Raw genomic sequence first — 72,089 nt, 5'->3', positions numbered from 1 at the left:
TCACTGTCTGGGTCCTCAACGAAATATCTCATACCATTAGCTGCTTGCTCTTCACAAAGATTGTCGTTTCATTTGTGCCTCATGCCAAAGTGTTGATGGCCAGTTGCCTGTCTCCAGAACGCTGAGATCATGAAGCATTTCATCTTCAAATGAAAGGTGCTTCTCCATGTTGTTGATCAGACTTTGTAGGAACTGCTTTGCATTGATTGGTGTGAGCTTTGCATTTGACTCCAGGGGAACCGATCCAAAATGTCCCAAAGCTTGTGCTGTCAGTGCCTCCTCTGATTTCTCTCCTGGGGTGTCTTTGAATGATGCTAGCACTCTGACGGTGCGCTTCAGAAGCTGGTCTGCTCTCGAAAGTGTGATTGAATGGGCCTGGAGTTGCTGAGACAGGTTTGCAAGTCAGACAGACAGTGCATCGTACATGATTCCAAGGTCACACAGGAATTCCTTGCTTTGCATATGACGTGCCAGGCCTTTGTAAGTTTGTTCTGTTTGCCGTTTCTTGTTGGTCGCAGCATTTTCAAAGTGTCTGTTGAGTAGAAGCTTCTGGCCACCCATTATGTATTTAAAACTCTGCCAATTTTCAGGACTTGTGAACCCACTTCTTGTGCTGCTTCCAGAAGCTCCTGTGAATTTTTATTGGACTGACTGTAGAGATTATGGATCTTCTCCATGAACGCTTTGAAGTGGTTGACTGCCTGAACCTCATCCACAGCGTCAGATATAGCCAGTTCCAAACAGTGGTTCATGCAGTGCCATGTGAAGAGGTTAGGGTACCTTGCAGTCTGCCTGGTTGCCACACCAGAGTTCTTGTCTAACATGACACTGGCTCCATCTGAAACAAATGAGACCTGTGGGTTATTTTGAAGCAACTCTTCACTAAAGCCTGCAGTGTCCAAACAGTTAAGTAGAGTTGCTTCTATATCCTCTGCCCTTTGGCTCTCCAGCTCAACCAGCTGCAGAAACATTCAGGAGTAGCTCCATTTACTGAGGCTTTCAAGTTGACAATCATGGCAGATTTGTGGTTGAGAGACGTAGCCTCGTCAATGAGAACAGACAATTTGCTTGAAGATGACACAATACTGTGAACAATTGTTTTTCTGCATCTCTTTTGCTATGTGTTCCACATTTTTTGTAGAACTGTACCTTGAGTGCAGACTAGTGCCCATGTTGACATCATTTTTTTCCTTAAGCTCAATGAGATTGTCGTGGTCAGTGAAAGGTCGGCTTATCTGTCTCAGCCAACATAGTCTCTGACACAGATCTCACAAAATTTCCAAGTAAATCCTGTCCACCCTTTTCAGTGAGCTCCTGGGCTATTTCGAGTGCCCTGGATGTCTCATGTCGTCGTATCTTGTTCCTCAAAGAGGCCAGAGATGTGGATCTGTTTGTGTTTGGTACTGGATCTTAAAGTACCCACTCCTCAGATATGGACACTCTTTTTTTCTGTGAGGATGCCAGTTGATTTTGTTGCGCTGCAAACAGCACAACCTGGAAGCAAACAAAACCATGACTAATTAGCATCATCATACAAGTTTTGTATCCTTGGCCATGGACAGATTAAGCCACAAGTGGAGAAGCTCAAGGCCATTCAATACATTCCAAGACCACAAACAAAGAAGCAAGTAAGATCTTTTTTTGGTTTAATTGGATGGTATCGCCGCTTTATTCCGCATCTCTTGCCACACCATTTCTCCCTTTCAGCCCCTCTGGATAGTCTTAGTGAGGTAAACGGGATACGTAATCAGCAATAATATTCTTCTTACCTGGACAATGCTCAATTGTAAACTTATATGGTTGCAGAGCCAGACACCAGTGCATTATCCTGGAGTTACTATTTTGCATTGATTGCATCCACTTCATTGCCCTTTGGTCAGTTTGCAATGTGAATTCCTGTCCAAGTAAGTAATATCTGATAGAGTCCACAGCCCACTTAATAGCGAGGCCTTCCTTCTCTATGGTAGAGTATCTTCTCTCTCTATCAAACTTGAGTTTTCTACTCAAAAACAGCACCGTTTTTTCGGTCCCAGATTTTGCTTGGGCCAGAACTGCTCATAGTTCGACGTCAGAGGCATCCACCTATACAAGAAACCTCTTAGAAAAGTTAGGACTCTGCAAAACTGGCTCTTGGCATAACAGCTCTTTAAGGGATTTGAAAGCTTCTTCACATGCCCTCGTCCAGTGGAACTTAGTGGGGCTCTTTTAAGTTAAATTTGTTAATGGTGTGGCAAGAGTTTCCTCAAGTGTTGGCGATATGTCTCCTCCTTTACGTTGGTTGTACTTAGCTAGTACTGCAGCCTTGATGTCCTTGTAGAAACCAGATTGTTGTTCATCCACCCCAGCAAATGCTTCCAAGGCCTTGTCTGTCAACAAAGTGACCACTCGAGCCGCCCATTCATCCATTAGCCATCCCGAAGTTCTTGCAATGTGTTCAAAATGAATGAAGAAACTCTCCACACCTTCCTCCTCCTTGGTGTAGGTAAGGGGTGGTGAGTATGCTGGCTGACTTCAAATCCCCATTAATTTCTAGGTTTTTGACAAATGCTGCCCTTTAAGTCATGTAGTTCACTGTATCCTCTTCTCCCTCTGAGACACAAAACAGGATGTGCTCTGGTAATTCGTTGAGGACCAGCATGCCCATTAGCAGTCATCTTGATATTTCAAAGAATATCAAAAGTTGGATACAGGCCCAAAAAACACCCTCTTTGTCTCCATCATCAAACATTTGGACTCTTTTTATATATCTTTTTATAGATTTTATAGATCTCCTTCCCCTAAATTCAAAGAATCCAATGATAACCCCTTAGTCAATCACAAACGGGATATTATAAATTAATATTAGGAACATTTCCACTTTATTCTACAAACATCAATACAAGGATCTTCTTACAGTTTTTCTCGATTGCTTAAACACTATAACCAGGCTTTTGAACTAAAATTTCAAAACCATAATGCCATTTATCAAAAAGCACACCCATTTCACTGAACTATGAACACTATTCCCCTGTTTTGACACATTAGTCAGATTTGTTGAACTGTCACAGCAAAACTCTACACACAAATCCCTTCATTTCTCATTGCCTACACCACGTGGTCATTTAGAAAGCACTAGCATTCAAAATTGTTCACTCAAGTCAGCACAGCTTCAGCTCAGTTAGCACACAATTACCCAGGTGAAAACAGTAAGAGTCAAAATTGAACACACATCAGTCAGATCCTTCAATAGATAGATAAAAGCTTATACAATCTTTTATAAAAGATAAAAATTAGTTTACTGAGTTTTGGAACAATGGATCCACAGAGAAATTAAGCAATAGCTCGAGGAGGAGGATGAGGAGGAGGAAGAGGAGGAGGAGGAGGGAGAGGAAGAGGAGGAGGAAGAGGAACAGGATGAGTTAGAGGAAGAGGAGGAGGAAGAGGAAGAGGAGGAGGAAGAGGAGGAGGAGGAGAAGAAGAAGGAGGAGGAAGGGCAAGGGCAAGAAGACAAGCAGTCTCGGATGAAATTCAAGCCACTTTAGTTGGCCATGTCCTTGTCCATGGTATGACTATGAGGGAGGCTGGGCAACGAGTACAGCCAAATTTGAGTCGCTTCACCGTCGCCTCCATCATCAGAACCTTCAGGAAGGTGTGGTGGCAAACACATTTCTATCACTGAATAAGAGACAAACATTTCCAATTGTCTTTGATGAGGTTTATGTTCTTGCAAGAAAAGGCCAGCAGTCGTACAGTCACACAGAGTGGCTGTAGAGTGTGACAGTGAAGGGAGGGCATCCTTTCTCCTTTATAGTCTTGACTCCCAGAATGTTATCTTTCTAGGCCAATGATGGTATTTCAACCATACGTGGAACATTCTTAGACTTGTTCATCATATTGTATTCTTGAGTGGAGGCATGTGCCAACACTCTTTACCATTCCAATACAATTCCAGATTTGAATAAGGTTTGTGTGTGCTCTTTTACTGTCATATGATGCTCACACACATCTTACGTAAGAGTAGGAGAGAGTAAAAAAGCAAGCAACATGACTTACCAGTTTTGGAAATGTTGTTTTGAATTTATAGCACCAGTGTGTAAGACTATGTTGTAGTGTGTGTATTTTTGAGGGCTTGTGTGTCCTGTCTGAGGGCAACGTTTGGTTTTTCAGCAAGAGTGAATGGTTTTGAGTGTAGAGCTTCATTTTGACCTGAAAATAGGATGTTTGGGGAATTGGGTGAGACGTTATGGTTTTGTGTTTACTGTTTTGAGAATACGAGGCATAGTTTCAAGAAATGTGTTTAAGCAATCGAGAAAAACTGTAATCATGCTCTATTTCAACTACAAAAAAACCTATAAGCATTCAGAAACACATGCATTTAATACAGAAACATTCTCAGTTGAACTCCTCCCCCTCAGGACGGTATATATGTGGCTTCCTGTTTGCGGACCTCTCCTATTAGAAAGGCTCAAAGGAGAAGGTAAGACAAAAGAAAACCATAATTATTAAACCAAGTATAGTTTGTCTACTTGCAATTGATGATTTCTTGTTTACAGAACCATAGATACAGAGAATAACATTAGTCACATTGGAATGAGCATCTTCCACGTAACTATGATCTGTGGAAAAACAACAATGAATAAACTTATCTTGAACAAAAAAGTGTTGTTCTTCAAAATGAATGATTGATATCCCAAACACTATTTTATCACAATCAATATTAGTAATAAAATGTGTTGAACAGGGCCAAAGTATTTAATAAACTGTTTACAATCTCCACACTATGGCTAACAAATGCATGAAAACCAGGCGAAAGTAGAAAAATGTTCCATTCTTTCAATAGCTAATTATCTGACAACTATTAATAACTAACATTATATAGTAATTAAATGGTGGAAATGTTTTAAATTAATGCACATTTAAAGGATTACTTCAATTCAGAATAAAAATGTCCTGATTATTTACTCAACTTCATCCAAAATGTTCATGTCTTTCTTTCTTCAGTCGAAAAGAAAATAAGTTACATTCCAGGATTGTTTCTTCATATAGTGGGGTACATTCCAAGATTGTTCTCCATATAGTGGGGTACAACGGTTTGAAGGTCCAAATTGCAGTTTCAATACAGCTTCAAAGGGCTCTACACGATCCCAGCCGAGGAATAAGGGTATTATCTAGCCAAATGATCTGTCATTTTCTAAAAAAAGAAAAATGTGTATACTTTTTAACCACAAATGCTCATGTTGCACTAGCTCTGCCACGCATCACATTGAAAGGTCACCTAGTGTTTACAAATCGAACATGCAAAGACTAAGTCAAACGCCATTTTCAATAAAAAAATAAAAAATAAATAAAAGGTAAAACAATGATGTCGGACGATTTTGAAGTTGGAGCAGAAAATTAGATGTTTTTCGCCCTACCCTACATTTTTTAACCCGGAACACGTCTGACCTTTCCAACGTAATGCGTGGAGTATCGCAGAGCTAGTGCAAGACGAGCATTTGTGGTTAAAAAGTATATACACTTTTATTTTAATGTTGTTTTGGTTAAATGGATGAAGGTCTGTGGTGCACACAAGCTCGAGACCCTGTCATGTTTTATTCTACGACATAAAATACATCAGTATTACCCCACTACTGATTTTTTTAAGCTGTTATGTGTCTTGAAAAAGGTGGTTGCTAACAAGTGGCTAAATGCGACTACAGAGGCTGTCGGGGAGATTAAACATCATCAAGCCAAAAAGGTAAAATCAATCTGCTTTTACAGCCTCATTATGATTATAATTTTGCTCTTAACTAGAGCTCAAATGTTCTGGTAAAATGTTTTAAGATAAAAACTGAAAGAGTTGTCGGAAGCTTAGTGATGGTGACGTTGAAGTTAAACGACCTGGTGTAGTTCGTTTATAGCCTCCTTTAGCTTTTAACTTCTGGCGACTGCATTTAGGCTTCAAAATTCATGATAGTTGTGTTCATCCGTGTAAGTATCATAAACATTTGTTGATCATAGAGCTTGTTTTTTGCGATAATCCAAAAGCCTATAGAAAAATCCTATTGGGTTTTTGTTGAGGGAACCAGTGTGATGCTAACTACTGGTTGGCCTACAAAGTAACGTCATACCTGCACCACTCTTTATGTTATCAGTGGCGTAGCGGACGGGCACACAGGGAGAAAAAAATTACGCAAATAAATAACTAAAGCTTTTTTATGACGTGACTAAATAGGACTTTTATTTTGGTACTAATTGCCGCCTACCCGTGTTTGCTGATCACAATTTCCTTTAGTTGTTGTTGTTTTTATCCAATTAAAATTGGGTCTTTCCTAAATTACTTTGAGAGGGAAGCTTATGAATGAAGCGTATGAGTGCAAAAATGAGTTGAAGAAAATATTTCAATGGAGCCCAAAAATGAATTAACCAACAACGAAAAGAGCATTTCAATGCAAAACAATTGAAGATTTCATCTATATTTCTTCCAAATCAGTGGGAGCCAGCTGCAAACACAAGTACTGGGGAGCTTGATGTTAACGGTGTCAGCACGGATGCTACTACCTCTAACATGGGTGAGGCTTTGCTAACTGACCCACGAGATATCGACTTGGGTACCAAAAGCAGATCCCACCGTCCACCCGATGACTGTCACAGCAGCGCAAATATTACAGCGGAGTTAACAGCAACATGTACCAATTATCAAACAGACAGAGCGAATTTTCCCGTTGATTTAACCGATGCAAGTGTGAAGAGGGCAATACTTAACCTTGGACCATGTAAACCAGAGAGAACCTATACCTGAGACAAAAATGGTAGATGTTTTTCGAAAGATTATTATTCGAAACGTTCTAAAATGTGTACGGTTCCTCGAAAATGGTTGTGTTACTCACCAAATATGGACCGCGCCTATTGTGAGCCATGCTGGCTTTTTGCAGACAGGAGATGTCCGTCCCATCCGTCATGGACTATGGGAATTAATGACTGGCAGGGCCTTTCATGCAAAATAAAGAAACACAAATCTTCACATTCTCATATAGCAGCTTGCATATGATACTGTGTGTGGAAAAACGACCTGTACAACTGTACAATGTACAACTTGACAGCGAATACAGGAGTCAAGTTAATTTTTGGACTTACAAGAATCACTGACATACTTTACCATTAGCCTCATGTAATCTGGCATTCACAGGGCATATTGAAAATTTGAATGACCCAAACAATGGGAACCTTTTGTCAGTGATTGAGTTGTTAGCCCGATATGACCCAGTGTAGCGAGAGTTGCTGCATAAAAAAAGCCACATCAATTATTTAATCCCAGCAATTCAGAATGAATTGATTGCGTTGTTATCTCAGAAGGTGCATGACCAAATTGTGTCTGAGATAAAGGAGGCAGAATTCTATTAAATCATAATGGAAACTACTCCAGATATCAGCAAAGTTGATCAACTCAGTCAGGTTTTCAGATACGTTACTGTTCGAAAAGATGAAAATAAAAAATCCACTCGGCATGGATGTCACTGAGAGTTTTCTCGGATTCCAGAATATCACTGATCAAACTGCAGGGTCTCCAACAAAAAATCGTTGATCTCATCCAAAGTAAGGGTCTGTCGCTTAAAAAATGCAGAGGCCAAGTATATGACGGGGCGAGTATCATGAGTGGAATTTATTCTGGGGTGCAGAGACGGATCCTAGACATGGAGCCCAATGCTGTATACATATATTGCGCAGCGTATAATTTGAATGTGGTGTTAAATTATGCTTGTCAGCATTATCACAGCGATCAAGGAGTTCTATGATGTGGTCCTGTTTTCTTCAGCCAAAGCATCAAAAGTTAGGAAATCAGCCAATACTGAAAAGACTTTGTCCCACGCGATGGGCATCGAGGCGCAATGCTCTCCGCGCACTGCGTTTTCGTTGACATCCTAAAGGCACTGACCAAAATCGCCCTACAGTCAAAAAAATCAGATGAACGTACAGAGGCGACTGGACTTATCAAATCAATGGAAATATTTGAATTCACTACTAATGCTTGTGATTCACGAAAAAGTTTTGGAGAGGGTCAATGTAGTTTCACATACTGCAGAAGAAAGATGTGGATCTTATTCAAGCAGCTACCTTACTGGAAAATACCCGCAACACCTTATCACTGCTAAGAGATCAGTTCGAGGACATCAAAACAACAGCACAAGGCCTTGCTGCATCCTGGGGCATCAGCTGTCATTTCACTCAAAAACGTGCATGGCTTGTGAAGCGCCACTTCGAGGAAATCAGTGAGGATCAGGGTCTCACAGATCCCGAGAAAATGTTCAATGTAGGGTTTTTTCAAGCTTGCATCGATACAGCTCTTTCTCAGCTCAAACAACATTTCAAAGGTTTGTATACAATAGTGAGACGATTACGCTTTTTACGTCCAAGTGAACTCATACATTCATGCAAAATTCCTCGCATTTGGAAAGACTCTATTATTGTTCCGGTGCCTAAAAATAAAGCTCCAGTGTCCTTCAACGACTTCAGGCCTGTGGCGTTAACGTCACTCCCTATGAAAATGTTAGAGAAGATCGTGAAGGACGAACTTTTAAACTCTGCCCAAGATCTACTGGATCCGTTTCAATTTGCCTATAGGTCGAACCGGGGTGTGGAAGATGCAGCCTGTACTCTTTTGAACTTAATTCATACCCATCTAGAGAATGCAAAGAGCTTTGTTCGGCTGCTTTTTATTGACTTTTCTTCAGCTTTTAATTGTATCCAACCACATATTTTAGCAGGGATTTTGAAAAGTACATTTAATATAGATCCTTGTCTTATCTGTTGGTTGATGAATTTTTTTACTAACAGGTCTCAACGCGTGAGAGTAAATAGTATGTTATCTGATGTTCTTCTTTCTTCCACCGGCTCCCCCCAGGGCTGCGTCCTCTCCGCGATCTTATTTATTCTATATACAAACGCATGCCAAAGCCAGCATACCGGGCGTCATATCATTAAATTTGCCGATGACTCGGTAATAGTGTCATTGTTGACGCATAATGACCATAATGACCTTGAGCATGGCGCTATTTTAAATGATTTTACAGAATGGTGTAATTCGTCTATTATTAAGATTAATGAGACAAAAACTAAAGAAATGCTGATCGATTTTAGTACGAACCCCCACGCCCTCTCTTCTACTCTAATTAATGACCAAGCTATAGAAGTGGTGAAGCAATACAAATACCTTGGCATTATTATTGATGACAAACTCACTTTTGAGCCACAAGTTGACGCTGTCTGTAAGAAATCCCATCAACGCATGTTTTTTTATCGTAAACTTCGCAATTTTAATGTCGATAAGACTTTTATGAGGATGTTTTATTGTTGCTTTATTGAATCTATTCTTTCCTTTGCCCTTGTGAGTTGGTTTGGGTCCCTAACGCTTAAAAACAGAAATAGGCTGCAATATTTAGTTAAAGTGTGTGGCAAAATTTCCAACAACCATTTGACCGATCTAAACTCGATATATGAGACAAGGACCCTTAAGAAGGCACAATTAGTACTGGCCGACCCTAGTCACCCCTTGAACAGTAGTTTCATTTTATTGCCGTCGGGCCGCAGATTCAGTTTACCTAAATGCAAGACAAATAGACATAAAAATTATTTTGTCCCTTCTGCTATAGGTTTTTGTAATAAGTCAATGTGAGTTGTGGATTCCTGTGTAGTATGTATTTATCTAGGTGTTTTTTTTTTTTTTTTTTTTTACTGTTTGTATGGCCGTTGTTTTGTATAACCTGTGTGTTATTTATGTCACATGCTGCTGCACAACAAATTACCCCTCGGGGTTAATAAAGACTTCTTGAACTTGAACTTGAACTTGAATACATGCAACTGATGATGAGCTGCCTGCTTTTGCAGAAACTTTTGCAGTGACCTACAGTGATGACATTTCACCCAAATTTCCATCACAGTTCCTTTTATTTCAAACGCCCTGTGGTCCAAAATTAAAAAAATATTAAACGGGCGCAATTAAAGGTCTGGTAGAGCTGCTGATTCTGAAGCATATGCTATATAGCATCTATTCTACCAAGTTTCACAGACATGGCTACTACTTTGAAGCTTTTTTTAACCATCCCTTTCATAGTGGCAAGTGGCGATTGGTCTTTTTCTAAACTGAAACTAATAAAAATCTACCTGAGAAGCACAATGAGCCAGGACAGACTTTCCGAACTTGTGATTCTCAGTATTGAGAGCCAGCTTGTACGTCAGATGGACATTTCAGACATTGTGAGGGACTTTGTGCACAAAAATGCTAGGAGAAAGGGGCATTTTGGGTATTTTTAAAGGTGAGATGCTTTATTGCATTACTTCTCCAGATTAAATTAATCAATTAAAGGTTTTGTAGGTAGGAATTTTATAAAAAAAACTTTTTTCCAAATTTGTTTAAACTTTCTGTATATATCAATGCATAATTAAAATGTAAGTACTCTGAAAAAGAAAGTATAAAAATCGAGTCTCTGTAGACCTCTCACGACTGTTTTAAAGACAGCTCATTATTTCCATTCACTCCACCCCCTCCCTTCTGGGCTCCTTCCAAAGCCACGCCCCAAAAACACATGAACGCGCGACTCCGACTGCTGAAGCCTAGTTCACACTACATGATTTTAAAACGTCGGGCTGAACTGTGCGGTTCACACTACATGACTTGCTCTCTGTGAAATCAGGAGTGTTCAAGTTGTTGAGCTGTTCACACCACACGACACAACGTGATTGATCCGCAACAGGAGGTAACGCACTACGCGAGTTGACAACAACTCTGTCACCCAACGTTTCTATCTTGTCTACAAACCACGATTTGTCACGAAAAATCACGCGATAAAACAAACCGGAAATGACGCGAAACAGCACGCGCGCCAATACCCAGCGAAGAAGTAGAAGAAGAACACAACACGCGAACATGCCTTGCTCTGATTGGCTGTAGCTCATGACATCACGTGAACTTGAGTCGTGCGACAGCTCTGGATATCTAGCATGCTAGATATTTTTCTGGGCTCGGCGACGCGTCTGCGAGCGTCTTTGCTGCGTTGTTGGCTCTTTCATACTAACAGATTGGCGAGCGATTATCGCCCGCTAATCTCCCGCGATTTGCACGCGATAACACCCTGACCTGTCGGCGAGCTCAACGATTTGTAAATCGGCTTAAAATCATGTAGTGTGAACTAGGCTTGAGCTGAAGACGCATTATTTACCTGAGACGAGCGGAGAGGAAGGAGCGCAGTGCATGTAGTGACATCATGTCAGAATCACATGTAATAAAAAAATCTAACTTTATCATTATGAAGATAAACAAATAAGATGTATTTTAGTACTCACTATCAAGCTAGCATATTGATATTGGTAAAGTTTAAAATATATATTTATTGATTCGCTACTAGTTATCTATAAGGCAAAGCTAAAAACAGGTTGCATGATTCACGTGTTTCCATTGCCATCATTTACACTGTGATGAAGATGAATTTCGTGTAACATTCATAACATATATGGTGTTCTGCATGTAAGAGTTTCCATGATGAAAGCATTGTTGACTCTGATGAGGACTACACTCCAGAGACAAGTACCGCATCGTCAGCTCGAGGAGAGATCCGGGGTCGAGGGCGAAGCAGAGGAGGTCGTCACACGGCGTCACTTTTCAGCCCCTTGAGGTCTCTCAGTTCTGGCCATCGCTGGAAAGCCACGCCGATATTGACACGCGTTTTATTTCGTTGTTTATCCAAAGACTTTTTGTTCATTACCTTTTCTAGTAACGTGTCTTCCTTTTTTTGCCTGGTTTGCCTTCGCGAACTGCATAATGTGAATTTTGATTGGTCTTTCTCTGCCATTGTTTTGCTATTCCTAGGTTCCGTGCCTCTTGAATTCCTCAAATCAAACGGGTACGCGCAAGTGGGCAGGTCCTGTGTGGCAAAAGGGTGGTTGCCATGGTTGCGAGAGAGTGACAGTCGCCTAAGCCAATCCTTTGTTTCGTCCCGGATGGAAATAATTAGCTGTGTTTAGTGCAGATTAAACGGTCTAGTCACTCGATTTTTATACTCTTTTTATCAGAGTACTTACATTTTAATTATGCATTGATATATACAGAAAGTTTAAACAAATTTGGAAAAAAGTTTTTTATAAAATTCCTACCTACAAAACCTTTAACTTTTCATAGGTAACTTGAATGTAAAAGATTGTCATGAACATGTTCGATCCCTGTTTGTAATAAACAAAATAGTTTTGAATAGTTAAACACTTTATTACATGTCACATTAATGAGTCATAAACCACACCTTGAATAGCAAATATGCCAGTGCCACATGATACGAATAACTCCAATTATTGTATTGTGGAAAAATGCCTTCCCATGTTCATTATACACATTAAAGGGTATGGCTTCAAATCCTACACTACCCATCACACATTTTCTTAGAACTGGGCCTACTATTGGAAACACAGCTGGTCTGAAGAGAGACCAGAGTATATTAACACCAGGAGTCATGAATCCCGCCCTACGGATGAGACGTGAAACCGAGGTCCTGACTCTCTGTGGTCATAAAAAAATACGTAACTCCGGTGTCCTGGCCAAATTCCAACCATTGGCCTGGATCAATCAGGACCTCCTAATAATTCCCATCCATTGAATTGGCTCTATCATTTCCTCTCCTCTCCACCTATAGCTGGTGTGTGGTGAGCGTACTGGCGCCGTTGTACTGTGGCTGCCGTCACATCATCCAAGTGGATGCTGCACACTGGTGGTGGTTGAGGAGAGATCCCCTGAAATGATTGTAAAGTGCTTTGTGTGTACAGAAGTACATATGAAAGTGCTATATAAATGCCTCCTTCATGCATTCATGAATTGAGAAATTGTATTGAAGATAAAGTGTCCTCCACACATCCAAATGACAGATACTAAGTTCAAGGACCCAACTCTGAGAATAATTTGCGATATGGAAACATTACTTTATTAGCAAATGTAAAATCAGTCAATGTAATTTCTAATATTCGAATAGGCTACAGTACCAGATAATTCCAGAATTATTGCAAACATAGTTCTTTTCTGCCATGTGAATGATGTGGAGAACTAAAACTGATTTTTTTAAAACCCTCTGTTACTAAGAAAGTGTAAAATTTTGATTTCAAGTCAGTCATCAATCCAGGATGCATCATCTCGTCTGAACATTCCTGAAATCTTCAAGCATAGGCACACACCTTTCATAAGTCCAAACATGCCCTGCAATTGCAAAATTACAAAGAACAAAAAACCTTACCCCAAGGTAAAATTTTATCAGGACCCACCTAAAACACTAGCTTCATTCAGGTGGAACAATAACATGAGGATATAATAATCTTTTTATACAGTCATTCAGAGCAGATCAAACTTATATAAACTTCAAACAGTTGAAAATTCTAACAATTCATTTATTAGTGAGTACATGACTTACCTTCATGAAACTATATACGGATTACTTTACCTCCAGGGCAGAGAGAGGACAAGAGAACTTTAAAGGGGTAAACTTTCTTTAAAGGGAACCTATAATGTAAAATTCACAGATGTGTGTCCACAGTGTGTGTGTAAACAACCAGCCTATAAAGGTAAAAATCCACCCAATACTTTAATTATAATCCCCATATATCATTATCAATCTCTCAGAACAAGCTGTTTAAAATGTCCCCCTACTCCTAAGTAAGAGTAGGGAAACCCCGCCCACGACTGGTGATGACGATCTGCACTAGATCCCGCCCTGAGTGAGAAGCAGTCCGACATTATAACAATAAACAAAACGATACCTGCTCTATCTCCATGCAGCATATATTTTCTGTCTTTGTGGGCATCCTAATACAGTTCCCACACAAGCACCTATACAACAGTTTATAGATTAACATGACGGTACAGGCTAGTCGATGAGATGAATCAACGTAACTCCACAACAACTACATAAATGTATCCACTAACCATTCAGAAACGTCCATGTACAGCAGGGGTCGGCAACAGGCCAAGCAGAGAGAGCGCAGAGGAAAGTAATCACACAGACATGTTTGCAGTTAAAAAAACCCAACCATGTTTCACACAGTAATACACAATAATAATACACTTTCTTTTAATCTATATGAGCAGTCATCTATAAATACCTTTTTTTATCAAGTAAAGCAAAGCAAAACGTTTTTAAAAACCTATTCATAAATCTCACTGTATTATGTTTGTTAGGAGTGAGTGATAGACAGCCTATTGATAGCCTGGTTAAAACCAGACCATTCTCAGTTGTAACTGAGTTATGGTCTGGCAAAGCGTCATAGACAAATCATTTCCAGAGGGGCGTCACCAACGGACGTCGCGGATAGACCTAAAACCAATCAGAGCGATGAAGGAGATGACGTATGCAGAGCGGCGGAGAATCTCCGAGTGTTGTTCTTTGCTCGGTTTTTAACAAAAAGGAAACGTTCAAAACGCTTAAAACAGACGCGATAGCTGATTCGAACGAGTGATGTTCGACGGCGGCATCCATCTTTGTAATGTAGGCTACAAAATCTGCTTTAAAATCCCAGCGCTGTTGTCATCGTGTAAAGCCCGCCCCAACGTTTCTGGTTGGTGCCTCGATTTCGACGGATTGGAAATGGGCTTGAATGAGCTCTTTGCCAGACTAACTTTCAGAGCAAATCTAAATTTGCCGGAAGTTGTCTGGGTTTTCCCAGGCTAGCCTATTGATGCCTTGTTGTCAAAATTTTTTTTGGCTGTCAACAGTGTTCACATAGTGATTCGAGAAGGTTTGAAAATTCTGGTTTGAAATTCTAATAGAACCTGTGATGTCTATAGCTGGCTTATGTAAATGCCATCAAGGCATTAGAAGAGTAGTACAGCTCTTGGGGCGGCAGTGGCTCAGTGGTTCATGTAGGTTGTCTACAAACTGGAAGGTTGGTGGTTCAATCACCGGTTCCACCTGACCAAGTATCGAGGTGTCCATGAGCAAGACACCTAACCCGAGCTGGATGGCGCCTTGCATGGCTGACACCGCCGTCGGTGAGTGAATGGGTGAATGTGAGGCAAAATGTAAAGCGCTTTGGTGGCCATTGGGTCTGTGAAAGTGCTATATAAATGCAGTCCATTTTACCATTTAGCTCTGAATAAGGCCAGTCATCATCATCGGCGGTCACTCAAAGTGAGTATGACTGTCCTTTCCGTTGGGTCGTCTACTTTGTAGGTCTTCAGATGGCTGTAGAGGCCAATCCGTGATCCACATACTTTGGTGCAGTGTGGGCAGGAGAAAGTGGTGATTGTTGTTGGTGGTTGAGCCTTTTTGACTTTCTCCTTGCGAAGCTGTCGCTTTGTCTCTGCGGCACGGCAGAGTTCTGCTTCATGGCGTGCTGCACCTTCCTGTACGGATTTCTTCCAGGAGCTCCTGTCCAGTGCAATGTGTTCCCAGTTGCTTGATGTGATATGGAATCTCTTCAGAATGGCCTTGATATTGTCCTTGTAACGTTTCTTTTCTGGCATTGAAGTCTCCTAGGAGAATAATCTTATCTTCCCTGGGAATTCTCGACAAAATCTTATCTAAGCAGGCATAGAAGGTCTCTTTTACTTCCTCTTCAGAATCTAAAGAAAGGGCATAGGCGCTCACAACTGTTGCTATCTGGTTGTTGGCAAGCACCAGATGGATGGCCATGATACACTCACTAATCCCCACAGGAAGTTCATAGATGTGGCTGATAAGCTGGTTTCTAATGGCAATTCCAACACCATGTATCCTGGGCTCATCAACAACTTTTCCTTTCCAGAAGAAAGTGTAGCCACCCTTCTCCTCTTTCAGTTGTCCTTCGTCTGCTAGTCGGATTTCAGAGAGGGTGGCGAGGTCAATCTGGTATCTGCTCAGTTCTCTAGCGATGATTGCAGTTCTCCTCTCCGGTCTATCACTGGTTGCACTATCCATCAGTGTGCGCACATTCCAGGCTCCAAAGTTCATAGTTTTGTGTTTCTGACCACGAATGGTGATCCCTCTGGATGAGGTAATCCAGTCGGGAGGTTTGAGGCAGGCTAGTTTGAGGCAGGCTGGTTTAACAAATTGCTTTAAAAAAACATCAAATTGATGTATTTTTTTTTTGCAAGTAAAAACTATTAATTACCGTAAACTTTACAGCGAAAAATAGTTTTAAAAAAAACATTTCCAGAAGTCCCTATGACAAATCACATATATTTTATTTAAAGGGGTCATATAATGGTACATGCACTTTTACAAGTTGATTGTACTGAAATGTGTGTTGGCAGTGCCTGTACACAACCATCATATAATGATAAAAATCCATCCAGTGTTTTTGTTTTAATCTCCTTATATGTTTTCCCCTGCCTCAAATTGAGCCGTTCGTTTTTGTGACGTCAATAAAACGGACGCCCCTGCCGCGATTGTTGATTGACAGCAGTGATTCAACACAGACCCGCCCTCGCTCGTCCTGTCAATCATAGTCCACGCGGATCGGCGCGGCCATTGTTGATATGCTGGAGCACTGTCTATGAGCAGAATGGCGTCTAAGCGATTGTGGTGTTCTGTTCTTGGGTGTAATAACGAACACAGCAGTCATTTTAATGTTCCTAAATCCGAACCGCTGAAGACGCAGTGGCTGAGTTTGTTTTCGAAGAGAATATTCCCCACGAGCAACGTCAATGCTCTCATGTTTGCCGAATCATTTCTCAGTGGACTGCTTTATAAACGAGGATCAGTGTAAAGCTGGTTTTGCTGAGAAGCTGCACCTGAATAAAGGATCGGAACCTATTCGTGTTCCTGCTCTGAACCTTCAGAAGAACTAAAGTGAGTGTAACGTTTTATTAATCTTTATATTAATATTTATATTAATCTTTGCAAATCGCCAGCTGCACGCTTCACGATGAATGTGTCGGTTTACACTCAGGGTACATTACAGCATGTTTTCTATGTACAACGTTCTCAATATAATTCATAATCCCACGTTTATAATGAACAACGCGTTATGGTTATTGTGTTATTGTGTTACAAACGGTGTATGCTTAGAACAGAGAGGCGGGGTGAGCAAAGCTCATTATCATTTAAAGTCATATGCAATGAAACGGCGTGCTGAAAACAGAGCTGTTTTTGACCAGGTAAAATAAGTGTTTTCTTACAATACTAATGAGAATTTTTAATTAAAGTATATTACAAACTTTTAATTTAGACCCTAAAGAATCATATTAGCTTGTACAAAAAATGGCATTATATGACCCCTTTAAATAGTTTAGCTTATTTTTATTGCTAATTTTGCTTAAGCTTATAGCATAATGTTTGTGTCATATGTGAGTTATGCTGATTGTGTTTAGCTCAAACAGTAGAGCGTTGGCGCTTGCAATGCCAAGGTCATGGGTTCGATTCTTAGGGAAAGCAAGAATTGATAAGAATGTAAATGTGTACCTTGAAATGCAATGCAAGTCACTTTGGATAAAAGTGTTTGCCAAATGCATAAAATGCAAATGTAAGATTCCTCATGTGGCTTTCTGTTAGGTCAAGCGGTTATATGTACATTTTAAGGTAAAAAAAAAATTAATTACAAGTTTTACAAGTTTTTTGTTGTAAAACAGTTGTAAAATATAGTCGCCAATATGCTGTATTGTAATACCGTAATATTTTTACTGTACATTTAACTAGCTACAACAATTGTTCCAGAATGTTAAGAGCACATTCAAAAGTACTGTTTGTGTTTGCAAAATTATGTTTGCAAAAGGATGAAATTAAATGTTTCCTTAACGTTCGCATTTAAGACAAAACCCCATTTTTTTCTTTATAAAAAAAAAAAACTGGACGTTTTGAACGTTCAGACAAAATTCAGAAATAACAATTTTATAACTTAAAGGGAACGTTAGCGAAACGTTCTTGGAAAATATTTTTGTTAGCTGTGGAGAAAATTAATGTATCTCCCCTCTGTCATTCTTAATCGGTGTGTGTGACAGACCTCTGACAGGAGAGGGCGAGATTTCATCAAAAACAGTCAACAGGTGAGACACCCCTACCAAAATCGAAGCCTACTAGTGGGACGCCGCCTTAATGCAGTGCTCGTCGATCTCGCCCTCTAGTGCGACTAATGGACCGCCTTTACATGCATTCAGCAATCAGGGAGAGATAGCTTCACACACGCGCGGCACACACACCCATTCAGACCTTCGCTCTCCGCGTTCGTGTGCGCGCTCCTTGTAAATCTCCAACCTTGTGAAATCGAATAGGAAGACACTTGTGGCACAAGAGCGATGAAGATCAGTGCGCATAGGATGCTGTTTGTGTTCATCAGACCGTAAAAATATTTAAATATATTATTATTTACTAAAAGGATCTCCAAACTTTCAAAAAGCCGACTGATGTGGACAGATGTGCTGATCCAGTTCTGAATCAGCCGATCATCAAGGTGAGTGGGCACTGTTAGTTTGATTGGATGTCGGTGCGCGCGCGCAGCGCACTGCGTTGTTTGGGGGGTTTGAACTCATTTCTGTTATTACGCATTATGCAAAACAAGGCATATAAGCACAGAGTCTAACGGAGGCGCGTTTACATCAGAGAGAGAGAGAGAAGCTTATTTCACACCTTGCGGTTATTTTTTATACTGACAGTTCTGTTTGTCTATTTTGCATTTTCTGTAAGCTCTTCTTGATACACGTGTGGTGCAATGCTGATAAATTGTTTAAGAAAGCTTCTCCAAGCTGTTTTGATCTTAAAGGAATGTTTTACCCTCACATTTACTCACCCTGATGTTGTTTCAAACCTCTCTGCATTTCTTTCTAATGGAACATCTTCTTTCATGCAATGAAAGTCAGTGGGGTCCAAACATCTTTTTCTTTCTGTGGAAGAAACAAATGCATACAGGTTTGGAATGATATGAGGGTGAGTAAAAGATTTTTTTTTTTTTGGGGGGGGGGGGGGGGGGGGGGGAACTACTTTAAGCATTACTATACAATGTGTTCTCTGACAGTGATGATGAAGACTGAGACAATAAACATTTCCAAAAAAGCTTATATATTTAAAAATGTATATGTTCATTACCATCAAATGAGGCATCGCTGACCTTTTCCACGAGTACTGAGACTACAGGCAAACTGGTCAGATGGTTTCCCTGCCCTTTTGCACTGTAATGGATGTTTTTGGGGTAGAGTTAGAAAGGCCAAGGTAGGACATTGGTCACTCACTGTTATAATGGCATGATCAACTACTGCCGGATCACTGGGGAAGACATTATTTAGACCTGTCTAGTACGGAATAATCTAACATAGGCTCATTGGAAAAATGCACGTCTACCTACATTTATACAAAAAGGTGCATACAATTCACTGCAGTTTCTACCTAAAAAATCAAAAACAGAAACACTAGTGGCAGTAAACAACAACAACAACTTTTATTCTTTTTCATACAATGTATGATTACTGGGGCAGATTATTAACTTATTTTCATGCTGTTTCTTGCACAATACTATGTCATTATGATCTCAGAATGCTTTTAACACGGTGCATGATTTGTAAACTAAAGGCCCCGATATACTTGTAGTAAAGTTCTTTTTCGTTCTTTGCTCAGGGGTAAAAAAATTTTTTTTAAATACATGACCAGCAGTATGCTGTTTTCCCCAATTGACGGCCATAGTATGGAAGAAAAAAAATACAATGTAAGTAAATGAGGCCCATCAACAGTTTGGTTGCCCATATTCTTCAAAATGTCTTCCTTTGTATTTAGCAGAAGAAAGAAATTCATACAGGTTTGGACCAACTTGAGGGTAAATGATGACAGAATTAAACATTTTGGGTGAACTACATTTTTACAAATTTAATTGCGAAATGTGCAAGAAGCAACATCATTTTGCGGAAATTTAGCCAAAGGCACGTTTTTCCAATGAGCGTGGGTTGAAATAATCATGGGTAACAAACTAAATCAGTCTCACTGGCAGTTTGAAGAGTTATTACCTCTAAATAGAGCAGAGAAATAACTTACTGACCTGGGGAAAATCAATCCCACAGCCCAGAGAGCGAGAAGCAAAGAAAAAGAGATAGTTGAAAAGGATAATGTTCACTAATAAAGACTTAAAAGGAATGGTTGTGGAATTTATTCAGACCTATTAGTGGAAAAAGAAGGGCCTGAATTAAGAAAGAAAGCTGAAATATATAATATAAATGGACAGCTATATGCACACATTTGTCTCTGTCAGACTACAGTAAGAGACAGACAGAAAATAACAGCATATTGGAGATGAAAGCTGGATTAAGCTCAAGATTTTAAAAAAAGAATGCTGCAGAGCTTTTTTTAGACAAAAGATATGCAGAGAGGAGGTTTGCAAGAAATGACTCACCGAGAAGAATGATGAAAATTGGTGATAGGTTTTACAGAAGAAAGTTGTCTGAATTTTCAGTCTATCAGTGTCACTTTATTGGTTCAAAGCAGTGCGGGTCAATTGCTATACTAGTTCAATTAAGGCATGATTGTAGTGTGTGTGTATGTGTGTGTGTGTGTGTGTGTGTGTGTGTGTGTGTGTGTGTGTGTGTGTGTGTGTGTGTGTGTGTGTGTGTGTGTGTGTGTGTGTGAAGGGGGTTCATTCACAAACGTTTTTTTGATGAAACCTCATCCTCTTCTGTCAGGGGTCTTTCACATTCACTGGTTAAGAATGGCAGATTTTCACAAACACACACACACTGCACTTTGTTATTCTTTATATATTTGAATTAATGTATTTTAAAAGAATATACTTAATTGAAAATTGAATGTAATGTTTTCTGACACATAATTGTGAGTTATTTGCATTTAAATGAAAATGTAATATATTACTGTAAATGCAATGAGCTAAACTTAAGTGTTTTTAAGCTTTAGTACATCTTTATAAGTAGTTTCATAATTCTATTTTCTTTGAAATTTAGGTAAAGTGTACCGTTGAATGTACATAATATTCTAAATTAATTTATGTTTAACTAAAATGTACTTTAATGTCATTTCTATTGAAACTTGAACCTCACCAATAGCCAATTGCTATTTGCAAATGAAAAGTAGTACTAGTTGGATTTCTAGTTTTTAAACTATGTTAACCTCATTAGTAAAACATGACTGCTTTGAGTTGTTCATAAACGTTTGTGTTCTGTTCTTGAGAGTTTATGGGGATCACCTTTTGCCAAACTACTCAGGAAGTGTTGAGGTCTACATGAAGATGCAGTATGCAAACTCTCACACACGTTTGCATCCATGCAACATGCACACACAGACATACCGCAGTATTAGCAAATAACTGATGCAATACCAGTCTGCATGTTTCTACAGAAAGTTTACAACAATCTTAACAGTGTGTGCTATTCATGAAATACTCACAGACACACTGACATGCAAATATTTCTCTCTGCATGTCTAATCTTGACCATTTAGGGCTGTATACAGCCTGGCTCTGGTAGTGAGCCTGGGCCTATGACATGACTTATTAAAAACACAGGAAACACACCATGACCCATTCTACTGTGAAGTCGGATAAACAGGAAGTCCATGTGTTTAAGAGAGTGTACTGCGTGAATGTTTTAGGGTTGTCTGTACCTAATTTCTACTGGGACAAGAATGAGAGAGAGAGATGTGCGTGAGCAGTTATTTACTGACATCTGATGTTGGGTTTCCATGTTGTATTGGGGACTTTCAATAGACATAATGATTATTATACTGTACAAACTGTATATTCTTTCCCCTAACCCTAAACACAAGGCTTACAGAAAACGTTCTGCATTTTTACATAAAAAAACAACAACAACAACATAATGTAGTATGATTTATAAGCGGTTTTCCTCATGGGGACCAAAAAAAAAAAAAAAAAGATCAAGGTAAACATTTCTGGTATTACTATTGGCGGGGACATTTGGTACCCATAACGTAAGGTTTACCAGGACCCCACACACACACATACAGAGAGGTTTCTCATTGTGGGTTTTGTGAAAGAGAGAGAGAGAGAGAGAGAGAGAGAGTTCTGTTATTTTGCATAACTGATTTGATAGTGCTGCATTGTGTTGCTGCTGAAAGATGGATAGAAAATAGGAGAGAGAAAAACAAGTCTTCCTGTCAGCTTATTCAGTTCACCAAAATTTTACAGTAACCACAGTGCAGAGGCAAGCACGTTTCACTCTCTCTCTCTCTCTCTCTCTCTCTCTCTCTCTCTCTCTCTCTCTCTCTCTCTCTCTCTCTCTCTCTCTCTCTCGTCTCTCTCTCTCTCTCTCTCTCTCTCTCTCTCTCTCTCTTTTAGTTTCAGGTTTAGTGTGGTTTATTGGCATGACTTCACTAAAAACTGCACTTTTGTTCTGTCTTGACTTTTGTATCATAGCTGTGTGCAATGAGAAACATGTAAATAAAGTTAAAAAAAAACCCAAAAAGAACCTTTTAGGGTTTCCCATCATGTGACCATTTTATGGATTTAGTCAATAATTTTGTTTAATTCATTTTTAATTGTAATAATATGTTATGAATTTATCAGCCCGTAAACATATGCCGAAATAAACACAAAAGTTGTATGCCATCATTTAAGAGATTTCTCCTTATGAGCCAGAGATACTAGCCCGTTCTCATCCTTTGGCGTCATACATGTGACGCTTTGTACATTTCGTTGAAATCTTACGCACATGGCATCCTTTAGCATCAATATGAGACGCAGAACCCAAGGCGTCATACAGGTGACGCGCGTCTAAATCCAACGCACATGGCATCGTTTAGCGTGAATATGAGACGCAGATCCCAAGGCGTCATAACCGTACCCTACCCCAGACCTAAACCTACCCATAACAGTGCGTGTTATATTGACGCTAAAGGATGCCATGTGCGTAAGATTTCGACAAAATGTCATATGGCGTCACCTATATGATGCCAAAGGATGAGAATGCGTTGGCACGCAGCCATCTTTACATTTTTTTCTATGAACTTCCTTTGTATATTTCTCTGGCATCACTGTCGAAGAGGATTTACCTATTGTAGAGTTAAGGAAAGTTATCATGAATATTGTAATATTTTAAGCACAACATGTCAGACCGGGAAGATTTTAAACGAGTGGTTCATTCATAAATCCGTAAGATCTTACCTTCATGCTGTGGAAATACAAACTGGAAGACAGAATACGACGAGCGCAGATAAGGTTTTGGCATAGTTGGTTCTTTAAAATTTTACTAAAAATTTTTACTAAAATTGAACTGCCAAAGCATTTGCAGCATAACTGTGTGCAATAAAAAAAAAATCTGCAGTGTAAAATTAAGTAAAATAGCAATACTGTGAAAAAACAAGTAATGTTAACACATGAAATGCATATCGTTATGTCATTTATTCTCTGTGAAATACATACATAAACAGTAACTTCCGCCTTTTGTTAAGCTGTCAAACTGTTCCATTTTCAGGGCAACAGGAAGCATCTGCACTGAGATAGAACGACCAACAGAGAACATTCCCTCTATCTTTCCTACACACACAGACAAAGCAGCCTGGTCTTATTGTTAATGCGTAGGTATGTGTTGCTGCAAAACATACATTCTTGTTTGAATAGATGCTGAAATGGACAATATGGACATACTGACAACATTTAAACGTAAACATTATTTTACGTATTTACAGCTAAAGAAATACAAAATCTTTATGAATCTTTTATTTCATTAAGATATTTGTATAATTGCCCTTTTACCACTTTAGGTAAATTGTAGCCTACCCCCAAACCCTTTTGTACGTCTACAAGTTGTTAAAAGTTTTAGTGCTGTCAATATTGTACATTTCATTGTGTATGAAAACATAATTAAATGTATGTGTGGTAGAATCACACTTTACTCCAAAAGAGTCGATTCCTCAACACTTAACGGCCTTATAGTGTCGGAGTCTCCGAATCGCAGCACAGGAATCGATTCTCGTTGTCGACTATTGTGCTGTGTTTGAAATCACTCACTCATTTATAATAATATACAGGTCCTTCTCAAAAAATTAGCATATTGTGATAAAGTTCATTATTTTCCATAATGTAATGATAAAAATTAAACTTTCATATATTTTAGATTCATTGCACACCAACTGAAATATTTCAGGTCTTTTATTGTTTTAATACTGATGATTTTGGCATACAGCTCATGAAAACCCAAAATTCCTATCTCAAAAAATTAGCATATTTCATCCGACCAATAAAAGAAGTGTTTTTAATTTTTTTAAAAAAGTCAACCTTCAAATTATTATGTTCAGTTATGCACTCAATACTTGGTCGGGAATCCTTTTGCAGAAATGACTGCTTCAATGTGGCGTGGCATGGAGGCAATCAGCCTGTGGCACTGCTGAGGTATTATGGAGGCCCAGGATGCTTCGATAGCGGCCTTAAGCTCATCCAGAGTGTTGGGTCTTGCGTCTCTCAACTTTCTCTTCACAATATCCCACAGATTCTCTATGGGGTTCAGGTCAGGAGAGTTGGCAGGCCAATTGAGCACAGTAATACCATGGTCAGTAAACCATTTACCAGTAGTTTTGGCACTGTGAGCAGGTGCCAGGTCGTGCTCAAAAATGAAATCTTCATCTCCATAAAGCTTTTCAGCAGATGGAAGCATGAAGTGCTCCAAAATCTCCTGATAGCTAGCTGCATTGACCCTGCCCTTGATAAAACACAGTGCACCAACACCAGCAGCTGACATGGCACCCCAGACCATCACTGACTGTGGGTACTTGACACTGGACTTCAGGCATTTTGGCATTTCCTTCTCCCTAGTCTTCCTCCAGACTCTGGCACCTTGATTTCCGAATGACATGCAAAACTGAGCAACAGTCCAGTGCTGCTTCTCTGTAGCCCAGGTCAGGCGCTTCTGCCACTGTTTCTGGTTCAAAAGTGGCTTGACCTGGGGAATGCGGCACCTGTAGCCCATTTCCTGCACACGCCTGTGCACGGTGGCTCTGGATGTTTCTACTCCAGACTCAGTCAACTGCTTCCGCAGGTCCCCCAAGGTCTGGAATCGGTCCTTCTCCACAATCTTCCTCAGGGTCCGGTCACCTCTTCTCGTTGTGCAGCGTTTTTTGCCACACTTTTTCCTTCCCACAGACTTCCCACTGAGGTGCCTTGATACAGCACTCTGGGAACAGCCTATTTGTTCAGAAATGTATTTCTGTGTCTTACCCTCTTGCTTGAGGGTGTCAATGATGGCCTTCTGGACAGCAGTCAGGTCGGCAGTCTTACCCATGATTGCGGTTTTGAGTAATGAAACAGGCTGAGCGTTTTTAAAAGCCTCAGGAATCTTTTGCAGGTGTTTAGAGTTAATTAGTTGATTCAGATGATTAGGTTAATAGCTCGTTTAGAGACCCTTTTCATGATATGCTAATTTTTTGAGACAGGAATTTGGGGTTTTCATGAGCTGTATGCCAAAATCATCAGTATTAAAACAATAAAAGACCTGAAATATTTCAGTTGGTGTGCAATGAATCTAAAATATATGAAAGTTTAATTTTTATCATTACATTATGGAAAATAATGAACTTTATCACAAAATGCTAATTTTTTTAGAAGGACCTGTATATTCGACCAAGGCTTTTTCTCGTGCCTTTTCCCTCTATAAAATGAAGTATTGGGAACAACTAGGAAACAATGGTTATACTCATCATTTCAAAGTTATGTCATCTCTAAACTGGACTAATTTGGCCAGTCAATATTATACACTTAAAATAGTGTCGAAGATAGCCTACATTAAGTGTGTAATAATGATGGCAATCTTGTATTCTTATTGCTAACCCTGATTTGAAATGAAGTGGAGCAATTGGAGCCAATTCTATTGAATCATGATGTGGGAGTTGAAAAATCGAACACCCCTGGTAAAAATACACATGAATACTCATGAGATCACGTTGAGCCACAAGATTCACAGAAGGCCTTAAACAGTTTACATACATGTTAACATACACCCTTCATAATGCGATTATAACGATATTTAGACAACTTTATATTTTTGTATTTGACTTTTGTATTTTTGAACAGTTTGTTATGATCAAATTGATGCGATTAAGCTCATAATCGTAGCAACCATGATCTTAGTGTATGCTGATTTTAATGCAATAAACAGACATGTGAAGTGTGCATGTGCTTGTGACTTACATGGATGACATTGCATTTGAAGTAAGCAGACTAAAACAGTGACCAGTAACACCTACTTCATCATTTGTGCTGTGCATTGGGATTTGTGAATTATGGTGGTAAAAATAACAGCAATTCTTGGTGAATAATCAGAATAATGAAAATTGCATGTACTCTGATTATTGGAAATAATAATTACATTCGGTAGTTTCTAGCATTTTTTTTGACTTCAGAAGGAAACAGCAAAGTGACCAAAAGGACAATCATAACAGATCTTCCCACATAAAGCCCATGTTCGTACATGGCTTGAAAACCGCAAAAATCACGATCATTTTTGTAAGGGTCAAGAACACTTTTTAATGGCAGAACAGACACAAGTTCTCTACATCTCCTGCTCTGTAACAACACCGGCATAACAACCGTCTCTATTCAAATTAATGCATGGCTTGGATTAACTGTACAGCTATTGTAAGGCTCCAATAAAATTATTAATAATATGTTCTCAATGAGTATAATCAGATGTGCCCATTATAGGCTACACTTATTATTATTAAATTCAGATTAATATTAAATAATTATAAATTGTATTTAATTATTATTGCTCCAAAACACATACACACACTACCCACACTAAATGCAATAAAAAGGCTAGAGAGTGAGAGAAAACACCTGTATCCATATGAATATGTCTGCCACATTACAAAAATAGCTGTTTCCTGCAACACAATGGTCTCTACTGTGGTCCAAACAGCCACAGACAAAAAGTAAGCTCATTTTCACACACTGTTTAGAGATGCTGCTTCTTTTGTTCATGTTTCTTATGCATATGCATAAGAAACATGCATCTTTCTTGCATGTTTCTTATGCATTCTTGCATGTTTCTTTCTTCCATGCCCCCACCACACACACACACACTGTTTTTCCCAAAATAACCCACTAGATAAATTCAAGATACTTGTTGCTATGGACTACGTTGGCGAGAGTATAATAGGTGTATAAGTATTCACTGTGAAGCTTACACTGGCGATGTACCTAAGGGAAAACAGATTTCACGTTAAGTGATATAATTTTTTACAGTGAAAAAAAAAAGGTGTTTAAAGCTTGTTGTTTTTCAGAACATCACATTTATATAAAAATAGTAATATTTTTTAATTATATTTTTTCAGAATGTCTTTTTTTTTTCCACTTGGGGTAGAATGCCCCATCATAATTACTGTAGTTACCATGTTCTGAACATCACATCCTTTGTTTTTCCATCAAATGTAATTTGACTAGGTGGTTGAATAAAAATATTTGGACTTTATATTAAATAATTAATTAGGCTAATGAACAACAGTACTTGTTTCTTGTGATGTTATTATTATTATGTAATGCAGATTGATCTATTTTTACTGGCGTTCATCATAGTAACCAGTGCAACACAGCTAACCTGCTGGTTTTGTTGTGGGTGAGAGATGGCAAACAGAAACTTGACCAATCAGCTGTGAGAGCAAAGTGTGACATCTCTGATGCTCCAAATAAAAGCTTGTTTCTCAGTTAAAGAATTATAGAGATTGACAAAATATCCCTATAATTATATAGGGATATTAAAATAATATCGATAAAATATCGGATAATTCTTTTAAAGTCCCCCTGTGGTGAAAATCAAGGTTTTAATATTGTTTATATGTCTATGTGGTGTTTTTAATATGCTTTAAGACAAACCATGTGTAAATTCATAAGTCAACACCATTGCTGATTATTTTCTCTTTTAAAACTGCAGTGAACCAAATACAGTCTCAAAAACACAGTTTGAAATCGGTGGTGTTTCTGACATCACAAACTACCTTGTAACCAATCACGTCAGTGTGTTATCATCAACGAGTGGATCTCTGAGCTGGTGCAAGTGAGTAGAGGCGGGACTAATTTGCATCTTCATAGAACCGCGTATACTAAATGAGGCAAGGGTGTAGAGTTACATTCAAGCTATTTTAAGGCATGGAAAAATGCTTAAATATGTCAATTTGGTGATCAAAGATGAGTTTTATGCGATAAAATGTTTGACTACAGGGGGACTTTTAAGATGTATATTAAAACCCTATTATTGCTTTACCGTTCTTTGCAGTGGGTGATGCTTTGAACATCAGCAAAAATACTGTTTGCAGAGTTGTGTACCATTATAATTCTAGTTTAAATATATAGTTTATATAATTCAGTCATCATTTTAGTTTAAAGGTGCATTGCGCTAGTCTCTGAGTTTTTGCAGAACTATGCCTCCTCTGGCGACAAGCGAAACTGAAACCAGAGGTGTGCACGCTCATGGACCACACGCACACACACACGCACGCATGCACGAGCTGTTCATAACCAAAGGAGCATCAGCCGCACAAATCTTTTGTTTAATAGATAAAGTTATAAATCTGCAAGTCATTTTAAATATATGAAAGGAAAGGCATTTGAGTAAATTACACACTTATATGTGAGGGGAAAACGGGGGTAGTAGAAAACTTCGGTTTTTGTTTCCATCTATCTCCATGTTGAACTGTTTTATGTGTTTACTGTATCCACTTATGATTGTATTATTATGGAAACACGTTCATGAACCGTTTTATCAAGAAAAAAGCCAACTGAGGATCCCGTTTGAGCCCTAGAGCAGACCGGAGATCTCTCCATTTGTTGAAAGCCTTCCCGATGTTGACTCTCGTCTTATTCCAACCCCTGTCTGACTCCAATTTGGCCCTTTTGGTGGCACTAGACAAAAGTTTTCTTTCCTTTGTCTTACGTGGAGTTTGCGTTGGGGTTCAGAATGAACTACAAGCCGGTCTCTTTGAATCCATCTTCTACTTTTGTCGAAAGTAGGGGTGGGCGCTATACCGGTATGAACGTGAATACCGGTATTATGTTGTGCCATGATATGGATTTTGCGATACCGAGGATACCGTATTCATAAATTCAAATTTTGCAGTTATATTGTTTTGTTCAATTTGGTAACTTACTCTTTACAACTGTTAACACTAATGACGATACAGAATCGAATACGCTGTTTAAGGAAATGGCTGATTTGGCGCTTCATACCCGTGAAGTTGCTGAGGCGATTAACCGCTGTCCTGTGACGCGTTCAATGAAGGACCGTAACGTAGAACACATCGCTAGTGCTAAGCGGCTGTTCATAAAGGATGCATCTTTTGCGGTGGAATGGGAAATTACAAGGTAATGAGACGCAAGTTTGACTTTTAACTTGATCGCAGCATTTTTAGAATGCCGTTTCATTTGCGAGACGCGGGTGCAACACCAAAACAAGTTCGTCAAGCACAAAAAACGTTAAAGTTCCAGGCTACTGTATGTTTGAGATGTCATGTTTTCATGAAGGTTGAAAGGCTGAAAGCTGCTATTATTATCTTTGTTTTTACAAAACATTTACTGCTAATAATAGTATCCACGTGGAGACATTTCCCCGCAATGTAACGTTAGGCTATGAATAACAGGACACGACACACACATAAGCGCGCGCATACACACGACACACACATAAGCGCGCATACACACACACTGGTCCACTATCTTTGGGGACTCTCCATAGATGTAATGGGTTTTATACTATGGTTTTATACTGTACAAACTGTAGGCCTTTATTCTGTCTCCTTACACTAATGAATTAGTTTGTATGAAAATTTTCATTGTTTTTTCTTGTATAATTTTAAGTTCTATTTATTTGGTGCTTTGTTCAATCTCAAACCATTATTTTATTTTTATTATTAAGATGTCTGCACAAGAGTTAACTGTAATCAGTGCAAACATTAAACTTAAATTAAACGTCTCGCTTTGGTCTACACTGGAAGTGTTCTGCTCGCTCTGCTAAAGCTAAACTATAATTACTAAAACTGAAACTAAATAAAATAAAAACTATATAGAAATGTGTTTGCAAAATAAAAACTTAATAAAAAAAAACTAACAAAACCATTAATGAAACTAGCTAAAACTAAACTGAAATTTAAAACAAAATTGAAAACGATATTAAAATAAAAACTAATTTAAAAAAGCAAAACTATAACAACAGATATTCCCGGAGACAGAGCACACCCGAAGACGGCTCTCACTCAGAAATCAATAAAGTCTTCATTCGCTGCCGGTTCTCATTATGACAAGACGAGCAAAAAGTGGAAAGACATAACAAGTGCATTCAGGCCTACCTCATGTTGCACGTTTGCACTTTTTGAGAAAAAAAATGTCCAATGAAATGCCTCACCTTTTTCAAGTTATCTAGTGTTAAAATACATATTTTGCCTGTAATTTAACTAAGGTGTACTAAAATGTGATTCCAATTTTTTTTCCCTCATATCGCGATATAATATCGATATCGTCCGGACAGTGAAAAATATCGTGATATGAATTTTTGCTCATATCGCCCACCCCTAGTCGAAAGTTGACTAAAGTTTTGTCGCTCGAGTTGTCTTCGCTGATACGGAGAATGGCGGCGCCGGCGAATACATAAACCTGCCAGACATAGCCAGTTGAGCGTGAACACGCGTGACGTCACGCCCAGTCTCAAATTCCGTCCCGAATCCCTCTTATTTATTTTACTGTACAGGATTATAGAGGCAATCGCAGTGATCAGAGAAGGGCTCATTCAGCCCATCAGGCAATTGCTTAAGCATGTATGGGTTAGAAAAACAGGTATTTTTAACATGAAATGTTGTGCAATGCACCTTTAATGATCAAGGACTTTTTGCTTGCTTCTCTTTGTTTTCCTGTTTTATTTTTCTATGTTCTCGTTTGTCATTAGTTACCATGGTTATTAATTTTAGGATTAATTAAATCACACCTGTTTGCATTTGAGTTTTTTATCTTGTGTTTATAACCCCTTCAGTTCATTTTAGGTAATGTTTACACGACACCATTTTTAACTAATAACGGAAAACTTTTGTATGTGTTTTGGCCATTCATTTACACGACAAAGGAATGGGGGTCTGGAAATGCAAGCTTTTGAAAACGGGTTTCAAGTGCAAGGTCGGGATTTTTTAAATACAGCTCACCCCCCTTTTGAGCATAGATCTAAGCTTAAATGGTTGCAATTCTTTGAAATACAGAACTAAGGTTGGTCTTTTTTTTAAGACGATAATCAACAGATTATTGCAGAAGTGAAAGCATAACAAGTTTTAGAAGTTTACGTTTACTGTAATGCAGATGTACTGATTTTTTTTATATATATAAAAAATATATATTTTACAAAATAATTTGGACTATCTAATTTATGGATTATATCTAATTTATGATAATGACTAAAATATGTGATACGGAATATGAAGAGCTAGTGATCTCTATAAACATAGGGATCTAGGTCAGTCACAAAAATAAAATAAATGTAATATAATACAAAAATAAAATATATCATATATCTTTTTTTTTTTTTTACTATCTGTGCACTGTTGTTGTCTCTGTGCACTGGAAAGATTCTTCTGTCACCAAAACAAATCCCTTGGGTGTGCAGACATACTTGGCAATAAATCTCTTTCTAATTCTGACTCTGAAATACGGATAATCTCTTCATTTTCTGCAGAGAAATGAATCATGTTTCACATGATTGGCTGCTCACACATTTATATCTACAAGCACTGCAGTGTTAATCATAAACCCAGAGTTGAAAGAGACAGTTACAGTACTATATTATATAAAGTAGCAAGCCCTGTGAAACCACTGAATCCGATCTAACTTAAGTTAGATTAGTTTCATTTTGTCAACTTGAAACCCTGAGTTTGGAGTCATGAATTTGTTGTACAACACAGATACCATTCCTCTAAATAGCATATGGAGTCTCTCACTTCTCTTTCTCCCTGTTTCTTTCTCCACTGAGGTTTCTTTAGGTGAGACCATGATCTAACTTTGACAACAAAGATAAAACATCCAATAATGAAAATGAGATTAATAGTTGCATCATCAGTGAGTGAGTGTTGAGCTGTCATTGCTTTACCGCTTCAGTGACCGATAATATCACACTCGTATGTGCATCTGAAAGACAGCTTCTGTGTGACTGATGTTATTTCCTCCTCTAATGAGTGCTGTGTGTCTGATTAGATCAGCATTTCTATTGTACAGAGTCACGAGAGAGAGAGAGAGAGAGAGAGAGAGAGAGAGAGAGAGAGAGAGAGAGAGAGAGAGAGAGAGAGAGAGAGAGAGAGAGAGAGAGAGAGAGAGAGAGAGAATGAAATAAAGACAGACAGATGATGTTGTATTCATATTTGAAGGTACTCTCTCTCTCTCTCTCTCAAAATGCAGTCAGACTTCATTCTGTTAGGTTAGATACATCTTTCAACCCCTGCGCCGTCAGGACACACACTCTGCAGGAGGGACTGAAATATTCAAAACACCTCTGCCATAAAACATCGGACAAACACACACACACTCACTCATAACCTTCGATTAAATCCCTGTGAGGATCAATAGTTCTGGGGTTCTGTCACCAAGCAACAGAAGCTTCAGAAAACAGCTGCTTACAGACGATCTCACACACACACACACAAACACACACAAACACACACACACACACACACACACACACACACACACACACACACACACACGCACACACACATCCACATGCATGAGTGTTTAAATCCACATGAGCATCAGAGACAGAGGACAAACAAGAAAGCTGTTTGATTCAGAAATGCATCAAATGTTACATTTCTATAGCCTGCTAACTGTCAGAATCCCGGTAGCGGGACATTTGATGTTTTTTTTTTTTTTTTTGGTTGTTAAATGCACTGAACTAAAATGTTTTATACAAAATACGTATTTTAAAAAAAAAAAAAAAAAAAAAAAAAACGATCTATATTGACCTTTGACATTTATCTCAATAATGCTAAAAAGTGTATAGTTATCAAATCAAAAAATAAACTTACATAGCTATATGAAACTGGCATTATGTTTATAATTGTACTATGAGTTTGATGCCAATACATGTTCTCAGTAAACTATACTAGTTGACTTTTTCAGATGAAAGGTGAGTGTGACATTTACATATGGCATGTAACATATTGATTGTTTGTCCTTAAAAAAAAATTGTCTTATATTTTAGGCCATATGTTTGATTTAAGGCCTATCCACCTTTTAACCTTCACCCCATGACGCTTTGCACGAATAATGGGAGTACCTTCCGTTAAACTGTAAACAATCAACGAAAGGTTTGCTCTATGAACGCAATAATAAGTATTTTTAAAAACTGGTATAATGAGATGACATTATACTAATCACCCTTTTTCAGCCATCGAACATTAAAATTCTAAGCATTAACAAATTACTGCAACAAAGCACAAATAACCCCGAAAGCTTGATTATTTTCACAGCAGTATTACGGATGTAATGTATAAATATCACTGTAATGTATGATGTCTGTATGTAATATGTTTCCTTATTACACAGCTCTGAGGAATACTTGTTTCTGATTGGGCAATCGCGCAATCCAGTGGCATGTTATTCCCAGATTACAACCGCTGAAAACAGATAACACCGGCTCATCCGGGTCACTGAAGTCAGCAGCGCTATACGCTTGCTAGGAAAGGTTTTATTTCGTGCAAGTTTTGCATTTGGTGAGCAAATAAAATATTAATATTTTGATTGATTCGTTCGCGCTCGACTCGCTCTCTCTTGTTTCAAGGGCAGCTGCTGCCATCATTAGCTGCTGCCACTATCGTTTTGTAGGCCTACACTGTTGGATTCTAAAATACAGGTACGATTTTAAAACTATCTGAAATCAATATATCTTATCTCCATAATTATTTATGTGGCGAAATGCTGTGTAATAAGTGGTATGACTGTATGCCATATCTCTTAAATGTCCATCCAGCTTGAACTTGCCGCGCTAGCAACTTCTCTCTCCGCGGAAGCTTTGCGTTTAAAGACCTAATTAAATATTTCAACTCAGATCAATATTTCGTGTCTAATTATTTACTTATGTGGCAAGTAGCCGTGGAATAAGGTGGTCGGGGTTTGCATCAGCCTGAAGGGGTTTACTTACTTAATCAAAAATGTTCATTAACTGGCGCATTGAGTGATAATATTTCAAAGTGATTCTGTCATTTTAACCTACAATAAATGGTTTACCTGCTTTAGTAAACACTGCTAATTGGGATTAGATGTGAAAAGAGCAGACAAACACATTTTAAAGCATCCGTGTGAAAACAAACCTGGAAAGAGACGTGAGCATTTGGGGAGAAAAACAAGAGATTCTTAGTGCATTCCAGTGAATTATTCATGGGATAGGCCTATATAATAGTTTTAATCAGGAGAGCAGACCACAAATGCCCTGCTTGTTATAATGTTACAGCGGAATACAAAGGGAAAAAAGAAAATAATCAGGAGGAAAAGAATGCAGCGACTGAAAATAGATCGATATATTCTTGTTACACTGAAATACCAAGCGTTACGTTATTCTCCTGACGTCTGAACATAAAACATGAATAAAATTTTACAGCTCATTCAATCAAACTGACGGATAAGGATTATTAGTAGCACAACCGAATGATTTGAAATGATTTGTTTCAGTCTTTTTGAGTGGTCCCATGATCAAAAACACTCAGGAAAAACGTGGATTGGTTTACGGTTAGAAAGTTAATTGCGGTCTGTGAACGGTTATAGAAATTTGCAACACAACAGAAGTCAAATGGACATTTTTTGGGGGGAGTTCAGTAGGCAGACTTTAGCAGTTTAGTTAGCGATCCAACTCACACACGTCCTAAACACACATCTACTGTGAGTCACTTTTGTATGGAGACTATTTCTCTTTTCTTCTGTTTGCATATCCTTCTTTTCCTCACCTTGTCACTCCATCTGTTCCTTGCCCTGCACTCGTTTTCTCAGCACTGCGGCTCTTCTGCTACTATTATTCTCTTGTCTCTCTATGAGGGCTGTAATTGTAAGTGTCCACCCACATATCTGCAGTCTACACACGCACAAATTCACCATACAATGAGATCCTATATAAAACACGCTTCATGTAGCTTAATGGAGGCTTTTGTGTGCGTGTGTGTGTGTGTGTGACCGTGTATCATTATCCAAGATTGGTTGCACTACTGTCAACAAGAAAGCAGATTTTCCATGTATTTTCTGGGGTTTCTGTCAAACAGAGTACTGAGGCTAAATTAGCCAGTCAGAGCTCAAATACATTTGGTTTGCTTGGAAAGTGAAATGGCTTGTTGTTTGAAATATTTTAGATGTTCCTCTTATTGTGATGAAATTCATCATGTGTCTTTCTCTTTATTCTTTATAATGGTGGATGTAAAAAGTACAAAACAGATTTTACTAGCAGTGTGGCCTTGCAAATGCAGCATAAAAGCGTAGTTCGATTTATTGGTTTAAAATGTCATTAGTTTTTATTTACATTTTTTGTAAATTACAGTTTTAAATTGTAGAATTTACAGTTTTTTACAGAAATATTCTGGCAATACTTCTGTGGCCTGTTCTATAAAAAATAACAGGATGTTTTATAGTGTACAGAGAATTCCACAAAAAAACAAAATGCACAAGCTGTAAAAAGTTGTAACCTGCAATTGCAACCATAAAGAGCTATTTCTTTCTTGATAAAACCCATACAAATATATTTTGTTTGTATAAATAAATGTATTCAGGTTGCTTAAATATTTAGGATATATTAAATACAGTGTAAAAAAATGATGGTGATTTTAACGGTAAAAGACTGTAAAAATGCAACGGTAAAAATACTGTTAATTGGTTAACAGAAAGTTTCCTTACAGTGAATAACTGTAATGGAACTAACCGTAAATTTAGTGTAATTTTACAGTTTCATTTTTGGAAGTGAAAAATAACAAGTCATTGTATAATTTAGTCAAAAACTGTAAATTGACATTCCCAGAATTCCCTGCATGACACTTCACATTTGATGTATTTCCATTTAAATAACTGTTTCTTAGTTTTTGTTCTAATTAAATATGTACATACGGGTTTTATGTTACATCTAATGTTGTTAAATCAATCTTTATTGCACTTTTTTAATGTCGCGTGTGTTACCAAGATGGTGATTTGTGTTTGTGTGAATGACACTGTGCACCTAATATATTAATATTTACCCTCTCAGCTTCTTTGATTCATCATGTGACTTTCTTATCACCACTTGTTTATGGTGGTTGTCAGTCTATTACAAAACGAAAAACAACAGATTATAGTACTTCAATAGGTTGGTAAATTAACATATGGGTTAATGATATACCATTTTTTACTGTAAATGTAAAAACGAATTTTTTACAGTGCTTTTTACAAGCTGAGGTAAATGTAACATAGAATGTGCGCATAGTGTTACGAACACAAATACAAAACACTTTCATGTTAACACACATGACATTAAAATGATACAAAAAGCATTAATTTAACAACAAAATAAACCATAATGGACATAACTGATTAAAAACAACTAAAAAGAAACAATTATTAAAATTAAAAACCACCAAGTATGAAGTGTCGCACTGGAAATGTCAGTTTATTGCCTTTCACTGTCAATTTTAAGATGATTTGATCATTTTTACTCCCAAAATTTTTATATTCAACAGCATTTTACTGTAATTACATGAAATGGGTTAGATCTATTACAGTCAGTAAGGGAACTTAATGTTAACCAATTAACCATTTCTTACTGTAGCATTTTTACAGTTAAAATTACAATAACTTTTTACAGTGTAATGGAATATAATTTGTGTTTTAACGTGGAGAGGTTGATCACAATAGAATTAGAGTGTGTTGCCATGGTTTCCAGTTGGCCACCTTGCTAAGTCTGCAAGACTGCATGAGCAGAATGTGTGTGTGTGTGTGTGTGTGTTCTGTCAATACAGGAAAGGACAATGAGTGATAAATGTGTGTGTTGTATAATGGATAGACTGTGGTTTGGAGCTTGTGTAACTGTTTCTTTTTTAGGATGTGATAACTTGAGGTTTTCTGTTTTGGAAGAGGTCGATTGCTTGACAGTCTGAAGCTCATTATAATGGGTTTTGTGTGTGTGTGTTTATTACGTTAAATTAGTTTATCAGCTGGAACATTTGGTATGTCTGTCATTCTGTCACTAATATGCCAGAATGCAGTGTCATGATGTCATCTTCAGTGTTTGTTTTGGTCAAAGTTATTCACGTATACAGCAGAGCTTTTTAGGCACACACACACACACAAACACACGCAGGCAAACAAACAACACATTGTTCTGCTGTATCGGCAGCTCTTTTTTATTTAATATGAATGGAAACATGTATTTTATACTAGTTTGTACCAGATATTCTATGCAAGCTGCTGTTAGACGTGTAAGACCAGAAATAGCTTTGTACTGTCAAGCGTGAAGCAGAAAACATTGCAATGTGAAACATGCTCTAGTGATTTAGGACTTAATAGACTTTTAAAATATATAGTTAAGTGCAAACTGAATTCAGTGTGTTCAGACACTTAATTGCATGCAAACTGCAATTAAATGAGTGCAAATAACTGCGTTTTTCCCCCTTAAATAAGTAGGACTTAAGTACAAAATGAAATGTAATTTTGTCTTTGAAATATAAAGTGTACTTCCGAATGTGCTGACAAGCATTTATGGTAAATTAAAATATACTTTAATGTCATTTCTATTGAAACTTGTAAGTCATGTATTTAAATATATTTGTAATTGCACATTTGTAATGATGAATATAGTACATTTAAAATAGATTAATTGAATAACACACTAAAGTTAAAATTACAATCAAGTACTTTGCATGTGCTAGTCAACACATGACAAAATATTATTAAAACTGTAATGACTTAAAAAGCAAAACTTTAAATGTGACATTATTACGAAGTGCACTTTTTAAAAAGTGTACTTAAGTGTATTAAGACAAATAGTCATAAAAGTGTACTTCCATACACTTAAGTGGCCTTTTATTTTATTAATATTATATTATCTACAAATACAGTTTTAAAAAATATATACTTTTAACATTTGAAATACACTACAATTGCACATTCAATGCAATTATTTTCTACAAGGGTGTTTAATGTGTTCCTCTCCATATAACAATTTCTATTCACAGACAAAAGAGAAGAGGAAGACCACTGGAGGAGAAGAGAAAGACAGAAGGGCATTAGAAAGTGAAGGTAGAGGAAGAAAGAGAGAGAAATGATGGATCCGTTACCTGTGGATACAGGAACAGTGGATGAGTTGGTGGACATCTGCATACAGTCCTTTGGTGAGTCTATAAAGAAAGTTTTATACATAAATGAGTTTCAACCAAAAGTTTGGGTGGAACATTTAGTCTGATGTTTTAGAGCAACTGCGAAGCGAAAGTTTCTGCTGTGAATCTAGAAGATGAACCAGCAAACAGTAATCATGCTGTTCATTAGCCAAGCTTAGCTGGTAAGCTGGTCAACAGCGACCAGGGAAGTCACCATAAAAAATGTGTATGGTTTATTTTGTCATTAATGTTCTGTGATGTTTGTGCTTTCAGACAATGCAGGCACAATAAAAAATCCCTCCTTTTTGAAAATGTTTTTGATGATGCATCCTTGGTACATTTCTTCTACCGATCTGTCCAAGAAACTGCTGCTAAAGTATCCTTTATCTAAAACCCTCACGTTGTATGTTATTTTGCATTGTTCTAGGGCTGCAACTAATTAAAAATTAATTAATTTCAATCCATTATATTTTTTAATGTTATTACATATTATATATAAATATATGTACATATATATATATATATACACACACACACACACACACACACACACACATAGTGAACATATCAAACACACACACACACACACACACACATTGTATATATACAAATATAGTGAATATATCTATGTAGCCTATATGACGTTATGTGCAAAAAAAGGGTTAAAATATAAAATTACATTCTAAACTGATTTCTTCACATTTTATGGCACAAATTAAAACGACTAAAAATTATAATGAACAAAAACAAAACCACAAAATGTCAACTTTTACAAGGTATGGGAAACTGTAAAATGTACTGAGGAAAACACGTCTCAAAAACATTAGAAACATAGAAATGTGTTATTCCAAAATCCTAAAAGTCTTTGGTTATTCTATACTGTAATGTGACATGACTGGCGGATGGTTTCTGCTCACATCTGACTGATTGATAACAAAATTAGTGGTCTATTATTTTAATAAACAACTACAACCGATTTGATCTATTAGTTGTTGCAGCCCTACATTGTTCATTGTGTTAATATTGGAAGCAGTTCACCAAAACAAATTAAGTACTATCTTACTTGACCAATATATTTCAACTTCATTTGATGGTAACTAACAACCCATGCTATATGTAATGGAACTAACGTCTCAGTTACGTATGTAACCATTGTTCCCTGAAGGGGATCGCAGTTACGTCAGCACATCGACGTAACGTCGAACGTGACGCTCCTCGACCGACTGAAAGGGAACTCTTAAATCTTGCCATAAGGTGCTGTAAAACCTGAACCAAAGTACTTAACTTTTAATTCCTGTTGTAAAGTTAATTATGTAGAGCTAAATTAAAGAATGTTTGATGCAAATCTTTAAAATCAGGACAATGATGTTAACAACTTTCCATAAAATTCCAATATTGTATTTAGATATGTTCTCTTGTAAGAAATGAAAATGTCATGGTGTAGAGTTGGATAGAAAACCCTTAACAAATGTGCAGGTCACAGGAGGGCAGCACTGATGAGATCAGAGCCCAAATATGCCACCTTGTAAAGTAAGACTAATCCTGTGTCTCATTCAAATTCTCCATGGTATGTCTTAACTTCTTTTTTTCATTGCATTTGCTCTTTGGTCTTTTTCTATGTAGGTACTGGATTTCCGAATTTCCAGTAGAGTTTGATCTGAATCCTGCTTTGGCTGACCAGATTAAAGACCTGAGAGAGAACCTGAACACTGGCGGCAATGAAACACAGAGTCAACTTATTGATGTAGAGAGTGTGTAAGTATACAGACTCACAGCCAAACTTAATTTTATGTTCTCACTCTGAAAAGGTTAAAGACGGTATGAAACAGAAGTTGTGATAGTGTTTTCTTCTCTATTGTGATGTACTGTATATCTGAGTGAAACGGCTTCTAAAACAAAAAAAACTAAAAGTAAGGTACGCGTAGTAAACACGTCATCGAAGAAGAGAATGTCGCTGCAAAAGGGAGGGGAAGTTAATATGATTAAATATCACAAGGGCACGAATAACAAAAATAATATTGTGCGTGGATAAAAGTTCAGCAAAAAATGACACTACTCACTCCTGTTCAAAACATGCATGTTTTTAACAGTTTGGATTGAAATGAGGATGAGTAGTTGATTTTGTTTTATTTTTATGTTACACAGCACAGTCATATTTCAGCATGTTGGTCAACTGCCATGAATAACAACCTTAGTCCTGTCTGAAATAAAAACATTTCCCTGCTGCAGGCCCTCGTACCAATGGAAACGACAAGTTACCCAGAGAGTTCCCTCTATGTCAAAAAAGAGAAAAATGTCTCTTTTGTTTGATCACCTGGACCCTTGTGAGCTTGCTGAACATCTGACCTATCTGGAGTACAAATCCTTCTGCAAGATAATGGTATGTTTGTGAGTACAGGTTTTGATGTGCTTGTTGGTGTGAACGTGCTCTAATTGTCCTTAGAATATCACACAAGTTACGCAAAAATATATCAAATAATTAAACATGCTGAAAGGTGTCTTTCAGGGCTTGGTGGAGTGGTAAGCTGATAGATTTATTTTGATCTTATATTAAAACTATGGATGAGAAAGAGCCACCAAAAAGTTATGCTTTTTACAGACTTTTTACATTCATAAACAGCTACACACTACATGGAACGTAATATCGGCAAAAGCATAATACGGGCACTCACTCTGTCACATAACAGATGTTTGTATATATTCCACACGCCATTATAATAACTGAAATGAGCCTGTTTAAAACAGTTTATGTTCTTATTATGGAATTACACTGTGTACACAGTTAGGTTATTAAGGTTATTAACACCTCCGAAGGTTATTATTAAATCATTATGGAGTTTGTCGTAAAGTCCTCACATGTGGTCTGACTGTGACCATTTGTTTTATGTGTGTTTCAGTTTCAGGATTACCACAGCTTTGTGATGCACGGCTGTACAGTAGATAACCCAATTCTGGAGAGGTTTATTACACTCTTTAACAGCGTCTCACAGTGGATTCAGCTGATGGTTCTCAGCAAGCCCACTGGACCGCAGAGAGCTGCCGTGATTGCACACTTCATACAGGTCGCGCAGGTCAGGAGAACTAACTTTGGTCCCACTTTATAAAAGGTGTCTTTAACTACTGTGCATTGATTTTTCGAAGTTGTAAATAAAACAAAGATTATTGGATTATTATTTTGTTTTACAAAAAAAAATGCTATTTCAGTTTTTCTATTTCAAAATTTCATGTTTAATTCAATGTGTTACATGCTGTTTCTTTGTGATTATTTATGAGATTTATTTCAAAGTAAAACGTTTTTTTCAGTAATTGTTATTGTATTGTAAAGACAGTGATTTTTGGAGCTGATTTCCAGAATACAGTTGCCCATTTGGTTTTGTTAGTGCTTGGCACTATAAATTCTTTGTTTGGTTGAAATTATAATTTACAGGGCTGGGAACTGACAGCTCTAGTACAGAACAACAACAAGTTATTGTAGTTATAAGAACAACAGCTGCAGTTCTGGTGTAGACCTTTAGTATGATGACAGCTAGTCCCATGTGACTTTTCTTCTCTTTTAATTTTTCAGAAGCGCAGAGGGGCTCCATCACCCCCTGCTCTTGTTCTTCCTGATGATCCCTTGTTCTCTTCCTTCTTATGGGCCCTGAGCTCTTCCTCTTCCAAAATATCACTTCGACTACCGCTTTTTATCTTTAATCTTTGGGTTTTCTGCCCAGTATCTTTTCATATCAAGTAGTCGTTCTCTTCGAAATCCTTTCTTCTCTCAATCTATCTCTTAAAAGCATAGTAGGAACATATTTAAGGGACAAGCAAGCACCAAAAGTTTGTATCTGTTGTGTTGTTAGTAAGTGGAAAGATTTTGAAAAAGTTAAAAACAAATTGTGTGAACTATTTTTTCAAAAAATTGTAAGATTCTACACTATTTCTATGTTACTAATCAATAAATTTGCCTATACAGTGAATGACGTGCAGTTCATTTTATGGGGAGAAAACGTTAGTTTTTATGTAGTCTACCTTACAGTGGAAAGCGATGATAGTTGCATTAATAATTATACTAAAATTAACTTAACATACATACTTAATCAGCTTTGTGATTTATTTTATGGATGGTATGGTGTTACAATAAATCTGTTTACTGTTTGCAAACGGTTTATGGTTTATTTGTTCATGATGAAAATAAGATAAAAATCAAATGGATCAATACAAATATTTTAGTAATCTTCCCTGAGTTTGCTAATATACGCACACCTGGAAGCTTTCAGAGCCTCAAAACAGCATAGTTTTTTTTTTATTAATAATATAACAAAATATTTTGTTAACTTCATCCTCTCTTTCTTTTTCACTACTTCACACCCTGTAGAAACTACTACAGTTGCAGAATTTCAACACGTTGATGGCAGTGGTCGGGGGTCTCAATAATAGCTCCATCTCTAGGCTGAAGGAGACACAGGCACACATCAACAATGAAACCAATAAGGTACATACAACACCTGTGCACCAGACACAAAACCTTTACATCAGACCCAACACTTGTGTTTCAGACAGTATCAATTTCAGAATGTCTCTCTCAGATCTTTAACAGTTTGTTGGACCTGGTGACATCTTGTGGCAACTACAGTCAATACCGGCGCCGATTCGCTGAATGCACAGGGTTTCGTTTCCCAATCCTGGCCGTTAACCTCAAGGACTTGATAGCCGTTCATGTTGCTCTGTCCGACTGGACAGACCCACAGAAGACTCGTGTCAACTTGGCCAAATTTCAGCAACTCTATGCGATCCTGCAGGAATTAGCCCTCGTGCAGAACACTCCCCCGAACATTGAGGCCAACACAGACTTGCTCAATCTACTTACAGTGAGTGTGTGTTTTATGATGTGTATATGATTTCAAGAGGAATAGAGTGATTAGGATAAAACTAACCAATTGACTGTTTATTTGTAAAAACTCGTATTATTGCCAAGTTTGAGAAAATAGGATTTCCACTATAGAGTGTTGAAGTGGTGACGTATTTTGTAGCCCAACCCGTAAGTTCGCATCACTCAGGTTCACTCAAGTTTATTATACGTACACATCTTGTTCATCATGACAATCTTCACAAATGATCACAACCTAAATACAATCGCCTGCTAAAGGAAAAAGCTAAACGTAAGCTATACAACACCACCATTAAGCTTCCGATAACTCTTTCAGACTTAATTTAAAACACATTTTCCCTGAAAGTTCGAGTTATAATCGTTTGCAAGAGCGTGACTATAAACACAACGTAACAGTGGACTAGAGAATAGACGAGTTTACCTGTTCGGTGTGATGACGTTTAATGTCAGCGACAACCACTGTAGTCCCATTTAGACACTTGTTAGAAACCGCCTTTTTCAAGACAAGTAAAAGTTTCTAAAAATCACAAGCGGCTATTACTGGTGTATGTTATGTCGTAGAATAAAACATGAAAATATCTTGAGCTTGTGTTAAGCACAGACCTTGTTTCAGGTATACAGTAGTCGATTGTCGAGTTCGCGCGCGCGATCATTGGTAACTAATATAACTAATGATCGCGCGCGCGAACTCGACAACTGACTACTGTGGACTTCGAACGAAAACAGGAAGTAAATACAGGTATGTGAGCTGGCTGAATTAACATCATTTTTATTAATATCTTTCACATCTAACGTTACTGCAGTCAGATTGACCGTGGTCACTCTTAATAACACCACTCACATGGCTGTGCCCTTGTAATGACACATTAAGGTTGTTAAGAGGCTAAAAGCAGGTTTAGAACTTGCCCCATTGAAGTCAACAGGGTGCGAATTTTAAAAAGAGGATAACACGGTGTAGGCAACACCGATTTTTGTCGTTTTTGTCTGTACTGACAGCACTCCAAATGTACAAAAAAAAAAAAATGAGCTCAATGTTAAAATTGACCGGAGTTCTCCTTTAACCAAAAATCCATACAAAAAACCCCTTGACTTCAGGACCGAAGTTCTAAAATTCCAAAAGCGTAAACGAGTTACCGGAGTAAAGATAGTTTGCGGTTTGATTTTCAGTTTTCGTTTCGCTGTGGTCCCGCAGTGCGGTGTCGTGGACATGCAAATAATATCTCATGTCGTTATTCATGATTTGTGAATTTGTGTAACGGTGTTTCTCCGGGTCAAAAAACTTTTTTTTTTTTTTTTTTTTTTTTTTTTTTATTGGGTATAGCTCCAAAAGTCGGTCACTTAGGAGTCTGAACCCAGTGTCACCTTGACATGCTCGATTTGTGAATTTTTTCACAGCAAAGCTCTTATCTGTAAAACGTTTGCTTAGTCCGGTAGACAGGAATGTTAAAAATAGCCGTTGTTCATGTTTAAACAATGGATATTAACAATTTATAATAAACACACACACTGCTGGATTACAAAAACACTTGTTTTAGATTGAACCTGATTTGTGAAAACTTTCACAGATCAGTTTGGGTCAGTTAACCCTTCCCTGAGTGGTTAACTTGGTCATTCTGATTTGTGAAACCTTTCAGAGGTCAGTTTGGGTCAGTTAACCCCTCCCTGAGTGGTTAACTAGGTCATTCTGATTTGTGAAAACTTTCACAGATCAGTTTGGGTCAGTTAACCCTTCCCTGAGTGGTTAACTAGGTCATTCTGATTTGTGAAAACTTTCACAGATCAGTCTGGGTCAGTTAACCCCTCCCTGAGTGGTTAACTAGGTCATTCTGATTTGTGAAAACTTTCACAGATCAGTTTGGGTCAGTTAACCCTTCCCTGAGTGGTTAACTAGGTCATTCTGATTTGTGAAACCTTTCAGAGGTCAGTTTGGGTCAGTTAACCCCTCCCTGAGTGGTTAACTAGGTCATTCTGATTTGTGAAAACTTTCACAGATCAGTTTGGGTCAGTTAACCCTTCCCTGAGTGGTTAACTAGGTCATTCTGATTTGTGAAAACTTTCACAGATCAGTCTGGGTCAGTTAACCCCTCCCTGAGTGGTTAACTAGGTCATTCTGATTTGTGAAACCTTTCACAGATCAGTTTGGGTCAGTCAACCCTTCCCTGAGTGGTTAACTAGGTCATTCCGATTTGTGAAACCCTTCACAGATCAGTTTGGGTCAGTCAACCCTTCCATGAGTGGTTAACTAGGTCATTCTGATTTGTGAAAACTTTCACAGATCAGTCTGGGTCAGTTAACCCCTCCCTGAGTGGTTAACTAGGTCATTCTGATTTGTGAAAACTTTCACAGTTCAGTTTGGGTCAGTTAACCCTTCCCTGAGTGGTTAACTAGGTCATTCTGATTTGTGAAACCTTTCAGAGGTCAGTTTGGGTCAGATAACCTTTCCCTGGTTGGTTAACTAGGTCATTCTGATTTGTTGAAACTTTCACAGATCAGTGTGGGTCAGTTAACCCTTCCCTGAGTGGTTAACTAGGTCATTCTGATTTGTGAAACCTTTCAGAGGTCAGTTTGGGTCAGTTAACCCCTCCCTGAGTGGTTAACTAGTTCATTCTGATTTGTGAAAACTTTCACAGATCAGTTTGGGTCAGTTAACCCTTCCCTGAGTGGTTAACTAGGTCATTCTGATTTGTGAAAACTTTCACAGATCAGTCTGTGTCAGTTAACCCTTCCCTGAGTGGTCATTCTGATTTGTGAAAACTTTCACAGATCAGTTTGGGTCAGTTAACCCTTCCTGAGTGGTTAACTAGGTCATTTTCATTTGTGAAACCTTTCAGAGGTCAGTTTGGGTCAGTTAACCCCTCCCTGAGTGGTTAACTAGGTCATTCTGATTTGTGAAAACTTTCACAGATCAGTCTGGGTCAGTTAACCCCTCCCTGAGTGGTTAACTAGGTCACCTAATTAACCACTCAGGGAAGGGTTAACTGACCCAAACTGATCTGTGAAAGTTTTCACAAACCAGAATGAACTAGTTAACCACTCAGGGAGGGGTTAACTGACCCAAACTGATCTGTGAAAGTTTTCACAAATCAGAATGAACTAGTTAACCACTCAGGGAGGGGTTAACTGACCCAGACTGATCTGTGAAAGTTTTCACAAATCAGAATGACCTAGTTAACCACTCAGGGAAGGGTTAACTGACCCAGACTGATCTGTGAAAGTTTTCACAAAATCAGAATGACCTAGTTAACCACTCAGGGAAGGGTTAACTGACCCAAACTGACCTCTGAAAGGTTTCACAAATCAGAATGACCTAGTTAACCACTCAGGGAAGGGTTAACTGACCCAAACTGACCTCTGAAAGGTTTCACAAATCAGAATGACCTAGTTAACCATTCAGGGAAGGGTTAACTGACCCAAACTGATCGGTGAAAGTTTTCAGAAATCAGAATGACCTACTTAACCACTCAGGGAGGGGTTAACTGACCCAAACTGACCTCTGAAAGGTTTCACAAATCGAAATGACCTAGTTAACCACTCAGGGAAGGGTTAACTGACCCAAACGGATCTGTGAAAGTTTTCACAAATCAGAATGACCTAGTTAACCAACCAGGGAAGGGTTAACTGACTCAAACTGATCTGTGAAAGGTTTCACAAATCAGAATGACCTAGTTAACCACTCAGGGAAGGGTTAACTGACCCAAACCTATCTGTGAAAGTTTTCACAAATCAGAATAACCTAGTTAACCACTCAGGGAGGGGTTAACTGACCCAGACTGATCTGTGAAAGTTTTCACAAATCAGAATGAACTATTTAACCACTCAGGGAGGGGTTAACTGACCCAAACTGATCTGTGAAAGGTTTCACAAATCAGAATGACCTAGTTAACCACTCAGGGAAGGGTTAACTGACCCAAACTGATCTGTGAAAGTTTACACAAATCAGAATAACCTAGTTAACCACTCAGGGAAGGGTTAACTGACCCAAACTGATCTGTGAAAGTTTTCACAAATCAGAATGAACTATTTAACCACTCAGGGAGGGGTTAACTGACCCAAACTGATCTGTGAAAGGTTTCACAAATCAGAATGACCTAGTTAACCACTCAGGGAAGGGTTAACTGACCCAAACTGATCTGTGAAAGTTTTCACAAATCAGAATGACCTAGTTAACCACTCAGGGAAGGGTTAACTGACCCAAACCTATCTGTGAAAGTTTTCACAAATCAGAATAACCTAGTTAACCACTCAGGGAGGGGTTAACTGACCCAGACTGATCTGTGAAAGTTTTCACAAATCAGAATGACCTAGTTAACCACTCAGGGAAGGGTTAACTGACCCAAACTGATCTGTGAAAGTTTTCACAAATCAGAATGAACTATTTAACCACTCAGGGAGGGGTTAACTGACCCAAACTGATCTGTGAAAGGTTTCACAAATCAGAATGACCTAGTTAACCACTCAGGGAAGGGTTAACTGACCCAAACTGATCTGTGAAAGTTTTCACAAATCAGAATGACCTAGTTAACCTCTCAGGGAGGGGTTAACTGACCCAAACTGACCTCTGAAAGGTTTCACAAATTAGAATGACCAAGTTAACCACTCAGGGAAGGGTTAACTGACCCAAACTGATCTGTGAAAGTTTTCACAAATCAGAATGACCTAGTTAACCAACCAGGGAAGGGTTAACTGACCCAAACTGATCTGTGAAAGTTTTCACAAATCAGAATGACCTACTTAACCACTCAGGGAGGGGTTAACTGACCCAGACTGATCTGTGAAAGTTTTCACAAATCAGAATGACCAAGTTAACCACTCAGGGAAGGGTTAACTGACCCAAACTGATCTGTGAAAGTTTTCACAAATCAGAATGACCTAGTTAACCTCTCAGGGAGGGGTTAACTGACCCAAACTGACCTCTGAAAGGTTTCACAAATTAGAATGACCAAGTTAACCACTCAGGGAAGGGTTAACTGACCCAAACTGATCTGTGAAAGTTTTCACAAATCAGAATGACCTAGTTAACCAACCAGGGAAGGGTTAACTGACTCAAACCTATCTGTGAAAGTTTTCACAAATCAGAATGACCTAGTTAACCACTCAGGGAAGGGTTAACTGACTCAAACCTATCTGTGAAAGTTTTCACAAATCAGAATGACCTAGTTAACCACTCAGGGAAGGGTTAACTGACCCAGACTGATCTGTGAAAGTTTTCACAAATCAGAATGACCTAGTTAACCACTCAGGGAAGGGTTAACTGACCCAAACTGATCTGTGAAAGTTTTCACAAATCAGAATGAACTAGTTAACCACTCAGGGAGGGGTTAACTGACCTCTGAAAGGTTTCACAAATCAGAATGAACTAGTTAACCAACCAGGGAAGGGTTAACTGACTCAAACCTATCTGTGAAAGTTTTCACAAATCAGAATGACCTAGTTAACCACTCAGGGAAGGGTTAACTGACCCAAACTGATCTGTGAAAGGTTTCACAAATCAGAATGACCTAGTTAACCACTCAGGGAAGGGTTAACTGACCCAAACTGATCTGTGAAAGTTTTCACAAATCAGAATGACCTAGTTAACCACTCAGGGAAGGGTTAACTGACCCAAACTGATCTGTGAAAGGTTTCACAAATCAGAATGACCTAGTTAACCACTCAGGGAAGGGTTAACTGACCCAAACTGATCTGTGAAAGTTTTCACAAATCAGAATGACCTAGTTAACCAACCAGGGAAGGGTTAACTGACCCAAACCTATCTGTGAAAGTTTTCACAAATCAGAATGACCTAGTTAACCACTCAGGGAAGGGTTAACTGACCCAAACTGATCTGTGAAAGTTTTCACAAATCAGAATGAACTAGTTAACCACTCAGGGAGGGGTTAACTGACCCAAACTGACCTCTGAAAGGTTTCACAAATCAGAATGAACTAGTTAACCACTCAGGGAGGGGTTAACTGACCCAAACTGACCTCTGAAAGGTTTCACAAATCAGAATGACCTAGTTAACCACTCAGGGAAGGGTTAACTGACCCAAACTGACCTCTGAAAGGTTTCACAAATCAGAATGACCTAGTTAACCACTCAGGGAAGGGTTAACTGACCCAAACTGATCTGTGAAAGGTTTCACAAATCAGAATGACCTAGTTAACCACTCAGGGAAGGGTTAACTGACCCAAACGGATCTGTGAAAGTTTTCACAAATCAGAATGACCTAGTTAACCAACCAGGGAAGGGTTAACTGACTCAAACCTATCTGTGAAAGGTTTCACAAATCAGAATGACCTAGTTAACCACTCAGGGAAGGGTTAACTGACCCAAACTGATCTGTGAAAGGTTTCACAAATCAGAATGACCTATTTAACCACTCAGGGAAGGGTTAACTGACCCAAACTGATCTGTGAAGGGTTTCACAAATCAGAATGACCTAGTTAACCACTCAGGGAAGGGTTAACTGACCCAAACTGATCTGTGAAAGGTTTCACAAATCAGAATGACCTAGTTAACCACTCAGGGAGGGGTTAACTGACCCAAACTGACCTCTGAAAGGTTTCACAAATCAGGTTCAATCTAAAACAAGTGTTTTTGTAATCCAGCAGTGTGTGTGTTTATTATAAATTGTTAATATCCATTGTTTAAACATGAACAACGCCTATTTTCAACATTCCTGTCTACCGAACTTAGCGAACGTTTTACAGATAAGAGCTTTGCTGTGAAAAAATTCACAAATCGAGCATGTCAAGGTGACACTGGGTTCAGACTCCTAAGTGACCGACTTTTGGAGCTATACCCAATTTAAAAAAAAAAAAAAAAGAAAAAAAAAAAAAGGTTTTTGACCCGGAGAAATACCGTTACACAAATTCACAAATCATGAATAACGACATGAGATATTATTTGCATGTCCACGACACCGCACTGCGGGACCACAGCGAAACGAAAACTGAAAATCAAACCGCAAACTATCTTTACTCCGGTAAACGACCGAACCAATAAAAATATGTCATCGCTGCAGCACTCAGTTGGAAGACGTGTGGAAGAATGGACTTGAACTTTTATCAGCTGCATGAGCAACATAGCTCAATGTGTCGGTGTAGACTGACTGAGTTACAACTCTTGACACAGTTTCATAGTTTTTTTTTTTTTTTTTTATATTTCTGGTCATCTTTGGCTCTGGTCGTTTACAGCTCACATTCAGTACACTTTCAGCACAGAAATAGAACAGAAAGACATATTCTACATGATTTTTTTGTATACAACATTTTCAAATTGTTGTTAAATTCCTGTGCAATTTAAAAAAAAAAAACTGGTGCCAAGCATGAACAAATTGCATATTCCAAAATCTGTACCACCCGTCCATCCATACGCAACACGGAAAGCATTTTCAAAAACACTTTTTTGCAGTTTGCCAGAATGTTTTGAGTGTTGCCATAGAAACCTTTTTTATTGAAGTCCCCAGAATGTGAACAGCTCTAAATAGAATCTTCTAAATAATTACAGTAATTGCTGCATGTGGTGAATGTACCATGAGAATTCATGTCTAATCAAATCCATTCAACCATTTCTAGAGAGAGAAAACATGCATACAGTATGGAAGTGTTTGATGAGTCTTTAAACTTTGATTTCATTTTAGTCCATTTGACTGTTTTCTGATAAACACACAATCACACACAAATGCAGAACAGAACAGAGCAGAGACATTTAGTAGACAGCAATCTAGGTTCAGAAATACTTTCTGAGGCCCCGTCCACACTACTGCGTTTTCGTTTAAAAACGGAGACCTTTTGCTACGTTTGCACCTCCCGTCCACACTAAAACGGCAAAAACGGAGACCCAAAACGGAGAAGTTTAGAAACGCTGCCGATCCGTTTTTCGTTTTGAAACTCCGGAGGGCGTTTTAGTGTAGACGGGTCAAGACGGAGGACTTTAGAAACGATGACGTAGTAGAGGCTCACGCTCGGCTCTATGATTGGGTGTCATCAGTCATGGCGTATATCTTTGCTAGCAGCTGTTGTACAAGTAAATTCTGCATTTTACAACGCTATAACTGCCTACATGCGCCGGAGTCTAGCTATTATTCGAGCGATCTGTGACAATTCCCGTGTGCAGCGGCGGCGTTGACCGTATGGAGCGTCGGTTTGGGGTTAACCCAGAGCATGGTGGGATAATTTTATCAATGAAGTTGTGTTTACACCGGCACGCGCATGCCCAGTGTTGGTGAATGGTCACGTGATCCGCGTTTTCAGTCGTTTTAATGTGGACGGAGATCAATTCTAATACGCAGCTAAAACGCTGGTGTGGACGAAGATCGTATTCGTTTTAATTCTCCGTTTCTAAACTAAAACGCAGTAGTGTGGATGGGGCCTGAGAAATCATTGATGTCTAATCTTCCCCAAAAGTTATATTAATCATCTGTAGCTCATTGAATCCTGAGACAGATTTTGGTTGTGTTTTATGTGTAGGTGTCACTGGATCAGTACCACACAGAAGAGGAGATTTATCAGCTCTCATTACAGAGAGAACCCAGAGCTGCAAAACCTGCGGTCAGTTTCCTGCCTGTTATATTTGGTTCATTTATGCATCCCCCCATTTCTGCAATAAACAGTTCAATGCGTTTACTGAAATGCTGATATTTGGTTATGAAGAAATGTATTATTTACAATAACTCACAAGATTAGATTTAATCTCATAAATTAAATGTAAAGATAAATGCACACTTGTAACTTTGGTTTTTGCTTGCTGAATCAGAACTCAACAACTTCCTCCAGTCCAGCTCCTAAACAACTATCAATGATTGATGAATGGGCAGCATCGGTGAAGCCCAAAGCTAACCCTGTTATCATCAGCAAACATATCGAGAAGATGGTGGACGTAAGAGAAAAACTAACATTCTTATAATTCCAATTTGTTTTGACACACATTTACTGTATGTTCAACACATTAAATCACTTCCGTTGAGCCTGTACTAAGCCCCGCCCCTCTTATTTATTGCTCTAAACCTTGATTAACCATGAAGTTATAAATAGTAATTGTCCAAATTGGGCAAGAAATGAATGATAAAAGGTTAAAAATCTAATCTAGACAAATACTTTTAAGAGTCAACTAAAGAGAATTGAGCAGAATTACAATTACGGGATGTCAACTAATTAAAAATACTAATTGATCATTACAAGATTGAACCAAATAATCAAACGAATCACAGTTACCGCACATGGCAGACTGAACCACACCATAGATCTTCTTGGAATAGACATTTCCATAAACTTGCACTGGCATATCTTAAAATATGTCGGTGCCATTGTTTTGTCTCAAGATGCACACCAGTAATGTTTTTTTCTAAGGCATGTTTATAAAAGCTACTTAAATTTCCTAATTGAACTAAAGCCTAACCCTGGCTTAATCTAAGCCCTGTCTGTGAAACCAGACCTTAGTGTTCTGTTTTTGAACAAGCCAAAAAAGAAAAAACCTCAATATCAGAATTGTTTAAGAAACAAAAATAAACCAGCTTTCTGCATTTTAGTTTTTTTCTGTCATGTATGATTATTGTACATTTAACGTCATACATAGTATGATACATTTTGTATTCAAACTATTTAAAAAACACAGCTTTTAAAAAAACAAAAACAGACATTTTGATTTAAAAAATCACAATTACTGGAGATTAGACTGTTTAGGGGACATAAGTAAATGTGTTATGTTTTAACATCTTATCATTTATATTGTAAATCATGCTAAATTGACAGCCCTAATTAAAAGTGCTAATGGTTTATCTGAATAAAACTGCTTCTGAATTCAGGGTAGATTCTAAGGCAACTATAAACACACTCCGAAACTCTGTTTCTTTCGCCACTACTGTGACCATATTCAAAACATTAGCATTGAATGACATCGAGACCTTGATATTATTGATATTATTCCTGTTCTGGAAAAGAAGGTGGTTTAAGTTTAAGCATGCACTTTTTAAAATAATTTAATTGTAAGTAAAAAAAAAAAAAAAAAAAAAAAACCTTGTATCCTCCCTTTGTTTTTTTTAGCTTTTAGTTCCCAATGTATGATTCATCAGTAAGGATTTTAAGGTGGTCTTAGTGCAGTGTCAATTATGTATAGCCTATGTTTACTCTGACAGTATAAATTCTAAAGTTTAAATAGCTCAATATGTTCATTTACAAATCCCTCCATGTAAAATGGATTATTGGAGATGTTAATGAAACTGTGTTTCTATTTTCTTTTCACAGTCTGTGTTCAAGAATTTTGACACAAACGGTGACGGCTTCATCTCACGTGAAGAGTTTGAATGCATCAGGAATAACTTTCCATATCTCAGCAAGTTTGGAGAACTCGATAAAAATCAGTGAGTATATCAATGCCAAACAAGAGCACTTTCTTTTGCACGCCATAATATAAACGTATTCACAAACTATGATTCACAGCATGAACAAAATTCAGCAGGCTCAGCAGATCAATTTAATAGCTTGGTTTAATAGAGAAATTAGTATGAACATGGACCTGAGGTCAGAATGAAAACCACAGAGAGAAAGATTTTCTTAAAGACAGTTAAGACTTGTTGAAGGGGGAACTCACTAACTTCATTATGAAGGCATATCCAGAATCCAATATAATAAATATAGTATAGTATAATATAAATACATTTTTTATTTGAAAATATTTACACATTCACTCTAATGCCTAATATTCCAAAAACAGCTTTGCTTATGTTTCTTGATCAGTCATATGAGTTACATTAATCAAAATGATTCAAAACTGCAAAATTTGACACAAAAGTTGAGTAGCTTGCATCACTATTATACCTACCTAGTGCTACTCAACTTTTTTTTGTAAAGTTTTGCAGTTTTGATTTGAACGTAGGCTATAGGCTATTGTTACTGTTGGTCTTTTTACATAATTTAAAACAGCTTTCAAATATTAAATGTTTTTCTTACATCTTACCTCATACTCTTGCACCATTAAAACTGAAGTATTATGCTGGAATTTATTTTCGGCTTCTGTGAACGTTTTGAAACCCTTCTTAGGTTTGATTGGTAATCTACTAACCTGGGAAAACCCAGACAACTTCCGGCAAATTTAGATTTGCTCTGAGGCCCTGTCCACACGGACACGGGTATTTTTATAACCGTGACTTTTTTTACGCGGTTCGGCCATTCGTCCACACGAAAACGCACTGAAACCGAACATTTTTGAAAACCCCTGCCAGGGTGAAGATTTTCAGAAACGCCAGTTACAGTGTTGTCGTGTAGCTAGTGAAACCGGGGTTTTTGCCTTGCGACGTCAGAGTGTGCGCCGTTATCCGCTGTGTTTGACGTCAGATTTGCGCTACTGATTGGCCAACGTGGCTTTACGGTTAAAGGTTTATATCGCCGCCTGCTGGCGTGGCATGCTCTTGACCGCGCTTGATAGCGTGTTTTTGCATTTTCATGTAGACGGAGACCGAGCATGTGTGGACGGGATTGTTTTTTTTAAACGCTGTAGGAAAAACTCCGGTTATAAAAATACCCGTGTCCGTGTGGACAAGGCCTGAAAGTTAGTGTGGCAGCTCATTTCCAATCCGCCGAAATCGCAGCACCAATCAGAAACGTCGGGGCGGGCTTTACACGATGACGACAGTGCTGGGATTTTGAAGCAGATTTTGTAGCCTACATTACAAAGATGGATGCCGCCGTCGAACATCACTCATTCGAATCAGCTATCGCGTCTGTTTTAAGCGATTTGAACGTTTCCCTTTTGTTAAAAACCCAGCAAAGATGGTTTCGACTCGGAGATGTTTCTGCCGCTCTGCATACGTCATCTCCTTCATCGCTCTGATTGGGTTTAGGTCTATCCGCGACGTCCGTTGGTGACGCCCCTCTGGAAATGATTTGTCTATGACGCTTTGCCAGACCAACTCAGTTACAACTGAGAATGGTCTGGTTTTAACCAGGCTAGTAATCTACACTATAACAAGTGTTGTTAGGGCCAGTTCACACTGAACGCGTTTTTGCTGTTAAAAACGCGAACACCAGGTAAGTAGAACGGAAAAAAGTGCATGGTCTAAAGACATGTCTTTTTTGTTTTTAGAAGTTTAACTTCTTTTAACTTGATCCCCGCGTTTTTAGAATGTCATGTGCGAGATACTGCAAAAGACACGAGATGCAAATGCACAAAAAAAATGGAACAGTAGCGCAGTGGAATGGAAAAACGTGTTCTGTGTGAACAGCCCCTTAGAACACTGAGGCAGACGACCAGCCTAAAAATGTAACTTTTAAATCATGTAACAACAATCAGAACAGTGCATAATGAAGTGCAGCAGAGCAGCATCAAAAATATAAAATATTGGGTGGAACAATTTTGCCATATCTAATTATTCTATGGTATAATTGTTCAATTTCAGTAATTTCCAAAATTCTGGTTAAACTGGAAGGTTCTAGAAATGTTGGTATATATGGCATATATCCGACTAGTAACAGCAGTAACAGTTAAGACATTATTATTATTATACAGTTATTATTATCGCCATAACTAAATCTACAGCGGTGGCATGAGTTATTGTGCTCCTCACTCTTCTCTTGTGATGTTCACGAAGCACCCTTACCATGGAAGTTGATCTGTTCTGAGGAAAAGATTCCCAAACTGTTTGGACCTTGTGGACTGTTTCATAGTGTATGTTTTTCTCTCTCATTTCATGATCTGTTTGTCTCCATCTATTAGGGATGGAAAGATCAGCAGGGAGGAGATGATAGATTATTTTATGAAGGCCAGTTCTTTGCTCAATTGTAAGATGGGCTTCATACACACCTTTATGGAGACTACATATGTGAAACCCACCTTCTGCGAACACTGCACCGGCTTTGTAAGTATCAGATGCTCATGCAATCATATAGAAATAGATTCATGTTTTTTTGAGTGCCCTTATTATGCTTTTTCGTATATTACCTTTCATGTAGTGTGTAATATAGCTGTTTGTTAATGTAAAAGGTCTGCAATGTTTCAAAGATCAAGTGCAGATAAATGGGGTTATTGTCTCCCAAAAGAAAGAACCAATTCTAAACTGAAATGAGCCATCAGTAATTCCAGTCTTACCTCCTGCTCGAACCTACGTAGGTTTAAGAGCAGAGGAGGTTCTCGAAAAGGAGGGGTTTATAGAGACCGGATCCTTGATCAAACCATTTCAGACACTGTGATGCTGCTATCTATATGAGAAAATCAATGGTTTTTCGACCTTTGATGCATGTACACCTATTGTAGAAGACCTCCGAAACAAAATTAGGAACCTATACAATAGCATTATAGGGGCACTTTAATTATTGCACTGTGTCTTTTCTAAGATGGACAGTTTTAGAAATTAGCTCTATCTGAGCACATTTGGCTTTGATCTATTGGTTTATTTATAACATGGTGTGGTGTGTAGCTGTGTATTGAATGCTGTACCCCAGTCCCTTCCATTGTGTGTATGTGGTACTTTCAGATCTACCTGTGTGTGTGGCCTCTGATGTTGTGTGTTTGTGATGTTTGGGCTTTCCCTTTCATCTATTGTTTTCCTGCTGTGATTCTCATTCTCTCTTGATCCTCCCTCTTCTCTTCTCTGTACTATTTTCAACATCCTTCCTGCATCTCGCTCTTTCTTCAAAAATAACTTTAATATGTATATCCCTCTTTTTAAGATATGGGGCTTTTATAAACAAGGATACAAATGCAAAGGTAAGAGAGAACTGTATGTGTGCATGTTTGGCATGTCTGCAAAAAATTACCAATTCCTTTACCAATTCACCCATTCAGAAAAGGTCAATAGGACAGAGATTTGAAGAATATAGAAATATAGATAGTTGCTCTTTTCAATGCGGTGGACTCTGTGCTTTAGTGTAACACTTCCCCAAGATTTAATTTTGTGCTTCATTTTCTCATGATTTCCATACACTGCGCTGCATTGAAAGTTGCGGTGGCCGGTGAGTCTAAATGCGGAAGCGATCGCGCATAGGGTCCATTACAGGACTGGAGCTTTCGAGCTCCGTAAAGGATGCAAAAGCACTATAGATTTATCATTAAAGCAACACTATGGAACTTTTCAACCTTCATAATATATTTCCAAGACCCTTGTGATGGTACATCGACTTACAATAGGTTAAATGACACGTCTGCCATAGCCTGACGTGGTCTGTATCGCTTTTACTCGCACTATGTAACTTCGGGTTTCGGGTAGTAACCCGAGCACAAAAAGAACTACAAAACTCGACTGCTTTACGGCATACGTCACTTCCCCCACCACTTCCTCAAATTGTCTATGGCCATTGCAGACATCCCAAGTCTATAGTGTCTCCCTGATGCCCGCAAATTAGTTCAAATCTGCCGGAATCTAGAGCACGCATGCGAGACAGAACATACTGCGCGCATAACATACATAGCGCGAGCACGGCAGAGAGGGAGAGAGCGAGAGACCTTGGGTGTGTGCCTCACGAAAGCTAGTCAACCCGCCACCCACCCGTCAACAATCCAGTCACCAAGATATACCTCCCTGAAATGACTTCTTGCAGGTTGGGATGTCTGCCATTGTTGATTCCAAAGCCGGTGCTGGATAAACAGCGAGCGTGCGCGTGCGACAGTAGGCTGCGGTAGGCTAAATTATTTACGACAGCGGTAATGGACAATTCCGCTTCCAACCTGTAGGGCGACCGCTGAGGAAAAGTTCCTTGGTGTTGCTTTAAAGCAGCCCATATTACTTCTGAAGTCATATGATAGCTTTGAATGAGAAAAAAAATTACATTTAAGCTGTTAACTCAATGAGTCAGTGAGTTGAATTCAAAAAACGATTCAGTGAACCAGATTTGTGGACTGTATCTGATGATTCATTGAAAATATCTGATAATATCTGAAAAAAACAAAAAGGAGATTGCAACTTCTGTAATGACCTCTAATGAACATGAGGGTAGCTATAGGGTGGTTGTCAAGGTTTTCAATAAATTATGACCAAAATTACAGTTTATTCCATCCTTACACAATGCTATTGCACGACTTATAAGATTATAGCACAAAGTCATATGAACTGCTTTTATGCTACGTTAATGCTGCTTTTGCATATTTTGCACGGCAGAGAGGGAGAGAGCGAGAGACCTTGCGAGTGTGCCTCACGAAAGCTAGTCAACCCGCCACCCCCCCGTCAACAATCCAGTCACCAAGATATACCTCCCTGAAATGACTTCTTGCAGGTTGGGATGTCTGCCATTGTTGATTCCAAAGCCGGTGCTGGATAAACAGCGAGCGTGCGCGTGCGACAGTAGGCTGCGGTAGGCTAAATTATTTACGACAGCGGTAATGGACAATTCCGCTTCCAACCTGTAGGGCGACCGCTGAGGAAAAGTTCCTTGGTGTTGCTTTAAAGCAGCCCATATTACTTCTGAAGTCATATGATAGCTTTGAATGAGAAAAAAAATTACATTTAAGCTGTTAACTCAATGAGTCAGTGAGTTGAATTCAAAAAAAGATTCAGTGAACCAGATTTGTGGACTGTATCTGATGATTCATTGAAAATATCTGATAATATCTGAAAAAAACTAAAAGGAGATTGCAACTTCTGTAATGACCTCTAATGAACATGAGGGTAGCTATAGGGTGGTTGTCAAGGTTTTCAATAAATTATGACCAAAATTTCAGTTTATTCCTCACACAATGCTATTGCACGACTTATAAGATTATAGCACAAAGTCATATGAACTGCTTTTATGCTACGTTAATGCTGCTTTTGCATATTTTCAAGCTTAAAAACTCCCTGTCCCCATTCTCTGCCCCCCTTGAAGCAGGGCCAGATTCAAAATTAAACTAGGATTTAAAAGTGGTGAAATATAGCGCAGGCAGCTGTTCAGAATTAGTTTTTTTAAATAAGTCACATGTAATTTTTAATACAAGGAAAGGATGGCCAGGACAGAGAGCAGGCACAATCCTGTGATACTGTTGTGGAGAAGTGAAATGTGTTGCTGTGTTTGATAGTGCTGTCACCAACTCTCACGCATTGACCGTGAGATTCACGCAATTGTCACTTTTCACACGGTCTCACGCCACACATCCATTTTCTCACGCAGAGAAAAGTCGCGAAGCAAAGAGGACACTGACACCGACAGACAAGACAGAGAAGGTTACTTTTGATATGGAACAAATTCTCAGCTCTCAGATTCTGCCAATTTTATTATGAAATTCAAACAATAAATGCCGTTTTGGCGCTTTTAAATGTGACAGATCGCTGTAGCGCCTCAGTTCAAATGGCACGTGAACCGATCATCTCTCTTCACTAGCCTAGTTAATTGTAAATTAACACGAATGATCAATAGGTGTGTAACGTGTGATACAGTAGCCTACAACTTACCGAAATGTATATGCCTCATACATACTGTAATATCGACCAATCAGTGTTTTTCAACCGCGGAAAGGTCAATAAAACAGCTGGAGTAGACTACAATGTCACATTACGTTACATTTACCTCAGGAAAGTAATTTAATGACCGTAAGTTGGTTAGAAAAAAATAGTATTTTATAATATTTAGTATTAGTATAAATGAGTATTTTGCGAAATATGTGCACTATATTACATATTATTATGTTTTTTACTTATATCATTAAAATAGTATAAAGTTGTTGTATAAAAACCCTATTAGGCCTATATTTAATTTGAGTTGTTATTTTTAACCTTTAATCATACCAGCAGACAGGGCTCTCTGTAGTCTATGTTTACAGCATTAGGTGAGATTTTCTTTCTTGAGAAAATTTAACATCTACTGTAGCCTACCTAATATGTATCCAAATTGAATCAAGGAATAAAACCACAAGAATTCAATTGAAATTGTAAAATTTGTATCAAGCAATAATAAAAGCAGTAGCCTATGCCAATTATTGCACCATGCTGTCACTAAACTTGATCAAATTATGTGTAGTTAGGCTATCAAATGTTTTGACACCCAAAATAGCCTACACTTATTGTGATGCAATACATTACATTACAAACATGTTGTATACTAAATTGTGAATTGTGGCTACTACTTTTAGTACACTTTTTAGTTTTAAAAGTTCTCCAAAATAGAGAGAGAGAAAAAAAACATTTGTGCCTCAGATTCATATGGCCATTGTCTAAGTAATATTTTTAGGGAGGCCTGTACAGTAGTGATTGAGTGAGTAAAATGAGAAACATGCAACATGGCCAAAATAGCCAGTGTTGACATTTAGCTGAGAGAAATTAGACAAGTGTTAAAATGAAAGGATATGGAAGAAATGAGAAAGTACTTCTTCTCTTTTTTTATTTCATCTTTTGTCACGCTTGTAGTGTTTTTAGAGCTTGTCATTTGAGTGTGCAAAAACGCCTCCTCTCTTCAGACGTCAACTCTCCTCTATCAGTGTTTTGACTCCCTTAAAGCTGCAGTAGGGAGTTTTGAGAAAACGTTGACTTAGCCTGAAAATTTGAACAAGCACAACTTACAGGTCCCACCCCCTTGCTCTCTGCTGCGCTACAGCCCTCCCTCCACAGCTCGTCCTCCACAGCGGAGCCTGTCGTGAACGCGCAGGCTAGTAAACAGGGCCACCCATAACGGCGGATAAAAAGTTAAATGGCACATTCACTAATAGGGACTAAACGTCAACAATATGCTTTACATTGACTATGGCCTGCCCATACTTTGACAACAAACTTGGTCCTCAAATCATTATGTATTTTGCAATACATGTAACTTTATAACGTTGCACTCTTTCTATAAGTTATAAATAGCTAGTAAGATAACGTTAATATAACGGTAACTAACGTTACAGTATGTAAGTAATTATTCTAGCGATATATAATGCTAGATAAGGTGTGCTAGTACATTATTTCAGCAACATGACAAGCCAGTGAATTAGCAGGTTTCAAGTGTTGCTTAGCAGAGTGCGTGACATTTTATCTACATGTTATGCGGCTAGAGTTTTGACACCGAGTCAATGGGCTCTGTCTAATTCTTTCTTTTTCGCTTGTTTATCGTCATCGGTCTTTTTCCCTTTACCTCTTTGTTTTATGAGCAGGTGTCACTCGAGAATTGGCAGTTTAGGTTGTTTCTCCGTCATAAGCACAGCTGAAGCACGCCGGCAATCTTGAGTTTGAACGACAGCTCGCGCTGTGCAAGAGAGGGGTGTGATCAGCGCGTACACGAGCGTGATTGACACTGCTAAGACATTCCTCCTGGCTCTGATTGGTTGTTTCTGACCGGGAGCGTGTATTTCTTGCAAATGGCAATAGAACCACTGGGAGGAGCCAGAGGAGCTTGATTTTTTCATAGATTATCTGTCTCATATTCTACTGTCAGGACATAATGACAGTTTTAACAAATATGTAAAAAAATATTTTTTACAAAAGCTACCTACAGCAGCTTTAATCTTTAACTCTCTCATTTTCTGTTGTGTTGTGAAAAAGTACACGTTGGCATACTTTTAAAAAGAGAACTTGTAATTATTTTCTTTAAAATAATATAGCCACAATGTGTGCTAACTGAAATGCAATTAGTTAAACTTTAGAGTGATTTTTAACCACTTAAGTAGAACTTAAGTAGGCTAAATCTTTACACGTAATTTCATACTTCTATTGTTATTGGTTGAAGTGTACTGCGGAATGTACTGCACCGAAAGCATTTGTGATAAGCTAAAATATACTTTTACCTAATGAGGTTAACCTCATTTCTATTGAACCGTATTTGTCATGTATTTAAAGGGCACCTATTATGCAACATTCACTTTTATAAGGCGTTTGAACACAAAGTGTCCACAGTGTATGTAAACAACCAGCCTATAATGGTAAAAATCCACCCAATACTTTTTTATAATCCCCATATATCATCATTATCAATCTCTCGCAACTAAACAAGCTGTTACAAATTTTGCCCCTACTCTAAGTAAGAGTAGGGAAACCCCGCCTACGTCTGGTGACGATCTGCACCAGATCCCGCCCTGAGTGAGAAGCAGTCCGACATATAACCATAAACACAATGATACCTGCTCTAGTATCTCCATGCAGCATTTTCTGGCTCTGTGGGCATCCTAATAAAGTTCCCATACAAGCACCTATACAACAGTTTATAGATTAACATGATGGTACAAGCTAGTCAATGAGATGAATAAAGGTAACTCCACAACAACTAAGTTACATAAATGTATCCACTAACCATTCAGAAACGTCCATGTACAGTTTAACAGTTGCAGCCTCTCCCTGAGTAGGCCTATCTATATCTGTGTCTGACTCCGGTTCAAACATATAAGGCTGCACTCCGCTACTGGGTATTATTGACATTTTACCTGAGAGAAATTCGGCTGTTATGTTGTTCCTGTATCCGAAGCACATGTCGGCCCTCGCAGAGCAGCAGCTCATTTGCATTTAAAGGGACACACACACAAACGGAGCGTTTTCCCTCACACCCAAAAAGGGGCAACTTGGACAAGCTATAATAAAAAATCAGGGTGGGATTTTGAGCTGAAACTTCACAGACACATTCTGAGGATCTCAGACATGTACAGAGCTGCCAACTCTCACGCATTGGCCGTGAGACACACACATTTGATTGGTCTCACACGCCACACCCCCGATTTCTCACACTGAAGTGTCAACCTGGTCGGTCAAATGCCTGGAAGATGAGTTTATCTATATATCTACCTGTTGAGCCACTCGTGATCGACTATGCCGCAAATTAGTTAAAATCTCCCATAATCTAGAGCGAGCGCGCATGCAAGACAGAGATTGTGCTCCAAACCACGTAGCGCGCGCACGGCAGAGAGGGAAAGCGAGCGAGAGACCTTGCGTGTGCAAGCATCCCCCCGTTGGAGAATGTCATCAACCCCCCCAAGTGGGGGTTTCTAAAGTGTCCATGTTACAGTGCAACATTATTATACATTTAGTACTGAGTAATATTAATTAACTACATGTACTTAGGTTTAGGTTTAGGTTAGGGTTAGTTGCATGTAATTATGCATGATTTATAGTTATAGCTAACATGTAACGTGTAACAAGGACACTAAAAGATAAAGTGTTACCAAACATTATCAAAGCAATGATTTCAAATGTACTTTAGAGTCAGTTTTCATTAATATTATATTATCTGCTAGTAGTTTTCTTTTTAAATTATACTTTTAAGATTTGAAAAGCACTATAGCCTAAGTGAACATTCAATACAATTATGTAGGCTACACTTCTTTTTCACAAGGGATTTTTTTTTCACCTTTGTCCACCAACCCAAAGACTGACTATCTCTCTCTCTCTCTCTCTCTCTCTCTCTCTCTCTCTCTCTCTCTCTCTCTCTCTCTCTCTCTCTCTCTCTCTCTCTCTCTCAGTTTGTGGGGTGAACTGTCATAAAGCATGTCATGGACGTCTGACGATTGAATGCCGTAAAAGAACGAAGAGCATCAGTCATGAAACACCCCCGTCATTACAGTCCAGATCCTACAGCTTTCCTCTGTCCAGTAATGCTCAATCAAACCTGCAGAACACAGGTAAACATATTCTCACACACACTGCACATAATTGCTGAACTTAGATATAGAAGCTTAAAGCTTAGAAATAAAAAAAAGATAATTGCGACTTTTTATCTCACAATTCTGAAATTTTGTCTTGCCATTACAAGTTTACATCTTGCATTTTTGCCTTTATTTCTTGCAATTCCGAATTTATAACTCTGTCAGAATTGTGAGATATTAACTTGTAATTGTGAGAAAAAAAGTCAGAATTGTGAGAGAAAAAGCCGCAATTACTTTTTATTTATTTATTCCGTGGCGGAAGCTTTCAGGGGTTTAACAAACTCTCTCTGTCTATTTCTGTTATTTCTTTGGTCTTCAGTCATCACAGAAGAGGATGTTGAGGCAGCTGAACAGGGTGTATTTGACTGTCACCTTTAAACTGGTAAACCAACATTCTGCTTGACTAATCACTACAGTACATAAAAACATTTCTCAGGAAAAAAAAGACAACTATTATGCTGAATATAAAACATTACACATATTGTATTGTTAACTCAATATTGTTTTCTGTATGAAGTACAGATTTTCGTGTTGGGGCAAATTTCTTCCAATCACACCCAATGTTGAAGAAAAAAGAGCTGATCAGAGTCAGGAAAATTATAACAGTGTTCACTGTCACAGCCTGACACATCATGAGACATAGACATGCTGCTATCTGCTGGACTGAAGCTGCAACTGCTGACCAGATCAATCACCTCTTCCTTTTAAAGTCTGAATGTAATCTCAAACATATCTCAAAATCTCAAGCATATTTGTAGGATTTATCATTATGGTGTATATTTTACCCAGGCTCCTGAAAAAAAGAAAGAAAAACAATTTTAAAAAAATAATGAAAGAGAATGAGGAAATGTATCATCAACTTAATGAAGAGTAAGTTATTTCGGTTACCATGTTCTGAGTTACAGAAATGTACATTTTGAAATGTACATTCACTGAAGTAATGAGATCTTCTAACATCACCAATGCAGTTCTGGCTGAATTTCAATTTCAGTATCTGGTATGTGTGTTTATGTGATTGCACCTGAAATATAGTTGATATTATGCAACCAGTAATGTTCTTTAAATCTTTGAATTTATTAAATTAAATGTGGGAAAAAATTCCAATTAATTTATCTTAAGAGAGTTAACCGCAATAAAAGTTAGTCATAGATATTCCAGCTGTAATTGGTCCATCAAAATCTTCATCATCCGAATTGTGTAAGTTGTATGGTGTCATAAAAAAAAAACAATTAAATAAAAAAGGCTCTCCTTTCATACCATAAATATCGTGCACGAACAAGATTTTGAACAGAAACAATTAATTATTGGTGAGCTATTCACCTCTGCAAAGTTTTTTCTTTACTTAGTGTGTCAATTGTATTTTTTCTTCATCTGGGGAAGGAATATACTGGTAAAAAAGATAAAATCTTTGGGTCACGTTAACATGTTTTCCCTCTGCATATCTGAGCATTAAACATTATTAAAGAATTTGAATTCATTCAAAGGGTTAAACAAACGTAATCACTCATGATCGTTTGGATGTAACACGGCATGCTGAATGGGTTAAGATCTTAATGAGGAAATACATTAAGGTATGTTTCCTGTTCGATCTGATGAAATAAAAATAAATATTTTTTTAATTTAATTATATTTCGATTTTAAGTAGTTGTGGTAAAGCACCCCTTTAAAAAAAAAGTCTGGCTCTGTTGCTGGAAGATGCCAAAAGCATAATCTGTTTCACAACACTATAGGTCAATATCTCACATTTGAGAATATCCTTGTTCTCTCTCTTTTTCAATATATGTTGTAGCAGTTACTGTTAAGACGAGATTTCCAAAATTCTTCCAATGATCTGAGAAACTGTCAATATTAGTCTGGGAAATCTGACTCTTGTGTGATGTGACATTAGGCATGTACTGTATGCATATTAACTAATATGTTCTTTTCAAATATCCTGTTATGTTGAATGTTTTGTTTTTATATTTACAGAAAGATCTGAGAATGCATTTTACATTTAAGTAAATTTGTTGTGTTGCACACTGAAATATTGTTTGTTCTGTAATACAAAAGATTAATTTTCCTTGGTGATAATTGAATGTATTTTTCTCATGCAACTACCTTTTAATGTGCTGGTCTGTAGGAATTTTTCAGTGACATAATAAATATTGCTATATCAAAATATCTATGAGCTACAAAATTACATGAGCCTCTCTTCTCTTCTTTTCTGAGTCTGTAGTCATAAAAAATAATTTACAAACTTCTCACACTTGCACTGTAAGGATTTTCTTAAGTTATAGCGCCCCCTAGTTTTGGAAATTGATTAAGTTAACTCTGGTGTCATTACCATAGACTGTAAAAAAAGATGGACGACGCCCCTTCGCTCTTTTCCATTGGAGAAAACTGAAGCCGCCAGAGTCCCGATATGGCGCTGACATATTGGAACTTGAGTCTGCGCAGTAGCGTTTTCGGGACCAGTCATGCGCAGTCGTGAGCAGGAAGTAAAGCCGCGAAATCAAGGCCCCACCCCCTCACGCTCGTTGAATCATTCGCAAGCACACGCCCTGCACTTTTCTTAAGTGGCCTTGTCTGCTCCGTTCCTCTCCAATGATGTCTGCTGATTGCAGTACCTCGTTAAAATAAGGTAAATATAACTACTAACCACATAGTCAACATTATGAAAAAAAGTCCGTTGGTGCTTCAGTGACTACTTCACACAGAGAACCTGTCAATCACAGCTGTCAATCATGATGTCACAGCACCGTTTTTATAGCATCAAATAACTAACTAAAAACTAACTTATTTTAAAAACAAACACTTGAAATTACATCAACGTGATAGAAACTACAGTAAATGACAGAAACTATCTTAGAAAAAAGATATGTGACGTGTAATTTAATTATTTAGTTGGTCTCACGTCCCATTGAATAACATGGGGAGGCGGGGCTTATGAGCTATACTAGGACCGGTCACCGGGGGGCGATCGAGACGTTTTGGCTTCACTTTTGAGGGCTTGTGCGGCACGCTTGGTCATTACATATGGCTACAAAGCTTGTATGACGTTTTCCTGCAGAACACAAAAGAAAATATTCTTTTGTTTGTTGTTTTTTGTTATGTTATAGGTTGTTTGTTGGGGGGGGGGGTTATCACAACATTCTTCAAAATATAATCTTTTGACAACCAGATTAAAAAATTTTGGGTGAATTGTCCTTTTAGTAATGTCTTGAAAATGTCCGTATTGGAGCAACGCAATAACTACTCCAAATATGGTTGTGCGATTATGATTAATGCCAAAGAAGATTTTGATATAATCTACAATTCAACTTGTCAACTTTGTCTCCATTAGCTGTTGTGTAGTTTGATAGGTTAAAGTGCCCCTTATGATTTTTCAAATATTCCCTTTTTATGCAGTGTAATATACCTTTTAGGACATTGAGCGAATTGCCATTCCACAATTCTGAAGCCTGCATAAGAGACATTAACATATTTAGTGATGCTTCAGATCATGCATAGTCAGTTGCATATCTCAGAACATAAAATACTGATCTAGATCTAGAGTGACACCTAAACGGCAGTTGTCTATACCAAGATTAAAACTATGTGCAGTAGGGGTGTAAATCGGAGCCTACATGACGATTCGATACGATACCGATTTCTTAAGCCAACGATTCGATTATTTTCGATACTTCAGAATTCCCCGCGATACGATTCGATTCGATACGATTCAATAATCGATATTTTTACATGATATCTATTAAGTTTCAAATAAATCAACACACTTTTTTTATAATTTGCCTTTTATTGAGAATACAGGAACAGTATTCTATTCACATAATGTGTATGTTGTGCTCAATGCACTGCAAATAGAACAGCAAATAGAACAGTTACTGCATACAGTTCTAAACTTGATTCTATCGAATCCTGGTGCGTTTCCGTTTCCGTGCATCTTACGTCATCGCAAACGTGCACGACGCATGATAGAAAACAGAACGCGGGTCAATATATTGTGTTTTTTTATTTTATTTGGTGCTATTATTATGCACAGCTGAGTGAACAACACCGGTTTACTGTGTGTCGCATTTGGCTTTTTGCTGATTGCAAACGCAGGAGACAGTGGATTTCCATTAATTTGTTGCCCTGAGTCCACGCGCTATGTGTGTGCGAATACAGACTCACTCTCGCTCTTATCCATGTAAATTATCAACACTATCATCCCTTACATGTGTTTTATTTAACTAAATACATCATAATCAGCTAAAAAGCATGCGCAGGTCACTTACTTCCTGAACAAGTGCGCACCCGAGTCCGTGATGCTTTCACATTCACGCGAGCCGCGGCACGGTTCGAGTGCAACCGAACACAGCGCACCTCCTCCAGGCAGTCTCGGGTTTGGTACCCCAGTGCGCACCCGGGTCCGCATGACAGACAGCGTTTACATAATTAGCGATTTTTCATGCGAACCGTGCCCGTTCCGTTCCGAGTTGGTGTGAAGCACCCTAGACTTTTCAAGTAAGCTGTTGAAGTAGCCTTTTGTACACGTTAGTGCCTGTTTGTTTACGTTAGTAACTGCTAGCTTGGAATTTGCCAACTAAGTTACTGAGGGTGCGGCAGTTTAGTTCGGTGACTAACTAACGTTAGCCCAGTGCATAACAACAATCGTTTGTACGCATATGAGCGGATGCTGAAAATAGACAGGCGGCAAAACAAACACATTAATCGATACTCTTGCGGACACATCGATGCATCGAATCGTCGGCTGTATAATCGATGCATCGATACGAATCGATTAATATTTACACTCCTAATGTGCAGCACTCATATGGGCCCAGTTGGCAAGGCTTCTAGAAAGAGAACTTACCCTGGGCATTCGGCAGTGGACCTTATGGAGTGATTTTAAAAGTGTGGGCACGAGAGTTGCCAAAATCCAAGAGCTGATGTCTCCTCAAGCAAGGCGGTATGTAACGTCTGAAGACAACCCTGCAGATTACATCACTCATGGTAAACCACTCTAGCAGCTCTCTCAGCCTACTTGATGGAACTGAGGACCAAACTTTCTATGGCAGGACCCCAAATCATGGCCCAATGACCCAAAAACGACCTTTTCACTTCTAAAGGAAGCACAAGCTACATGCTTCCCCACTGAAATTGAGGCATTAAGGGCTGGCAAACCGTTGCCTTCCAACTGGTTACTCACACTTGCCCCAGAGATTGAGCTGCTGAATAGGAAACGCTGGAGAGAGACACAGTCAAATTCTCACCGATCATTTCTGGGCAAACTTCATAAAATGGTATCTACCTGAACTACAAACCTGTTCAAAGTGGATGACTGAAGTGGCCAAGAACCCGGATAATGGAACAGTGGTGATGATAGTTGACCAGCAACTTCCCAGGGCTCTCTGGCCAGTGGGTAAGGTCACAGCCACAATACCCGGAGCTGATGTCAAATTAGAACAACTGAAGTTCAAGTAGGTGATCGTAAATATGTTAGACCAGTAAATAAGCTAATCTGCTTGCCAGTATTACAGTATTATCATAAATTGGGCTGCTGTTGAAAAGGCACAGTATTTTCCATAGTATTTTCTGATTTGATGTGGATGTGATTGGCAATTTAGTTTGGCCCACCCAGAAGAAGGACGACATGTTAGTTCTATACAGCTCTGTCAACTGTCTTTAGTGTGAGAATTTGAGTTTTAAGTTGTCACTGGTCCATTCTATAATAACTGCATCCATGAATAACCTTTTCAGTCAGTATTCTTTGGTATGTTTATTACTGTCATTTTGCTTAAATGCACAGTGATGCGTCATTAAATATGGCGCTCTGTTTAATTATCTTATTTAAATATCTACAAAAAAAAATAAAACTTTGTCCGGCAGCGAGTGCTCTTCCGGACGAACAGGAGATGGTTGATGAGGATGGTGATAATCGGATAGATCCTGAAACTTCTCAGCCACCCTACCCCATGTATGCTGAGCTGGTTGGTGTTATGGAATGCGCCATGGGCAGGCTGCAGCTGCCGTGGCTACACGTTGGGGAGAAATCGCTCGTGATGAGAGGAGTTTCTCCCCAGTCATAAAACCACCACTTCAGGTGAGCCTTCCATTTCTTCCCGATCTCATACCGAACCCATATTCCATTCGTATCCAACGACATCAGCGGGCTAGTCTCGCTGATGTTGAGGGGATAGGAGAGCGTGGGTATGTGTCGATTGGGCGGACATTGACACTGAGAGCTCCAACCCTGCCAGTTTGAATGGCAGAGCATACACGTCAGGGGGTCAGGCCGGTGCTGTCCTGCACACCATGGCGGTGTTGCAGGTATACCAGGCCGATCTTTCCGGGCCACCAAACAGACTGCTGCCGCGATGGCCGATCGATGGCGGCGATAGTGGCTACAGAGAGACATCTGTGGTTGAACCTGGCCGACATCGGGGAGAAAGAAAAAGGCTTTCTCCTCGATTCGCCGGTTTTCGCCCTCTGAGCTTATCAGCACCTCCGTGGAAACGGTGGTTGGAAAGTTCAGAGAGGTGAAGGCGCGCTCAGCTTCTTTTAGGACCATGTATACCGCTGAGATCCGTATCCACCCCCGACAGACGGGAGGGCCAGGCCCATCAAGGTCCGAGGACCATAGACAGGGCCAGAGAGCCAGTGTCGCCTCTCGTGCACCTCCTCCCGACTCCCGCAAGAGGGATCTGAGGGAGGTGATCCAGCACAAACGAACACCGTGGCAGTCATGGAACACCTCCCCTGAGGGCGTGATTATTTCTTAGCCCTCTCCTCTCTTCCCTGACTCCCCAGGCACTTCTTACATCAGGCCTGAGGCTGGGCCCATGGTGAGAACAATGCTCAGATGGCCCGCCTCGGCTTGGTTAGTGAGAGTGCCTCTTTCAGGCATGTAAAGGTGGTAGACCCCATGTTCATAAAGAACTGTCGGGTGAGTCTTCAATTCGCATGCCGCAGGTGAGCTGATTTGGTCTTCTTTAAGAGTAATTTTTGTGTGCACCTAACACTAAAATGTATCGCTCTACAGACATTGTTCCTTGTATAGAGTTAGGGGGTCATGTCAAGGTTAGGTAAAATTGTTTGGATTATTAGGACCCTGAAGTTCCCCTGTTAGGTGGCTAGAACGATAGAGAGAAGCACCAGTTGTATGGGCTTCTTTTGTGAGTTTGTGATGGGTTCCCTTGTTGTCATATGTAAGACAAAGCGAGGTGTGCCACCACTCATTCTATTTGTAAAACTATGTTTAGGCTTCCTCTCATGGTGAGAGCATTTGAGGCCATGAAAAATGTTATCAGCGGAGAGTTAAGTGGCAGAATGTCATTCTAGAAATAAGAATGGGAACGTTTATGCTGCCACTTGTTTTTTTACACACATCTGTGTTAGCCCTCGGGCTATTAGCCACCTCAGGGTAGAGTAGTTGGTCTCTCTTTCAAAAAAAAAAAAGTTTTTTCTTTTGGAGTATAGACTGATGCTGGAGCTTCAGATGGATCTTATGTCCGGCCCACAGGACCGTCTGACATTTTTTGGTCCTGAGTACATCGCCCCTTGAGCTCTGTTTGGGTTTTCAGTAGGTTGAGCTGTTCTACAGGCCCTCGTATGAAAAATAATTAGGGCTGTCAGTCAAACGCGTTATTAACGGCGTTAACGCAAACCCATATTAATGGCGTCAATTTTTTTATCGCGCAATTAACGGTCTTTTTGGCCTGGCAAACTTTGTAGTTTTTTTCACATGCTTTTGCAACAGGACGCGGCATGCGCGGCGCTATGAAACCCATTAATTTCTTGCGCCGCGCGAGGACGTTTTGTTGCTTCGTCGACCAAAGCGCAAGCGGATCTAGCTAGTCTGGAAACAAAGCAACAGGCACGCCACACACACTTGTTTGGGCCTGCGAGCCGGCCAAATAGTAGGTTAACGTTACGTTTTGAGTGGATGATGAGCGCGAGACGCCGAAATGGATGCCAATAAGATTCTGAATGGAAAGTTTATTTTTAAAAAGTTGCCAAATGGTTCCATTGACAAGACCAAAGTGATCTGTGTGTGTTTTGTCGTTGTGAACTGAGCTATCATCATCGCAGCACGTCCAGTCTGAAATACCACTTGATGATGGCCAAGCACACACACAGCTGATGCGAATTCTCCGCCCCCTCGTCAATATCATTACCTTGTCAGTATTTCTTTCACCCTTTTATTGATGGACAGTGTTACATTGTGTGAGAGATTATTTGCTCCAAGTGAGAATGTTAGTGTGAAATTGAACACAGTATATGCCAATGTTGTTTTCAATAAAAAAACATTTGCACAAAGCAAGCCGATCCACTTTTCCATGTTGATAAGAGCATTAAAATGAGAAAAAATAATGGAACAAAAAGAAATCAAGAGACATTTAGAATAGATAAAAATGTGCGATTAATTGCGATTAATCGCGAGTTAACTATGACATTAATGTAATTAATTGCGATTAAATATTTGAATCGTTTGACAGCACTAAAAATAATATATTTTTTTGTAAGGCTGTGGCTCCTCCGAGCCCTCAGGTAGATCTATGCTTACAGGCTGGCCCTTACCAGGGCTG

General features: G+C 38.6%; 1 protein-coding gene across 2 annotated transcripts; it reads left to right on the top strand.

Moving 5' to 3' along the window:
- Nucleotides 1-17,995: 17,995 nt before the first annotated feature.
- LOC130072824 (RAS guanyl-releasing protein 2) lies at nt 17,996-64,102 on the top strand. Of its 2 annotated transcripts, none has more exons than XM_056238098.1 (17): nt 17,996-18,351; nt 38,043-38,198; nt 38,457-38,559; nt 39,660-39,713; nt 39,807-39,938; nt 40,413-40,563; nt 41,081-41,254; nt 42,541-42,657; nt 42,752-43,033; nt 51,507-51,587; nt 51,793-51,915; nt 53,280-53,395; nt 55,747-55,888; nt 56,700-56,736; nt 63,358-63,516; nt 63,860-63,922; nt 64,063-64,102. In XM_056238098.1, the coding sequence occupies exons 2-16, from the start codon at nt 38,129-38,131 to the stop codon at nt 63,916-63,918; spliced, it is 1,800 nt and encodes a 599-aa protein (XP_056094073.1). In that variant the 5' UTR covers nt 17,996-18,351; nt 38,043-38,128; the 3' UTR covers nt 63,919-63,922; nt 64,063-64,102. The 2 variants fall into 2 exon arrangements, with proteins under 2 accessions (XP_056094073.1, XP_056094072.1); XM_056238097.1 differs by having other exon boundaries at nt 64,058-64,102.
- Nucleotides 64,103-72,089: the final 7,987 nt, after the last annotated feature.

The sequence above is a fragment of the Rhinichthys klamathensis genome, unplaced genomic scaffold (assembly GCF_029890125.1).
Source record: "Rhinichthys klamathensis goyatoka isolate OS25496 unplaced genomic scaffold, OSU_Roscu_1.1 h1tg000508l_1, whole genome shotgun sequence".
NCBI classification, from domain to species: Eukaryota; Metazoa; Chordata; class Actinopteri; order Cypriniformes; family Leuciscidae; genus Rhinichthys; species Rhinichthys klamathensis.
This window is presented reverse-complemented; position numbering and strand designations above follow the sequence as displayed.

Coding starts and splice junctions, on each gene's coding strand:
- LOC130072824 (XM_056238098.1), top strand. CDS start 38,129: ATGATGGATCCGTTACCTGTGGATACAGGAACAGTGGATGAGTTGGTG. Junction 51,588..51,792: donor CCAGAGCTGCAAAACCTGCG/GTCAGTTTCCTG, acceptor TTGCTGAATCAG/AACTCAACAACTTCCTCCAG. Junction 55,889..56,699: donor GCGAACACTGCACCGGCTTT/GTAAGTATCAGA, acceptor CCTCTTTTTAAG/ATATGGGGCTTTTATAAACA.